The 58,451-nt window shown below is 39.1% G+C and overlaps 1 protein-coding gene across 1 annotated transcript; it reads right to left on the bottom strand.

The window, feature by feature from the left end:
• Window positions 1–24,021: 24,021 nt before the first annotated feature.
• Window positions 24,022–57,221, bottom strand: LOC103891093 (Fc receptor-like protein 2). Its single transcript, XM_024234743.3, has 12 exons — window positions 57,171–57,221; window positions 55,906–55,926; window positions 50,541–50,798; window positions 49,998–50,282; window positions 48,540–48,827; window positions 47,360–47,638; window positions 46,984–47,100; window positions 27,026–27,053; window positions 26,253–26,338; window positions 25,931–25,996; window positions 24,265–24,293; window positions 24,022–24,168 (listed from the first exon to the last, which is right to left on the bottom strand). The coding sequence occupies exons 1-12, from the start codon at window positions 57,199–57,201 to the stop codon at window positions 24,130–24,132; spliced, it is 1,527 nt and encodes a 508-aa protein (XP_024090511.2). The 5' UTR covers window positions 57,202–57,221; the 3' UTR covers window positions 24,022–24,129.
• Between the last annotated feature and the right edge of the window lie 1,230 nt (window positions 57,222–58,451).

Raw genomic sequence — 58,451 nt, 5'->3', positions numbered from 1 at the left:
AAAAAAATCTTAAAATTCATATGGAACAACAACAAAAAAGCCCAAATAGCTGAAGCAATCCTAAGCAAAAAGAACAAATCTGGAGGTATTACAAGACTTGAATTTATACTACAAGGCTATAGTTACTAAAACAGCATAGGCACTGGTATAAAAGTAGGCACGTCATAACCAATGGAACAGAACAGAAAATCCAGAAATAAAGCCAAATTCTTACAACAAACTGATATTCAACAAAACATACAAAGACATAAATTGGAGAGAGGACACCCTATTTAATAAATGGTGCTGGGAAAACTGGCTAGCCACATGTAGAAGAATAAAACTGGATCCCTGTCTCTCACCTTACACAAAAATCAACTCAGGATGAGTCAAAGACTTAATCTAAGACCTGAAACCATAAAAATTCTAGAAGACAACCTTGGAAAAACTCTTCTGGACATTGACCTAGGCAAAGAATTTATAACTAAGACCTCAAAAGCAAATGCAACAAAAACAAGGATAAATAAATGGGACCTAATTAAACTAAAAAAGCTTCTGCACAGCAAAAGCAATAATCATCAGAGCAAACAGACAACCCACAGACTGGGAGAAAATATTTGCAAACTATCCATCTGACAAAGGACTAATATTTAGAACTACAAGGAACTCAGACAAATCAGCAAGAAAAAAAAAACAATCTCATCAAAAAGTGAGCAAATGACATGTATAGACGTTTCTCAAAAGAAGATATGCAAAAGGCCAACAAATATATGAAACAATGCTCAACATCACTAATCATCAGGAAAATACAAATTAAAACCACAATGAGATGCCACTTTACTTTTGCAAGAATGGCCATTACTAAAAAGTAAAAAAAATAATAGATGTTGGCATGGATGTGGTGAAAAGGGAACACTTATACACTGCTGGTGAGAATGTAAATTAGTACAACCTCTATGGAAAACAGTATGGAGATTTCTTAAAGAACTAAAAGTCCTAAGTCAGGAAGCAACAGGTGCTGGACAGGATGTGGAGAAATAGGGACACTTTTACCCTGTTGGTGGGACTGTAAACTAGTTCAACCATTGTGGAAGTCGGTGTGGCGATTCCTCAGGGATCTAGAACTAGAAATACCATTTGACCCAGCCATCCCATTACTGGGTATATACCCAAAGGATTATAAATCATGCTGCTATGAAGACACATGCACACGTATGTTTATTGTGGCACTATTCACAATAGCAAAGACTTGGAACCAACCCAAATGTCCAACAATGATAGACTGGATTAAGAAAATGTGGCACATATACACCATGGAATACTATGCAGCCATAAAAAAATGATGAGTTCATGTCCTTTGTAGGGACACGGATGAAGCTGGAAACCATCATTCTCAGCAAACTATCGCAAGGACAAAAAACCAAACACCGCATGTTCTCACTCATAGGTAGGAATTGAACAATGAGAACACATGGACACAGGAAGGGGAACATCACACACCAGGGACTGTTGTGGGGTGGCAGGGAGGGGGGGCATAGCATTAGGAGATATACCTAATGCTAAATGACAAGTTAATGGGTGCAGCACACCAACATGGCACATGTATACATATGTAACAAACCTGCACGTTGTGCACATGTACCCTAAAACTTAAAGTATAATAATAATAATAATAATAATAATAATAATAAAAGAACTAAAAGTAGATCTACCTTTAATTTCAGCATTCCCACTGCTGGGTATCTACCCTAAGGAAAATAAGTCATTATGTGAAAATGACATATACACATGTATGTTTATAGCAGCACAAGTCACAATTTCAAAGAGATGGAACCAATCTAAGTGCCCATCAACTAATGAGTGGATACAGAAAATGTGGTATACATGTATACCATGGAATAGTACTCAGTCATAAAAGTGAATGAAATAATGTCTTTTGCAGCACTTGGGTGAAACTGGATGCCACTATTCTAAGTGAAGTAACTCAGGAATGGAAAATCAAATACTCTGTGTTCTCACTTAACAGTGGGAGCTAATCTATGAGTACACAAAGGCTTACAGAGTGGTATCGGGCATTGGAGACTCAGAAGAAGGAGGGTAGGAGAGTTATAAGGGACAAAACCCTACATATTGGGTACAATGTACACTAGTTGGGTGACGGGTGCACTAAAATCTCAGAATGCACCACTATATAATTCATCTATGTAACCAAAAACCACTTATACCTCCAAACTATTGAAATAATAAAATATTAAGATATTTTAAAAAAAGACACAGAGCTAGGGAGAGAACATACAGAAGAAGAGTGGTCTCTCCCATGTTCTGTAGGTTGTATAGGTCCTCCTTTCTTGATTTTAGGTCAACTTTTTGCTTAGGAGTCCATTTCTTCACTCTAAAATTATGTACAGAATGTGTCTACTAAGTACAGAGAAAGGAATTGTGTTTCTTAGCAAAGTTTTTATCTTCCCTTGTGTACAAATAAACAGTGATACCAAAGGGTCTATTGTTTAATACAAATTTTAATCTGTTATCTAAAGTGTGTTGTTTCATTTTGGAAGGAATGGATTACTGGAGTGTGGTATTAAAAAAAACCAATTACATCATGTATAAAGTTTCCTATAAGATCAGAACAGAAATTTATTAAAAAGAAAGATTTCTTTTTTTCCTAGTAGAATTTGAAATGCATTGCTTCTACATTTTCTTGGAAATCTAAATCATCTCATTTTCTTTATTCTCAAATATCTCTGGAGACTGCATTGGAAGTGAGACCCAGCGTTTCTGCTAGACAATGGCCACAGACTTGGGCTCTGAGAAAACCTCAAAGATATCCAGATCCCAGGACCTCCATTCTCTTGCTGTTCCACATCTCATTCCAAGTTGTCCAGCTCATAAAATGCCAGCAGCAACGACCACAGCACCATGAGGCCTCCTCATTCATCTATTTGAAAGGAGATTGTCTTAGTGACTGACTTGAAGGGGTCTATCAAAAAGTAACCAAAAGCAAGGATCACAAACAGCCCTTCAGAATATTTTACCTAGATAGAAAGCAAGGAAGTAAGACTCCTCCAATGTTTGATCTCTACTTCCTCACATAGTATACCGAGCTCTTTTCTATAAGATTGTTTTGATTATTTATCTCAACAGTAGTGTATCATAAGCTGATAGACCCTCCACACAACCACTGAGATATCTGAGGGGAAATATTGCCAAGTTATTGTCTGACTGCATAGAGTAACAGCCTTTCATTTCTCTAAACTAGTAATGCTACTCAAAATGTTGACTTAAACACAAAGATGTTCATTGTAATGCTGTTTATCATAATGAGTAATTGTCAATACTATAAAGGCCCTCAAATAAATCATTTACAAAATAAGTTCGTACGTTTTCAAACATACCAGGCAATACACAAATATCTTAGAATAATACTTGATGGCATGAAAACAAAACAAAATTATTAAAAGAAAAAATGAGATTACTGTTATCATTATTTTTAAATTGTGTATTTATGTATATGTGAGCACATGCTTAGAAAATATTCTGGCTGATGGATATTGAGATATTACCAATTATCTCAGAGTTAATGGAATAAAAGTGATTTTTAATTATCTTTTTTTATTTCTCATGTTTCTAATTTTTCTATAATGGACACCCACACACACACAAACACACACCATAGGTTCTTGTGGCCCTTCTCAGTTCTAAGGGGTTCAGGTTCAGGGTCCAGTTTCTCAGATTTCAGCACAGGCAAGTCATATGTATGGATGTTAAGCATGTGGAGGAAAGTTAAATGGTTAAGTGACATCTCGTTATCAGATAGTCTCCATCTGAGACCAGAGAGGTCACTGGCAACTTAACCATCAGTCCAGGCCTTGAATTTCTGAAAGCCTGCAGTCCCCACCAGATTCAGGCAAGCCAGAAATATGTACAGTAATTCTTAATAGATAAACATGAATTTGAGGTGGTTATTTGTGCAAGGAGTCACTGAGCGGAGATATATTAAGTGCCTGTGTTGCCATGTATACTTTAATATATTCCTCTGGAGCAATTTACTCCAGAGTTACTATTAATAAAGGGAGTATGTACTATCTCCCAAGGATGGTTGTGTGTAAGTAAGAGCTAAGAGTAATTTTTCACAGCTGGGTGCAGTGGCTCACCCCTGTACTCCCAACACTTTGGGAGGCCAAAGCTGGAGGATCACTCGAGGTATCTGATGAAGGAGTTTGAGACCAGCTTGTGCAACATAGTGAGACCTCATCTCTACCAAAGATTTTTTTAAAAAAGTTAGCTGGGTGTAGTGGCACAGACCTGTGGTCCCAACTACTTGGGAGGCTGAAGTGGGAGGATCCCTTGGGTCCAGGAGATCAAGGCGGCAGTAAGCTCTGATTGTGCTACTGTACTGCAGCCTGGATAATGGAGTAAGACTCTATCTCAAAAAAAAAATAAATAAATAAATAAATAAATAAGAGTAGTTCCCCATTTCTAGGGTGGTACCAGATGCTGCTATGAAGTTCCTTTTTGATCTCCTGAACCAATGGCTCATGCATGATTGGCTAGGAGGAATACACTAGGAGGTTGTCTAGGTGAACTCCTTTCAAGCCTCTTGGTTCATGGACTTTTGTTTTTAAGTTAGCATTTAGAATATTTCAGCCTAAATTTATATACCAGTGTATCTTGTTTTGTTGTGCTTTGCAAGTACTATGTTTCTTAAACATTGAAGGTTTGTGGCAACCCTGCATTCAGAAAGTCCTCTTGTACGATTTTTCCCACAGCGTGTGCTCACTTTGTGTCTCTGTGTCACATTTTGGTAATTCTCATAATATTTCAAACTTTTTCTTTATTATTATATATGTTATGATTATCTGTAATCAATGATCTATTGTAATTGTTTTGGGGCTCCACAAAACCATACCCACATAAGATGGTGAACATAACTGACAAACGTTGTGTGTTTTCTGGCTGATCCACAGACTGGCCTTTCCCCTGTTTCTCTGTTTCTCCTTGGGCCTCCCTATTCCCTGAGAAAAAAAATATTGAAACTATTCTAATTAATATCGTTACAATGCCCTTTAAGTGTTCAAGTGAAAGGAGGAGTCACATGTCTTTCACTTTAAGTCAAAATCTGGAACTGACTAAGCTTAGCAAAGAAGGCATGTCAACAGCTGAGATGGGCCAAAAGCTAGGCCTCTGGTGCCAGTTAGCCAAGTTGTGAATGCAAAGGAAAAGTTATTGAAGGAAATTAAATATTCTACTGCAGCGAACACATGCATAATAAGAAAGCAATACAGCCTCATTGCTGATATGAAGAGAGTTTTAGTGGTCTGGATAGAAGATCAAGTCAGCCACAACATTCCCTTAAAAGCCAAAGCTTAATACAGAGTGAGGCCTTTAACTCTTTTCAATTCTATAAAGGCTGAGAGAGGTGAGGAAGCTGTGGAAGAAAAATTTGAAGCTAGGAAATGTTGGTTCATGAAGTTTAGGGAAAGAAGCCGTCTCAATAACATACAAAGTACAAGGTGAAGCAGCAAGTGCTGTGTCAAAGCTGCAGCAAGTTATCCAGAAGTAGCTAAAATAATTAATAAAGGTGGTTACACTAAACAACAGATTTTCAATGTAGTGAAACAGTCTTATCCTGGAAAAAGATGCCATTTAGAATTTTCACAGCTAAAGAAGAGAAGTCAATGTCTGGCTTTAAGAATCAAAGGACAGGTTGACTCTCTTGTTAGGTATGAATGCAACTGGTGACTTTAAGTTGAAGCCAATGCTCATTTACTATTTTGAAAATCCTAAGGCCCTTAAGAGTTACACTAAGTCTAATCTTCTTGTGTTCTACAAATGGAGCCAGAAATTCTGCATAACAGCATATCTGTTTACAACATAGCTGCTGAATATTTTAAGCCCACTGTTGAGACCTACTGCTCAGAATAGAAGATTTCTTTCAAAATATTGCTGCTCCTTGGCAATGTACGTGGTCACCCAAGGCTCTGATGGAGATATACAAGGAGATTAATGTTGTTTTCATGCCTGCTAATATAACATTCATTCTGCAGCCCATGGATCAAAGGGTAAGTTAGATTTTCAAGTTAAGAAATACATGTTGCAAGACTATTACTATCTTAGTGATTTCTCCTATGGATCTAGGCAAAATAAATTGAAAATGTTCTGGAAAGGATTCACCATTCTAGATGTTATTAAGAACATTCATGATTTGTGGGAGGAAGTCTGAATATCAACATTAAACAAAAGTTTGGAAGAAGATGATTCCAACTCTCATGGATGACTTAGAGGGGTTCAAAACTCCAATGAAGGAAGTAACTGAAGATGTGGTAGAAACAGCAAGAGAACTAGAATTGGAAGTGAAGCCTGAGATATGACAGAATCACTGCAATCTCATGATAAAATTGAATGAATGAGGAATTGCTTCTTATGGATGAGCAAAGAACATGGTTTCTTGAGGTGGAATCTGCTCCTAGTGAAGATGTAAACAATGTTGAAATGAAAATGAAGCGTTTTGAATATCCCATAAACATAGTTGATAAAGCAGCGGCAAGGTTTGAGAGGATTGACTCCAATTTTGAAAGAAGTTCTGTTGTGGGAAAAATGCTTTCAAACAGCATCACATGCTACAGAGAAGTCTTGTAACAGGAAGAGTCAGTCAATGCAGCAAATATCATTGCTATCTTAAGAAGTTACCAAAGCCACTTTAGCGTTCAGCAACCACTACTCTGACCAGTCAGCAGCAATCAACACTGAGGCAAGACCTCCCCATCAGAAAACAGATTACAACTCCCTTCAGGCTTATATAATCATTAGCATTCCTTAGGCAATCAAGTACTTTTTAGTTAAGATAAGTACATTGCTTTTATAGACTTAATTCTATTGCACACTTAATAGACTACAGTATTGTATAAACATAACTTTTTTTAATGTTCTCAAAGCTTTAATTAAGAACACTTTTCAGGAAATAATATACATCACACTAATTGTCCTTGCAGATTTAATTGGTATTTGAAGAAATCTTCAGATAATTCAATGTATCTTTAACTCTTTTCTTTTTTTAAATTTCAAATTTTATTTTAGATACAGGCAGTACATATGCAGGTTTGTTACATGGGTATATTGTACCCTGGTAATGAGCATAATACCCAATAGGTAGTTTTTCGACCCATGCTACCCTCCCTCTCTCCCCGCTCTAGTAGCGCATAGTGTCTGTTGTTCCTATGTTTTTGTCCATATATACTCAATGCTTAACTCCCACTTATAACTAAGAACATGTGATATTTGGTTTTCTGTTCCTGCACTAATTTGCTTAAAGTTATGACCTCCAGTTCCATTCATGTTGCTATGGAGGACATGATTTCATTCTCTTTTATGGCCATGTAGTATTCTATGGTAATATGTACCACATTTTCTTTTTTGTTATTTGACTTTTAAGTTCAGGGGTAACTGTACAGGTTTGTTATGTGGGTAAACTTGTGTCATGGGGGTTTGTTGCATAGGTTACTTCATCACTCAGGCATTAAGCCTAGTACCCACTGTTTTTTTCTGATCCTCTCTCTCTTCTCACCCTCCACCCTCTGATAGGCCCCAATGTGTGTTGTTCCTCTCTATGTGTCCATGTGTTCCATTATTTAGTTCCCACTTATAAGTAAGAACATGCAGTTTTTGGTTTTCTGTTCCTGTGTTAGTTTGTGAAAAATAATGGTCTCCAGCTCCATTCATGTTCCTGCAAAGGACATGATCTCCTTTTATATGGCCACATTGTATTCCATGTTACATACGCACCACATTTTCTTTATCCAGTCTACTATTGATGGGCATTTAGGTTGATTCCCTGTCTTTGCTATTGCGAATAGTGCTGCAATGAACATATGCATGTATATGTCTTTATAATAGAACAATTTATATACCCTTGGCTAGATAGTGGTATTTCTGTTTTTAGGACTTTGAGGAATTGCCACATCATCTTCTACAATGGTTGAACTAATTGACACTTCCACCAACAGTGTATAAGCATTCCTTTTTCTTCATAACTTCACCAGCATCTGTTATTTATTTATTTATTTTTATTTATTTATTTTTTTTGAGACGGAGTCTTGCCATGTTGCCCAGGCTGGAGTGCAATGGCTTGACCTCAGCTCACCGCAACCTCCATCTCCTGGGTTCAAGTGATTCTCCTGCCTCTGCCTCCCGAGTAGATGGGATTACAGATGCTCGCCACCACTCCTGCCCAGCTAATTTTTTTGTATCTTTAGTAGAGACTGGGTCTCACCATGTTGGCCAGGCTGATCTCATGCTCCTGACCTCATGATCCACCCACCTCAGCCTCCCAAAGTGCTAAGATCACAGGCATGAGTCCCTGCACCTGGCCACATCTGTTATTTTTTTTAACTTTCTAATATTAGCCATTCTGACTGGTGTGAGATGGTATCTCACTGTGGTTTTGTTTTGCATTTCTCTAATGATCAGTGATGTTGAGCTTTTTATCATATGATTGTTGGCTGCATGTATGTCTTCTTTTGAGAACTGTCTGTTCATGTCCTTTGCCCACTTTTTAATGGAGTTGTTTGTTTGTTCTTTTCTTGTAAATTTGTTTAAGTTCCTTATAGATGCTGGATATTAGATCTTTGTCATATTCAATTTGCAAAAATTTTCTCCCACTATGTATTTGTCTCTTTACTCTGTTCATAGTTTCTTTTGCTGTGCAGAAGCTTTTTAGTTTAATTACATCCCATTCATCAATTTTTGCTTTTGTTGCAATTGCTTTTGGTGCCTCTGTCATGAAATCTTTCCTCATTCCTTTGTCCAGAATGGTATTGCCTAGGTTGTCTTCCAGGGTTTTTATAGTTTTGGGTTTTACATTTAAGTCTTTAATCCATCTCAAGTTAATTTTTGTATATGGTGTAATGAAGGAGTTTTAATTTTCTGCATATGGCTAGCCAGTTATCCTAGCACCATTTATTAAATAGAGAATGTTTCCCCCTTGTTTTGTCAATTTTGTTGACGATCAGATTGTTGTAGCTGTGTAATTTTATTTCTGGGTTCTCTATTCTGTTCCATTGCTCCATGTGTCTGTACCAGTACCATGCTGTTTTGGTTACTGTAGCCCTGTAGCATAGCTTGAAATTGGGTCGTGTGATGCCTCCAGGGTTTGTTCTTTTTGCTTAGAATTGCCTTGACTATTTGGACTCTTTTTTTTTTTTTTTTGGTTCCATGTGAATTTTCAAACAGATTTTTTTCTGGTTCTGTGAAGAATGTCAATGGTAGCTTAATAGGAATAGCATTGAGTCTATAGATTGCTTTGGGCAGTATGGTCATTTTAATGATATTGATCCTTCCTATCTATGAGCATTGAATGCTTTTCCATTTGTTTGTGTCATCTCCAATTTCTTTGAACAGCAGTGTTTTGTAGTTCTCCTTGTAGAGACCTTTCATCTCCCTGGTTAGCTGTATTCCTAGGTATTTTATTCTTTTTGTGGCTATTGTAAATGGGATTGTATTCCTTATTTGGCTCTCAGCTTGATTGTTATTGGTGTTTAGGGATGTTGGTAATTTTTGTACCTTATTTTGTATCCTGAGACATTGCTAAACTTGTTTATCAGCTTAAGGAGCTTTTGGGCTGAGACTATGGGATTTTCTAGATATGGAATCATGTCATCTGAAAATAGGGATAGTTTGACTTCCTCTCTTCCTATTTGGATGCGCTTTATTTTTCTCTCTTGCCTGAATGCCTTGCCAAGTAGTTCCAATACTACGTTGAATAAGAGTGGTGAGACAGGGCATCCTTGTCTTGTGCTGGTTTTCAAGGGGAATGCTTCCAGCTTTTGCCCACTCAGTGTGATGTTGGCTATGGGTTTGTCATAGATGGTTCTTGTTATTTTGAGGTATGTTCCTTCAGTACCTAGTTTATTGAGAGTTTTTTTTTTAACATAAAGCAGTGTTGAATTTTATTGAAAGCCTTTTCTACATTTTTGAGACAATCATGTGGTTTTTGTCTTTAGTTCTGTTTGTATGATGAACGACACATTGATTGGCATATGTTGAACAAACCCTGCATCCTAGGGATAAATTCTACTTGATTATGGTGGATAAGATTTTTGATGTGCTGCTGGATTCAGTTTGTGAGAGTTTTGTTGAGAATTTTCGAATTAATGCTCATCAAGGATATTGGAAGTTTCCGTATTTCATTGTATCTCTGCCAGCTTTTGGTATCCAGATGATGCTGGCCTTATAGAATGAGTTAGGGAGGAGTCCATCCTCCTCAATTTTTTGGAATAGTTTCAGCAGGAATGATACTAGCTCTTCTTCATACATCTGGTAGAATTCAGCTGTGAATCCGTCTGGTCTTGGGGTTTTATGTATTTATTAATTTTTTGGTTGGCAAGCTATTTATTACTGACTCAATTTCAGAGTTTGTTATTGGTCTGTCCTGGGATTCAATTTCTTCTTGGTTCAGTCTTGGGAGGATATATATGTCCAGGAATTTATCCATTTCTTCTAGATTTTCTAGTATGTGATGTACCACATTTTCTTTATCCAATCTACCATTGATGGGCACCCAGGTTAATTCCATGTCTTTACTTTTATAAATAGACTGGTGATGAACATACTAGCGCATGTGTCTTTCTGGTGTAATGATCTATTTTCCTTTGGGTATATACCCAGTAATGGGATGGCTTGGTGGAATGGTAGCTTTATTTTAAGTTCTTTGAGAAATCCTCAAACTGCTTTCCACATTGGCTAAACTAGTTTACATTCCAAGCAGCAGTGTGTAAGATTTCCCTTTTCTCTACAGCCTTACCAGCATATATTGTTTTTTGACTTTTTAATAATAGCCATTCTGACTGATGTGAGATGGTATTTCATTGTGGTTTTGATTTGCATTTCTCTAGTGATTAGTGATGATGAGCATTTTTTCATATTTTTTTGGCCACTTGCATGTCTTTTTTGAGAAGTGTCTGTCATGTCTTCTGTTCAGTTTTTAATGGGGTTATTTGGTTTTTTGCTTAATGATTTGTTTAAGTTCCTGAACATTAGACCTTTGTTGGATATATAGTTTGTGAATATTTTCTCCCACTACATAGGTTGTCTATTTACTCTGTTGATAGTTTCTTTTGCTGTGGAGAAGCTCTTTAGTTTAATTAGGTTCCACTTGTCAAATTTTACTCTTGATGCAGTTGCTTTTGGGGACTTAGCTAAAAATTCTTTGCCAAAGCTGATGTGGAGAAGGGTATTTCCTAGGTTTTCTTCTAGGATTTTCATAGCTTTGGGTCTTACACTTAAGGCTTTAATCTATATTGAATAGATTTTCATATATAATGAAAGACAAGGGTCCAATCTTATTCTTCTGCGTATGGCTAGCCAGTTATCCCAGCACCATTTATTGAACAGGGAGTACTTTCCCCATTGATTGTTTTTGTTAGCCTTGTCAAAGACCAGGTGGTTGTGGGTGTGTGACTGTATTTCTGAGTTTTCTGTTCCATTGGTCTATGTGTCTGTTTTTTACAAGTACCATGGTGTTTTGGTTACCGTAGCCTTATTGTATAGTTTGAAGTTGGGGAGTATGAAGCTTCCAGTTTTGTCCTTTTTGCTTAGGATTGCTTTGGCTATTTGGGCTCTTTTTTGGTTCCATATGAATTATAGAATATATTTTTCTAATTCTATGAAGAACAACATTGGTAGTTTGATATGAATAATGTTGAATCTATACATTACTTTGGGCAGTAAAGCCATTTTAATGATATTGATTCTTCCAATCCATAAACACGGAATGTTTTTCCATTTATTTGTATCATCTTTGATTTTTTTCAGCACTGTCTTGTAGCTCTCCTTATAGAGATTTTTTGCCTCCTTGGTTAACTGTATTGCTAGATATTTCATTTTCTTTGTGGCTATTGTAAATGGAGATTGCATTCTTGATTTTACTCTCAACCTAGCCATCATTGGTGTATAGGAATCCTACTGGTTTTTGGACATTGATTTTGTATCTAGAAATCATTTATCAGTTCTAGGAGCCTTTTGGCAGAGTTGAGGGTTTTCTAGGTAGAGGATCATATTATCAACTGAGAGAAATAGTTTGACTTCCTCTCTTCCTATTTGAATACCCTTTATGTCTTTCTCTTGCTTGATTTCTCTGGTTAGAACTTTTAGTACTGTGTTGAATAGGAGTGGTGAGAATAGGCATCACTACTTTGTTCCAGTTCTCAAGAGGAATGGTTCTAGTTTTTTCTTATTCAGTATGATGTTGGCTGTGGGCTTGTCATTGCTCTTACTATTTTGAGATATGTTCCTTTGATGCCTAGTCTGTTGAGAGTTTTCTTTTTAATTATGAAAGGGTGTTGGATTTTATCAAAAGCTTTTTCTGCATCTATTGAAATGATTACATGGTTTTGCTTTTAATTCTATTTATAGGGTGAATCACATGTATTGATTTGCATATGTTGAACCAGCCTTGTGATCCAGGAATAAAGCCTACTTGATGGTGGTGTATTAACTTTTTGATGTGCTGCTAGATTCAGTTTGCTAGTATTTTGTTGAGGATGTTTGCTTCTATGTTCATCAGGAATATTAGTCTGAAGTTTTCCTTTTCGGTTATGTCTCTCCCAGATTTTGATATAAGGGTGATACTGGCTTCATAGGAAGAGTTAGGGAGGAGCCCCTCCTCCTTAATTTTTTGACATAGTTTCAGGAGGATTGATACCAGTCATTGTTCATATGTCTGGTAGAATTCAGCCATGAGTTCCTCTGGTCCAGGGCTTTTTTGTCAATAGGTGTTGTACTACTAATTCAATTTTAGAGCTTTAATTTGTTTATTCAGGGTTTCCATTTTTTCCTGAGTCAATCTTGGAAGATTGTGTGTTTCAAGGAATTTGTCAATTTCCCTTAGGTTTTCTAATTTGTGTGCAGAGTTGTTCATAGTATTCTCTGAGTGTGTTTTGTATTTTATGGGATCAGTTGTAATTTCATCTTTGTATTTCTGATTATACTGTTGATATCTTCTCTTTGTTTTTCCTTTGTTAAGCTAGCTAGCAGTCTATAAACCTTGTTTTTTTTATTTTTATTTTTTTGAAGATCTAACTCTTGGTTTCACTAATCTTTTGTATGAAATTTTGCATTTCAATTTCATTCAGTTTTTTCCAATTTTAATTATTTGTTTTCTTCTGCTAGCTTTGGAGTTGGTTTGTTCTTTTCTCCAGTTCCTTTTGGTACAAACTTAGATTGTTAATTTGAGAGCTTTCTAACTTTTTGATGAAGGCATTTAGTGCTATAAACTTTCCTTTTAACACTGCTTTAACTTCTTCCTAGAGTTTTGGTGAATTGTGTCTCTAGTTTTTTTTTTGTTTGTTTGTTTGTGGGTTTGTTTTGTTTTGTTTTGAGAAGGAGTTCCTCTACCACCCAGGATGGAGTGCAGTGGTGTGATCTCGGCTCACTGTAACTTCTGCCTCCTAGGTTCAAGTGACTAAAGAATATTTTGATTTCTGACTTAATTTTTATATTCACCCAGGAGTTATTCTGGAGCAAGTTGTTTAAGTTCCATGTGTTTGGTTTTTCTGAGTGATCTTCTTGATATGTATTTCTATTTGTATTGTACTGTAGTCTGAGAGTTTACTTGGCATCATTTCAATTTAAAAAAATTGTTGAGACTTGCTTTATGTTCAATCATGTAGCTGATATTGGAATATGTTCCATGTACAGATGAGAAAAATGTATATTCTGTGATTGTTGGGTAGAGTGTTCTGTAGATGTCTACATTAGTCAAGTGTCAAGTTTAAGTCCAGAATTTGTTAGTTTCCTGCCTCAATGATCTGTTTAATGCTGCCAGTGGGGTGTTGAAGTCCCCCACTGTTATGGGCAGCTGTCTAAGTATTTACATAGGCCAAGAAGAAGTTCTTTTATGAATCTGAGTGCTCCATTGTTGGTTGTGTGTATATTTATGATTGGTGTCTTCTCGTTGGATTTTACCCTTTACCATTCTGTAATGGCCTTCTTTGTCCTTCTTAATTTTTATTGGTTTAAAATTTGTTTGATAGAAGAATAACTACTGCTTCTCTTTTTTTTGCTTTCCATTTGCATGGTAGATCTTTCTTCATCCCTTTATTTTGAGTCTATGAGTGTCATTACTTATGAGGCAGGTCTCTTGAAAACAGCTGATGTTTGGGTCTTGTCTTTTTATCTGTCTTGCCACTCTGTCTTTTAAGTTGGGGGAGTTAGCCCATTTACATTCAGAGTTAGTATTGATATTTTGATTCTGTCATCATGTTAGCTGGTTGTTATATAGAGTTGATTGTTTAGTTGCTTTATAGTGCCTGTGGGCTATGTGCTTAAGAGTGCTTTTTTAGTGGTAGGTGCTGTTCTTTTGGTTCCATGTTTAGCACTCCTTTAGAGACCTCTTATATAGCTGGTCTAGTTGAAACAAATTCTCTCAACATTTGCTTGTCTGAGAATGATTTTATTTCTCCTTCACTTATGAAGCTTAGTTTGGCAAGATATGAAATTCTTGATTGGAATTTCTTTTCTTTATTGACATTGAAAAGAGACCCCAATCTCTTCTCACTTGTAAGGTTTCTGCTGAGATGTCTGCTGCTAGCCTGATGAGCTTCCCTCTATGTATGACTTTACCCTTCTCTCTAGCTGCCTTTAACATTTTTTTCTTCTGACAAAAGGCTAATATCCAGAATCTATAAAGAATTTAAAGACATTTACAAGAAAAAAACAAACTAGTCAATCAAAAAGTGGGCAAAGGATTTGAACAGACACTTCTCAAAAGAAGACATCTGTGCAGCCAACAAACATATGAAAAAAAACTCATCATCACTGGTCATTAGAGAAATGCAAATCAAAGCCACAATGAGATACCATCTCATGACAGTTAGAATGACAATCATTAAAAAGTCATGAAACAACAGATGCTGGAGAAGACATGGAGAAATAGGAACGTTTTACTCTGTTGGTGGGAGTGTAAATTAGTTCAACCATTGTGGAAGACAGTGTGGTGATTCCTCAAGGATCTAGAACCAGAAATACCATTTGACTCAGAAATCCCATTACTGGGTATATACCCAAAGGATTATAAATCATTCTACTATAAAGACACATGCACATGTATGTTTATTGCAGCACTGTTCACAATAGCAAAGACTTGGAACCAACCCAAATACCCATCAATGATAGACTGGATTAAGAAAATGTGACACATATACACCATGGAATACTATGCAGCCATAAAAAATGATGAGTTCGTGTCCTTTAGAGGGTCATGGATGAAGCTGAAAACCATCATTCTCAGCAAACTAACACAAGAACAGAAAACCAGACACCACGTGTTCTCACTCATAAGTGGGAGTTGAACAATGAGAGCACATGGGCACAGGGAGGGGAACATCACACACTGGGGCCTGTCAGGGGGTGGGGGTCTAGGGGAGGGATAGCATTAGGAGAAATACCTAAAGTAGATGACGGATGGTGGGTGCAGCAAACCACCATGGCACGTGTATACCTATGTAACAAACCTGCACGTTCTGTGCATGTACCCTGGAACTTCAAGTATAATTAAAAAAAAAAGATGTTTTTCTTTTGCATTGACCTCGGTGAATCTGATGACTATGTGCCTTGGGGATGGTCATCTTGTATAGTGTCTAGTCAAGGTTCTCTGTATTTCTTGGATTTGCACGTCAATCTCTTTAGCAAGATTAGTGAAATTTTCATGAACTATGTCCTTAAATATATTTTTCAAGTTGCTTATTCTCTCTCCTTCTCTAGCAGGTATGCCAATGAGTCATAGATTTTGGCATCTTTACATAATCTCATATTTCTCAGAGGTTTTGTTCATTTTTATAAATTCTTTTTTCTTTATTTTTGTCTGACTGAATTGGTTCGATGAACTGATCTTTGAGGTCTGGGATTCTTTCCTCAGCATGTTCTATTCTGCTGTAAATACTTCCAATTGTATTATGAAATTCTAGTAGTGAATTTTTAGCTCTAGAAGTTCAGTTTGGCTCTTTCTTAAAGTTACTATTTCTTCTTTCAGCCCTTGGATCATTTTACTGGATTCCTTGGATTTCTTGCATTGAATTTCAACTCATTCCTGAATCTTGATGAGCTTTCTTGTCATTCAGATTCTGAATTCTATGTCTGTCATTTCAGTTATTTCATAATGGTTATGAACCATTGTTGGGAAGCTCCAAGTGAGTGGACTCATTTGGAGGTAAGGAGATGTATTAATCTGTTCTCACATGGCTAATAAAGACATACCTGAGACTAGGCAATTTATAAAGGAAAGAGGTTTAATTAACTCACAGTTCCATGTGGCTGGAGAGGCCCCACTATCATGTCAGAAGGTGAATGAAGAGCAAAGTCATGTCTTATGTGGCAGGAAGCAAAGAGAACATGTGCAGAGAACTCCTTTTTATAAAACCATCAGGTCTCGTGAGACTTATTCACTATGACAAGAACAGCACAAGAAAGACCTGCCTCCATGATTCAATTACCTACCATCAGGTCCCTCCCACAACACATGGGAACTATGGGAGCTACAACTCGAGATGAAATTTGGGTGGGGACACAGCCAAACCATATCAGGGGATATTCTGGCTTTTAGAATTGACAGAGTTCTTGTGCTATTTCTTTCTAATCTGGGAAGGTTGGTGTTCCTTTAACTGTGGTGTAAGTTGGATATAGTCAGTTTGGCTTCATTTCTGGGTGCTTTCATGGGGGCAGGGCTCTGTATAGGATCTTTATGCGTGGTAAAGTCTTGCACTTGGTTTCACAAGTGTATGTATAAGCAGGGTAATTTTTGGTCTTGTCATTTGAGCTGCAATTCAGTAGATGGCACAGAGAGTAACGGCTGGCAGCTAGGATAATACCCAGCCACAGGGCTCTTTGGTACTTTCTCATATTCGCAGACATGCTCTGCAGTGGGAGGTGGGGAGAGATCGCTTGCTCACTAAGTACATTCCTGGGCTTTGGGGGAGCCCCCTCTTGTCACTGGCACCATGTGACATTTCTTTTGTTAAGTGTTCCAGGCTGTGTGTGCTCTCTTGGGCAGAGGCCCTGACAGGAAGATAGGCTATACCTTTTCTGAACCAGCCCTGTGAAGGGAGGCATGCCTCATTCCAGACTCAGCCCAGGGACTCATGCATCTTGCCCCTCTCAGTGCTCTGAGAGTGGGAACTCCTCCCCTACTTCAGTTCCAGCCAGAGATCTTGGCTTGGTACTCCTGAGCTGTGCACCACAGCCCTGGGGATGCCAGGACATCCTGCAGCTTGGGGTCAGGCTTCAGCTGCACTGGAGAATCCAATGTGCTCCCAGGTCACTGGAAAATTACTCAGGTGGAGCAGCACACTCAGGCTGGGCTATAGAAGCTGCAGCATACACCCACTACTGTGAGGCGGCTAGTGGGGCATGGCCCCTGGAAGGAGCCACTGGACACAAGGGCTTGCAGAACAAACATACCCTGGTCCCAGAGGGTCACTGGTCTTACTCTCTCCCTGGCTCAGCCATCAGTTGAGGCCATTGCCTGCTGGAGGGTGATGGGGAGCCCAGAGAGATTGGAGCCAATGGCTATGCTCTGCTGGAGTTGCCCAATACACAAAAGCTGCTCCCAGGCTTTGCGTCATCTGAAGTCTGTCTCTGCTTCCTGGGGAGATCCCCCTGCCAGTTCACATGTAAATGGGGGACACAAGGCCCCCTGTAACTAGGGACCCAGAGGTCCACGGTGAGAGTGAGCCATCTCTCAGTTCCCCTGCTTATCCATTTCCCAGGAGCCACTGGGGCCAGGAGCTAGCTCTGGTGTTCAGATACCTCACACAGGGTTCCCAGCTTCCTCCTTCAGCATCTGCTTCAGTGTCACCTCTTTATCCACTCGACATTTTCTCTCCATAGATCTGACCAAATTATGCTGATTTACTCAATAATTTGTCCTCTCTCCATGGCAGTGGTGCTTCTTGGCTGAGTCTATTAGAGAATCTTGTCCAAAAACCCAATTGCATATTCTTGAGCAAACTACTTAATCTCCCTATCCCTCAGTTTCCTCAACTATAAATGGGGGAATAACCCATAGAATAATTATAGAGATTTAATAAATATTTGTAAATTGCCTAGCCCCTGGCATATAAGTAGCACAATATAAGTGGTTATTACATAAAATATGCACAATTATTACTCATACTTCAAATTTAGTATAAGAAGTTTCAAAAAGCTGAGAAATGAGGATCTCTAATCAAATAACTTTCAGAGACAGCAATCAGAATTTTAACCACAATGCCTCTTTGCTTAACCATTGTATAATTCCCTCTCCTGACAAAGATAGTTCACCAATGGTAATGACATAGGTGACTGTGGGCTTGGGTTTGATATTTAATTTGCCCAGAAATAATTTAGTATGCTGTACAAACTACATAGAATAACTTTAAAGTTCATCAGAAAAAAATATAATCTAGAATGGTTATAATTATTGTAAATATTCAAATTTTTATATTGAAATGATTCTATACACATAGGAAATTGCAAAATAATGTACAGAGAGGCCCTGTGTAAGCTTAATTCAGCATCTTTCTATGAGAACATCTCGAATAACAGTACAGCTCTATCAAAACCAAAAAATTGGTATTGTTACCATCCACAAAATTTTCTTCAAATTTTACATGTTTTTAAAACTCTTGTGTGTGTGTGTAAGTTTGCATGCGTGTGTGTGTGTGTGTGTAGTTTTATGCAATTTTGCCCCATGTGTAGCTTTATGTAATGACCACCATAATGATCAGGAGAAATAACTGTCATCAACAGAGGACTACTCTCTTTTGCTACATGTTCACAGTCATGCTGGCCTTCTTCCACTCTTAATCTCTGGTTTCAACAACTGATCTCTTCTCCATCCATATAATTGTGTTATTTAAAAATGTTATATTAATGGAAGTATGGAAATAAATGGAAATCAATCTTTTTAAATAGATTTTTTTCACTCAGTACATTCCTTGAGAACCATCTTTGCGTATATCAATAATTTGTTCCTTTCTATTGCTAACATTCCATGGTATCAATGTACCAAAACTTGTTTATTCATTCAGTGAAGGACTTTGAGGTTGTTTCTAGGTTTCAGTTATTACGAATAAAGCTTCTATAAACACACATATACAGATTTTTTATGAGCATAAGTTTTCATTTTCTCTGGGATAAATGCTCACGAGTGTGATTGCTGGTTCTTATGGTATATACATGTTTAAAAAGGAAATGCCAATTGTTTTCCAGAGTGGTTACCATTTTACATTCTCACCAGAAATGAATGAATGATCCAGATGCTTTGTCTCCTTGCCAGTATCCCTTGTATGCCAGCACTGAGAAATCTTATTCATGAGAATAGGTAGATTGGAATAAAATGACTTTTTACTTAAAAAAAATAAAAATTTTACACAATTTTTCTAAGGATCATTAATGTATCTTTATCACTTAAAGACACCTTGGTTTAATCCAAGTATACAGGAAACATTGAGAAAAATAAGAATACCCCAACCTGCTTGACTGTCCTCCTTAGAAGCACACTTAAACAGTGATCTCCTTTAACTGGCCATTGGTCCTGTCCAGTGATGGCTGTAGGTAGGCACCATGGCCATGCCTTCAGTGTTCTGATAGCTGCTGGCTCCAGGGTTAATTGTAGGGATGAGGTTACCCCATTTTTTGATAATCCCATGGGACATCCCAACTTTCAGTCCTGGATGCTTAGAGAATGTCATATCTCCTTGTTAGGCGACATGATTACCATTTTTCATTGTAGCCATTCTGATAGATGTGTAATGATATCTCATTGTTATTTTAATTTATATTTCTCTAATGGCTAATGTTGAATAACTTTTCATGTGCTTATTATCTATTTTCCATATTTAAATCCTCTTTGGAGAGTGTTCACGTTTTGTCCATTTTTAAATTGGATGTTTATTTTTACTGTTGCATTTGATACCTCTTGATAATGTCTAGTTACAAGTCATTTGTTGGATATTGGATACAAATATTTTATCTAAACCTTTAAATTGCTTTTTCATTCTATTAACAGGATCTCTTACAGAGTAAGATTTTTAATTTTGAAGAGATCCAATTCAGTGTCTTTTTCTTTTATAAATGTTTTCTATGTTTTAGTGTCAACTCTAAGACCTCTTTACCTATTCTTATGTCATCCCAAGTATTTTTTCATGCGTTTTTCTCTAAATTTACTAAATTTTTACGTTACACTTAAGTATGTGATCCATTTTGAATTAATTTTTATATAAGATGTGAGACTTAGATTAGGTTCATTTCCTTTGCTTATGGATGTCCAATTTCTTGAGTATTATTTATTGAAAAGATTACCCTTCCTCCTTTCAATTGCTTTATAGACTGTCAAAAATCTTTTGAGTATATTTGTGCAGGTCTGTTTTGGAGTCCTGTGTTCTGTTCCACTGACCTATGTGTCTGTCCTTCCACCAGTAACATCCTGTCATTATTACTGTAGCTATATAATAATCCTTAACATCAGGAAGAATAATTTCTCCCACTTTAGTAATTTCTCTCAAAACTCATTTTACTAGCTATTATTTTTAACAATGGCTAATGAGGAAATATCAGCTATAATATAATAATACATCTTAAACTCTAAAAATAAAATTAGCATGATAGCTGCCAAGAATGGATAGACCAAAATAATGGAACAGAATTATAGTTCAGAATAGACAGTGAAGATGAGAAAAAAAGTGATATTTATATAAATTTAACAAATTATGACCATGAACACTGGCTCATGTCTATAATCTCAGCCCTTTGGGAGGCCAAGGCTGGAGGATCACTTGAGGCCAGGAGTTCAAGACTGGACTGGCCAACATTGTGAGACCCTCATCTCTACAAAAATATTTTAAAAATTATCTGAGCATAGTGGCATGTGCCTGTAGTTTCAGCTATTTTTAAGGCTGTGGCAGGAGGACCACTTGAGCCCATGAGGTCAAAACAGTAAGCTATGATCATGCCACTGCACTCCAGCATGTGTGACAGAACAAAACCCTGCCTCAAAATAAATAAATAAAAAAGCCATAAAGAAAGTATCATAAAGAAGAGAGATATTTGTTTCCAGATTATTATCATCCTCATTATTATTTTTATTTTCATGCTGAATTTCTTTTCATATTAGCATTAAAATGACCAAAGAAACAAAAATTAGGAAAAATGTGTGTAAGCACAATGACACATATAAAACAGAAATTTTGATAAGATTTCCTGTAGATAGAACCAAATAAATGGAAATACCTTTGAGTGTCCCTGGGAAAGACCTTCATAGGAATTAAGCACCCTAAACATCCACCACCTAATTTCTCATCTCTGAGCATCTGGGACTGAAAGTTGGGATGTTCCATGGGGTTATCACAAAATGGGGTAACCTCATCCCTACAATTAACCCTGGAGCCAGTAGCTATCAGAATACTGAAGGCATGGCCATGGTGCCTACCTACAGCCATCACTGGACAGGACCAATGGCCAGTTAAAGGAGATCACTGTTTAAGTGTGCTTCTAAGGAGGACAGTCAAGCAGGTTGGGGTATTCTTATTTTTCTCAACGTTTCATGTGTATTTGGGTTCAACAAGGTGTTTTTAAGTGATAAAGACACATTAATGATCTTTAGACAAGTCTTAAAAAAATTGTGTAAAGCTTCTATTTTTAAAAAATAAAAAGTCATTTTATTCCAATCTGTCTATTCATGTGAAGGTTTCTCAGTGCTGACGTCTGTAAAAAAGAAAATTAAAATAGAATAGAGGGTTGAGATTTTTGCAGACTTACATTCTATATCCCTAACACTTGGTTCTTGTAGATTTTCAGTAAATGTCTGGTGAATCAGTTGACTAAATTTATTCATGGATACATGTTTCAATTCTAAAATGTTAAAAAGTACTCCACTGAGTCATTAAGAGGTGGATTTTAATACAATTTATCTTTCTATGTTGAATAATTTTTGAAAAAATTTGTAATTTATTCCCATAGTTTTGATCAGTTTTGTACCTATAATAATTCTAAAGATAATTCAATGCAGAAGAAATGTTTTAACACAGAGCCTTATGATCACAGAAATTTTTTTAAATGAAAGTGATCAGTAAAATATTTTCAGAAATAAAGATGCATTACATTGCACCTAAAATTTTGAATGAAAAAATACCAATGAAAATGTGCATTCACAGCCATAAAATTAAAAAAAAATCACATGCACACAGTGAAGGGAACAATGGGGGCAAGGTGGGGATGGTTAATAGGTACAAAAAAATAAAAAGAATGAATAAGACCTACTTATTAATAGTAAAATTATAATCAGCAATAACTTAATTTTATATTTTACAATAACTTAACGTAACTGGATTGTTTTAAATGCAAAGGATAAATGCTTGGGAGGATGGATACCCCATTCTTCATGGCATGATTATTACACATTGCACGCCTGTATCAAAACATCTCATGTACCCCATAAATGTATATACTTACTATGTATCTCATGTACCCCATAAATATATACACTTACTACATACCCACAAAAATTTAAAATTTTTCTTTGAAAAAGAAGAGAACAATAGATGCTGGGGCCTACTGGAGGGTGGAGGGTAAGGAGAGAATGAGGATTGAAAAATCACCTATTGAGGGGTGGGCGTGTTGGCTCACGCCTGTAATCCCAGCATTTTGGGAGGCCGAGGTGGGTAGATCATGAGGTCAGGGGATCGAGACCATCCTGGCTAACACAGTGAAAACCCGTCTCTACTAAAGATACAAAAAATTAGACGGGCGTGGTGGTGGATGCCTGTAGTCCCAGCTACTCAGGAGGCTGAGGCAGGAGAATAGTGTGAACCCAGGAGGCGGAGCTTGCAGTGAGCCGAGATCGTGCCACTGCTCTCCAGCCTGGGCAACAAAGTGAGACTCTGTCTCAAAAAAAAAAAAAAGAAAGAAAGAAAGAAAGAGAACAATTACCTATTGAGTACTATGCTAATTACCTTGGTAACAATCTGTACAAATCTGTAATCTGTACACCAAACCCCTGTGACATGCAATTTGCCCATATAACACACCCACGCATGTACCCCCTGAACCTAAAATATAAGTTGGAAGAAAGAAAAAAAAGGAAAATGTGCATTCACAGAAAAAAGAAAATATGATAGTATCAAATCCATAGATTATTTATATTTTATTCTATACACTTACAAAAGTAATATCATAGTTTATTGCAAATACTCATATTTACTGTGTCAAAAGTCATATTTTTGCCACTATATGCATACTTTGGTGATATTGCAGGTTCAGTTCCAGACCACCAAAATCAAGCAAATGCTGCAATAAAGCAAGTCACACAGATTTTTTGGTTTCCCAGTGCATATAAGTTATGTTTACACTCAACTCTGTGCACGTAAAGAAGAAAATCTGGAGGAAACAGCTAAATTCCTGGAAACACACAATCTCCCAAGATTGAACCAGGAAGAAACAGAAACCCTTGCTAGACCAATATCAAGCACTGAAGTTGAATTAGTAATAAAAAACTTACCAACCAACACGAAAGCCCTAGATCAGATGGATTCACAGCTGAATTCTACCAGATGTACAAAGAATAACTGGTACCAATCCTGCTGAAACTATGCCAAAAAATCAAGGAGGAAGGGCTCCTGCCTAACTCATTCTATGAAGCCAGCATCAGCCTGATACAAATATTCTGGCAGAGACACAGTGGAAAAGAAAATTTCAGGCCAATATTCCCAATTAACATATTTGCAAAAATTCTCAATGAAATATTAGCAAACTGTATCCAGCAGCACATAAATAAGTTAATACACCATTATCAAGTCCTGTTCTCATCACCTTACAGTAGATGAAGGTGAGACCTTGTATCTCTTATTCATTCTTCCCTCAAATCTTTACACACAGATTGCTGAAGAGAAGGTAGCAGAAATAATTTCTTTGCACAGTGTCGGGATGTTCAATGAATATTAACAGGTAAAAGAAGATATTGGAGAAGAAACATGATCAGAACAAAAATGATGACAGGAGGTGCCTCCTGAAGCACTTTCTGGCTGTGGCAGGTGATAAGCCTTAAGCATTTTCATAACGTTTTATGGCAAGTCTTAATGATGCCCCATCCTTGTTGTTGATCTTCCCTTCTGATTCCTCCAAGTGTTATGATTTCTTCACAGAAGAGTAGATGACTTGGGAGTCCTGGGAGAGACATACAGGAATAAAGACCGAACTGATCAAGAAAATAAATAGGGGGGAGGAAGGAAAGATGAAGAACTTCCAAGGAGTCTAGCTCACCTTTTTCTCCAGAAGTGTCCTGATGTTTGCTGTTAAGGAAAAAGTAATAGTTCTGAGCTCTTGCATTCTTACTTAGGGCTCACTGCCAGACTTTATGCCCCAGGGCATAGAACTACTATGCTTAGTATGTGGAATCCCATTTTCTCCTGTTCTGTAAAATCCTTTCTTAAAGTTGTTAATACTGAAGTCCTTCTAAGACTCTATCCATCTTCCAAGCCCTACACCAGCACTTACTAACAAAGCGCTTCCTTTCTCTAATGCAACTTCCCATAGGTCATTGTCTTTATAATTTTTTCCTCTTGACTTCTCTATTACAACATTCTGTCAGGGCTGTTTCCTGTTCTTTCTCATGTTCCTGAGATAACCAACCATGTGTGGTTCACCTCACTACATAGAAGGAAATTGGAGTAGAAGCATAGATAACAGAAGACAGACTCTGAATCACATAGTATTTTGAGTCTGGTTGCAGGAGCTGCTTAGTGATGTCTGCTTCTTTTCCCCTTTTTCCAGGTAGGCATAGTGGGATGACATCCCTTTCCTTCCCTTGAAGATTTACAGCTAGAGGGCTTGGAAAGTGACTGCACTCTTTTATTCTGCTAGGCTGTTCAGATAGAGAAAGGGAATGATAGGGTAATCAACTCCCTATAGGAAGTTGAAGGGGCAAATCTAAGTAAGGCAGACAGAGGACCCACCTTCAGAGGCTCAGAGGAGAGTAGCTAGATGACCACTGACCAGGAAATCAGCCAAGCTGTCAACAGCCACTGGCTCCATCAGAGGCAACCAGGAGCACAGAACAAAGGACAGCTTTTAGGGTTGTTGGTATAAGGGTTGTAGTTTTAAGGGCACTGGAGCAGAAGCTTAAAGGACACTCCTCTGCACTGCTGCAGAACTCAGCAGTTCCTGCAAAGCTACATGTTGAAGTGAAAATTCTCTAGGTCATGTTGATTTATTCAGTTATTCCTCCCATCCCATATGAAGACTACAGATCCTTCAAAAGAGACACTTTAATGACCCTGTTCACCTGAGACAATTCCTCTTGGACTTTAGACATGCTCACTCTTGCTTGATTTCCTTCTTTTGGCTTGAATCTTAGATTCTCCCTGACTATCTAACCCCATTCAAATGAAGACTCATTAGACCATCTCCCTATTTTTTTTTTTTTTCTTTGCTTTATTCACAAGAGCCTACCTCCAGGTGTCTCTTGCTCCCTCCTGGATCAACAGATTTCCTATCAAGGGCAAGTGATGTATTAAAGCCTCTATTGCTGGCCGGGTGCAGTGGCTCACACCTGTAATCCCAGCACTTTGGGAGGCTGAGGCGGGTGGATCGCTTGGGGTCAAGAGTTTGAATCCAACCTGGCCAACATGGTGAAACCCTGTCTCTACTAAAAATACAAAAATTAGCTGGGCATGGTGGCACATGCCTGTCATCCCAGCTACTCAGGAGTCTGAGAGAGGAAAATCAAGCAATTTTCCTGTATCAGCTCACAGGCAGAGATTGCAGTGAGCTGACATTGCACCACTGCACTCCAGCCTGGGCAACAGAGCAAGACTCCTCAAAAATAGATAGATAGATAAATAAATAAATAAATAAAGCCCCTATTGCATACAATGCATCACTTTCCTGTGAATATGCATCTGACAAGAACCACTTTGCAGTTTCTCACCTGAGCCTTCTGGCTGCTGGATGCTCCAGACCTGAGAATAAACCACATCCACATCTACAGAGCCCACTGCGGGGAGAAGACAAGAGTTCACAGATGTTGGTGGCCAAGGGTTCACACTTCATACACATCTTCCCAGTCCCTGGCTTAATGATTATATCCTTCCTCTCAACCCCAACATGATTCCCAGAGAGTCATTTATTTATTGGGAATGGCTGGGCCTTGGGGGTTGGGGTGGCTACACCACCCACCTAATGGTCTCTGCTCCTGTCTCCTCTTTCTTTTCTGCCTCAGCCTCAGAGCCCCTCCCAGTGGAGACACTCACCATTGACATACACTGGCTGCAGCTCCTCCATGTCTGGGGTTGGGCTTGAATAGGTGAACTCTTGAGGATTTGACCTGGAAGTCCCTCTGTGAGAAGGTGAATTAACTGCATGATAGTCCCCAGGGCAGTGAGTGAGAACAGAGGGGAGACTGGCTGAGAAGAGAGCAGGTAGGAGCCCTGCAGCCATGGCTCTCTGCTTGGGTGATTTTATGGCCCTTTGTATAGACTATCTGCTTTGACACGGCCAAAACTTCTGTTCCTTATCTTTGGCTTTTTCAAAAGTTATAAATAAGACAATGATATTGCTCCAGAATCATTTTTTTTTATAAACTGTCATAAAACTTTGCCTGCCTTTTTCTCATTACTTTATCTCTCTCACTCCTTCTTGTACTCTGGACATATACTACATACCTATAGCACAGTATGTCCCTGGAGGAAATACACATTTTGTGTGTATGTTCATTCCTCTAAATATCTAACGAAAACTTAGTTATACATTATAGGTATTCAATAATCTTGAATATATGAATTTATATATTAATTTAAATGTATGTAATCCTATACAAGATAACACCAAGGGTCATGTGGACCACCTTAAGACAGTGCCCTGGTGGCATAAATGTAATGCAGTAGAAACAAGAGTAAGTATTATAGAAAGATACCATATTAATTACATAGCATCAGTCTCAACGTACAAGCAGAGTACAGTAGGTATTTAAAATTGAATGAAGGAGACCTCTAGAATTAAAATTTTTACTAGGAAGAGTTCTCACCTGGGTTCATTAGTGGCAGAACTTTCTCCTGAAATGCAAATAAAACAAAATTCATTTCAGAGAAAGAAGCTTTATCTCTTAAAATTTTGACATGATTTAACTACGTATAATCAGTTGATAAGACATAGGATATAGAAGAGTAATCCAATTGTATTTCATCTAAATGGCTACTTATTTATTCCAACACAACTAGTTGTTAGTAAAATAATTCATTCTTTTTTTCCCACTGATTTAAAATGCCACTTCAAATGGCAAACCTTTCATGCACTGGTAACTGTTTCTTGATTTTCTATTCTGTTCTATTGTCTCTTTGTCTATTCATGTACCTGTACAATGTTGTTTTAACTATCCTAATGTATAACATATTTTAACCATTGATGACTAATTTTATTTTATTGCTCTTCTGTATTAGATTTTATGCAGCCATTCTTAATTTTTAAATGTTTGATATTTGCAACACTTAGTCTTTAGGAGTGATCTTGGGACTAAGCTGGATATTGACATTTGTAAGGCAAACTAGGCCATCTCTTGCACCATTTTGCTTTGTGGAGAGATGTAAAACAAGAAACACAGCATATTAACATAGATGTATCAGCTGTGTCTTTAAAGAGAATCCGCATAGTGATCCAGGAGATATTTTCTAGTCCTCCAATTAATACCTCAGGAAACAATGCCACATAGATGTATATAGAGGCCATCCTAGCTCAAAAGCTTCATGCTTCATAGAAATCAGTATCGCTTGTAACACCCATGAGTGTATGCATGTAGCTTCCAGAGGTCACCACTACAAGAGACATGCTAAAATTTCAAGAGTTACATTGCACTTGGGGATACCCCTGTTGTGCTTCCCATCAGGCTTATATAATCGTGGTCAAAGTCCTCCCAGTTTAGATGCAGTTTGCCAATCATGGAAAATACTGCTAGTAGCTCAGCCAATATTTCAACTTCATTAGGCTTTACAGAAAACAGTGCTAGAAAATTAACTTTGATTTAGTTTGCCAAGGAGAAGGTAAAACTTCTTTATAATTAGCTTGTTTAGTCTTCAAGGAAAGGAACGACCTCAGAATTGTCTACCAAGCCAAACTGTCATTAAAGCATAAGTCAGGGGCAGTCGGTCTTATTCAAACATGTATTAAATTAGTGTATATGTTTCCAGCAATTCCTTCTTAAAGAAATTATTTTAAAATGGACTCCAAAAATAGTTCTACTATCTGAGCACTTTTGAATAATAACAAAATCTGATGATACATTGGTTTACAAAGAAAACCTCCAAAATATTCCAAAAATCGACATGGTACAAATAATATTTCTTGATCGTAATGGAACTGGTAATTCATAACAAAACTATGAAAAAATTCACATATGTCTATAATTTGTCAATTTAAAGGAAACAAGTCATAAGCAACTGAATACATATACAAATAATAAGAAAAAAAGGAAGACTAAATATCCAATTTGTTCAAAAGAATAAAACTAACAAAAATAGAAGGCAATAGCTAACAAAGATAAAAGCAGAATTCTAGAATTAGAAAGAAATATTGGTAGATCAAATAATAAATTCTAAGAGTTTTACCATATGGGAGATAGAGGCACTATCTTTCTAGATGATTACATTTCAAAGGGATGGCTCCCAAGTCTTAGAGATAGACATTTCTGGGTTGTAAAACTGGCAAGAGGCTAAGAGAAGATTTATATCTCAAAGAGGCAGAGAAAGAATTTACAATTGCAAGTTTTCTAAAGTAAATGCTCTAAGAAAAGGGAGATGAGGAGCCTATAGTCAATCAGAGGACAATATTAAGGCCAGCTTGGTGTGTGGAGGAGTGTCCTGTGTGGACACATGCCTGAGGAATCTTAAGGAGCTTTGAAAAGCAGATAAAGGAACATTCACTTCAGGGGAGATATGGTCATCTGCCTGAGGCAGGAGCTGCATATTTACAGGTGGGTGCAATGGTGTGCAAGTGTTTCTTGTGGATGGATCTGAGCCCTGTGGAAGAGAGGCATAGCTTGAAGCCATCTCAAGCTATGGTATAGCTTTGGTATAGGGTTCCAAAATAAGGGTGGAGGGGAAGAGGAAGAAGTCTTTAGATTCTTAGAAACTGAAGAGAGATGTTAAGTGCTCAGCTGGAGAAAAACGAATCACCTGCATCACAAGATGCAGTTAGGTAATGTTAATAGTTGAGGGGCTCTGGAGAATCCAGAAACACACCCCCAAAATAGGAGCTGATTTTCTCAACCCAGCAAACCAGGAGAGTCAGCTTTTTTGGAGCCAGAGGAAATAAATGCCAACCATGGGGGTTTCAAAAACAGAAGCAAGTTGAGGAAAGAGAGAAACATCTGGCCAGAACCCTTTCCATATTGCGGAAGGCTGGCCTGAAGAGGGTCTGAGCTGAGTGGGTGGGAGGTGAGCACTTTAACTTTGAGATTCAGAAAGCTGCTTAATGAACAAGCACTCTTTGGAGAAACTATGTTTTTGTTGTTGTTTGCCTAAAATTATATAGAAGTGATATGGTGTGGCTGTGTCCCCACCCAAATCTCATCTGGAATTCCCACATGTTGTGGGAGGTACCCAGTGGGAGGTAACTGAATCATGGGAGCAAGTCTTTCCTGTGCTGTTCTCGTGATAGTGAATAAGACTCACAAGATCTGATGGTTTTAAAAAGAGGAGTTTCCCTGCACAAGCTTATCTCTTTGCCTGCCGCCATCCACATAAGATGTGACTTGCTCCTCCTGGTTTTCTGCCATGACTGTGAGGTTTCCCCAGCCATGTGGAACTATAAGTCCAATTAAACCTCTTTCTTTTGTAAATTGCCCTGTCTCAGGTATGTCTTTATTAGCAGCATGAAAACCGACTAATACAAGGAGTAAGTGGATAGACTATGGGCCTGCCTGCAATTTCAACCAGAGTCAGGGAAAATATAATCCTCTAAGACTGAGTGTGAATGGGCAGTAGGAAGAGGAAGATAAAAAATTAAATTTTATGGTTGCACTCTAAGAGTACCCTTGTTCAATGAATCAGTTATCATAGCAAAAATTAATCAATATCTCAGGAGTAAACTTAGCAAGAAATGGTGAAAGCCTATATAAGTAAAATTCTAAAATACTATGACTCAAAATTTACCAAAAGTAGACATACTATTGGATAGAAACATTTCTCATTATAAAGCTGTCAATTCTTCCATAATTAATCTCAAAATTCAAGAGAATCCTAACAAAAATACTTTCTTGAGAGACACTGGTTATATTGTTTGTGGGGAAAATAAATAAGCAATAATATCCAGAAAAGTTCTGTAAGAATAACATAGTCATGATGGGAACAATCTTGATGCAAGAAAAAAATGTATTGTTATAAAGCGAAGGCATACAAGTCACACACACAAACACACGTATTCACATACTGACATACACACAAACAGAATAAGGCATCAAAGTTAGAGCTGAATAGTATCAGATATTTAGCATAGCTGAACTGCTTTTATCCATAACATTTCTGTCGCCGTGTGTGTGGGGTTTTTCTTCCCCATACCAGTCAATTTTCCAACTCTTAGGACATTAATTACAATTAAACTCAGTTCTGACACTACTCAGAGTTAGTGCAGACCCCACAGGTAAAGGGGTGTGTCCTGCAAAACTGCCCCCAACTCCAGATGCCAATAATATGTCATGGGCCTCGTATCCTTCTGACCAAATGGCTATAAATTGGGGATTCCCAGGACTCTTTCCTCAGTTTCAATAATTTGCTATATAGAACTCAAAGAAACACTTCAGTTACTCTTACCGGTTTATTACAAAGCATGTTATAAAAGATACAAATATACAACCAAATGAAAAAGTTTAGGTAAGACAATGTCTGGAAGTGTACTGAACACTGGAGTTTCTGTTCCCAAGGGAATGGGGTGCTCTACCCTCCCAGTACATTGATGTATTCACCAACTGGCAAGCTCGCCAAATCCCATTGTTTAGAATTTTTATAGCGGTCCCATTACATAGGTATGATTGATTAAATCATTGGCAATTGGTGGTTAGATGAATCTTCAGTCCCTTTCCTGTCCTCAGAGGTCCAGGAGTGGGGCTCGAAGTTCCAACCCTCTAATCACAAGGTTGGTGTTTCTGAAAACCAGCTCTCACATTGAAGCTATCCAGGAGCCCCTCTGTTGAAAGTCATCTCATTAGCATACCAAAGACACTCAACACTCAAGGAATTCTTAGAGTTTTAAGAGCTCAGGGGTCAGGAACTAGGGACAAAGACCAAATATATTAAATAATTTCTTCTTATATCACAATACCATAGGATATTATAAAGGCATCACTTTACTTAGAAAAGATAATTAAATAAATCACATAGAAATAATGAAATAGCTATCTGAAAAAAAAGATTAGATTTTAGTTCAGTACCTATTCAACAAGATTTCTGGATGTGTCACAGGTATTTGAACCAGAGCAACTCCATCTTGAATAGGAGTTGGGTAAAATGAGGCTGAAACCTACTGGGCCCCATTCCCAGACAGTTAGGCATTCTAAGTCACAGGATGAAATATAGGAGGTCAGCACAAGATACAGGTCATAAAGACCTTGCTGATCAAATTGGTTGCAGTAAAGAAGCCAGGAGAAACCCACCAAAACCAAGACAGAAACAAGAGTGACCTCTAGTTGCTCTCACTGCTACACTCCCACCAGTGGCATGATGGTTTACAAATGCCATGGCAATATCAGGAAGTTATCCAATATGGTCTAAAAAGGGGAGGCATGAATAATCCACCCCTTGTTTAGCATGTCATCAAGAAATAACCATAAAAATGGGCAACAAGCAACCCTTGGGGCTACTCTGCCTATGGAATAGCCATTCTTTTATTCCTTTACTTTCTTAATAAACTTGCTTTCACTGTACTGTATGGACTTGCCCTGAATTTTTTCTTACTTGAGATTCAAGAACCCTCTCTTGGGATCTGGATCCAGACCCCTTTCCAGTAACAGATGGATCAAAAATTTAAGCATAAATATAAAGTGATACAATTCTAGAAGAAAATATGGGCCTGGCACAGTAGCTCACACCTGTAATCCCAGTACTTAGAGAGGCCAAGACTGGTAGATCAAGACTGGTAGATCACTTGAGCTCAAGAGTTCGAGACCAGCCTGGGCAACATAGAGAAGTCCCATCTCTATAAAAAACACAAAAATTAGCCAGTCACGGTGGTGCATGCCTGTGGTCCTAGCTACTCAGGAGGCTGAGGTAGGAGTATCACTTGAGTCCAGCAGGTTGAGGTTGCAGTGATCCGAGATCGCACCACTGCACTCTAGCATAGGTGACAGAGCGAGACCCTGTCTCAAAAAAAAAAAAAAAAAAAAAGAAAAAAGAAAAAAGAAAAAAAGGAGAACTTTTTTATCATCTAAGAACGGGGAAGACCTTCCAAAATAGGTTACCAAACCTAGAACCCATAAAAGAAGATACTGATAGGTTAGACCACATAAAAATAATTATTTTTATAGTAAGAATTTCAATATGAAAGGCAATGCAAACTGCAGACTGGGGACCCTTTTCACTATTCATACCTCAGACAAAGAGCTAATATATTTAGTATAAACAGATCTTCTACCAATCACTAAGAATGAGATTAAAAAACCCAATGTAAAATGATGAAACTATGTGAACAAAGAGCTCACCATAAACAGAAACATAAATCAAAACTACAGGGCAGTAATGTTTCTCAATTGAGAAACAGGCAAAAAAATCAAAATTTACAATACTTTGTGTGGCTGGTGTGTCATAAACAAGCATGTTTATGACATGTCCTTACAGGAGTATAATTTTGTACAACTATGAGTAATCCTTGACAATATCTATCAAATTAGAAAGGTATCTAATTTGAATATAGAAATTTTATGTATAAGAATTAATTCCACAGGCATACTGTACATGTAAGAAATGACATCTAAAGGAAAAATTGTTGTAGCATTGTGTGTCATGGAAAACAACTTGAGATCATCTAAATCTCCATCAATAGGTAATCATTAACATTAAGATAACTATTGCAAATCCATGAATAGAATGCTTTGCAACCATTAAAAAGATGTTACAGTTCTATGCATATTTATATCAAACAGTTCTCAAATAATATTCATAGAAAAGTGAAGTGTAGCACATAGTATGTTATTATTTGTGTGAAAATAAAGAATATGTATGTATACAATGACATCATGTAAGTCTAAAATATCTCTGGAAAAATAAATGAGATATTGCTAAGAGTGGGAGCCTCTGAGGAAGGGAACCAAGAGATCCAGGAACAGGTGTGAGAGAAAGGATTACTTTTTACTGTCATATTCTCTGATATTGTTTGAATGTTTTACCAGATGTATTTGTAACATATTTATTCAGTTATTTATTTTAAAGAAAAAATAAAAGATATTGGGCCACTCTGAAAGGGGCTATGTTAATAGTTTATTTTAGGTAGACATAGAGGTATCATGGTCCTTATGATAAGAGATTAGCCAATGAAAGAAAGCATTGCTTTCATTAGGCAACAGCCACTGCCTTGTCCTTATATTTCTATGCTGTGCAAACCTCAAAAGTTAATGATTTAGGGTATGGTTAATTTATGTAGGGGTCCGAGGAGCTTCATGGAAGGAAAGGGATCAAGACGCTGACTTTCTTTAGTTATTAGATCATCTTTTGATAAATTGAGGTGATCCCAATTAAGTCATCTACTTGAAAGAAAGAATTGTCTTAAATGAAACTCATCATGAAATAAATTGCCAGTTTGGGATATCTGGCCGGGCATGGTGACTCATGCCTGTAGTCCCAGTGCTTTGGGAGGCCAAGGCAAGAAGACTGCTTGAGTCCAGGAGTTCAAGACTAGCCTCGGCAACATATAAAGTCATCTCCAGAAGTAATTAAAAAATTAGCAAGGCATGGTGGTGCATGCCTGCGGTCCCATCTACTTGGGAAATTGAGGCAAGAGGATCACCTGAGCTTGGGACATCAAGGCTGCAGTGAGCCATGATCATACCACTGCACTCTGGCCTGAGTAGCAGAGTGACACTTTGTCTTAAAAAAAAAAAAAAAAAAGGTTGGATATCTGAAGGTCAAAGCCATGACCTGAGATTGAAAACTTCTGAAGCGGCCTAATTTTGGAAGCAAATTTAGTAAAAAATAATTTTGTGTGGTTGTGTGTTTGTAAACTCAAAAATTATAGGAAGACAGTATGTGAGGCAATACATATGTTAATTAGTTCAATCTAGCAATTCCACAATGTATACTTATTTGAAAACATCATGCTGTACATAAATACATGCAATTTTTATCTGTCAATTAAAAATCAATTAAATTTTTTTAAAGTTACAAGAGTGGAAGTGCAGGTCAAAAACCATGTGGTAGATCCATGCAGTAAAGGCTCCCAATTTGTTTCTATCTTCTTATATACATTGTTTTGCAATGTGGCTCTGTCATTTGTCAGCAAAGAGGTAGATACTATTTCTCTACCACTTGCATTTGGTTATGACCATATGACTTACTTTTTGATCAATGGGACTTTTTGATCAATAACAAAAGTGACAAATTAGGAGGCTTATATTAGCACTTGTCCTTGCTTGGGCACATTTATAGACTGAATGTTTGTGTCCTGCCCAAATTCCATATATTGAAGTACTAATGCCAAATGTGATTATAGTTGGAAATGGAACCTTTATAGAAGTAATTAATTTTAAGTGAGATCATAAGGGTGGAGCCCTGATACAATAGGATTAGTGTTCTTATAAGAAGGGACGGGTTGAAGGGTACAGCAAACCACCATGGCACGTGTATATGTATGTAACAAACCTGCACGTTCTGCACATGTACCCCAGAACTTAAAGTATAATTAAAAGAAAAAAGAAGGAACAACAGAGAATTTGCTTTTTCTCTCTGCATGTACACAAGAAGAATTTGTGTGAGCACATAGCAAGATGGTAGCTGCCTGCAAGCTAAGAGAAGAGGCCTCAGAATGAAACTTATCTTGCTGGCATCTTAACCTTAAACTTCCCAGCCTTTAGAATTGTAAGAAAATTAATTTTAGGGACCGGGTGCGGTGGCTCACACCCGTAATCCCAGCACTTTGGGAGGCCAAGGCAGGTGAATCACGAGGTCAGGAGATCGAGACCATCCTGGCTAACACAGTGAAACCCCGTCTCTACCAAAAATACAAAAAATTAGCCAGGTGTGGTGGCGGGTGCCTGTAGTCCCAGCTACTGGGGAGGCTGAGGCAGAAAAATGGCATGAACCCAGGAGGCGGAGCTTGCAGTGAGCCTAGATGGTGCCACTGCACTCTAGCCTGGGTGACAGAGCGAGACTGCGTCTCAAAAAAAAAGAAAACTAGTTTTTGTTCTTTAAGCCACCCAATCTGTGGCATTTTATTGTGCTATCCCAAGAAGACCAACACAGACACCCTACACTGTCTTCATGGGAAAGAACAACTATTGTCTTTTGTAAGTATAAAACAGTTGAAGATGGGCTTGGTGTATCATGGCGTAGATCTGAGGTAACTTTCTCATTTTGTCGGTGAAGAAACAGAGCAGAGTTGGTTACCCAAATAGAGGGTGGCCATTTCACCCCTGAAAGAGCAGTGATGAGGCAGGAGGCTCTATAAAAGAATGAGGAACTGGCGAAGATATTTTGGGAATAAAGTAGCACAGAGGTGTGAAGAAGTGTAATATCAGACTTACTTAGATCATCTGTTTAAAAAATAAAACTTCCATTGAACTTGAGAATACTGGCTTGCACAAAAGGGAAAAAATACCTAGGAATACAACTAACCAACAAGGTGAAAGAACTCCACAGCAAGAATTACAAAACACTGCTGAAAGAAATCAGAGATGACACAAACAAATGAAAAAACATTCCATGCTTATGGATAGGAAAAATCAATGTTGTTAAAATGGCCACACTCTTCAAAGCTATTTACAGATCCAAGGCTATTCCTAGAAAACTACCAATGACATTGTTTACAAAATTAGAAAAAGAAATCTAAAATTCATTTGGAACCAAAAAAGAGCCCAAATAGCCAAAGCAATCCCAAGGAAAAAAAAAAAAAAAAAAAAAAACCAAGGTAGAAGGATAACACTATACAACTTCAAACTACATCACAAGGCTACAGTAACCAAAACAGCATAGTACTGCTACAAAAACTGACACACAGACCAATGGAATGGATTAGAGAACACAGAAATAAAGCCACACATCTACAACCATCCGATCTTCTACAAAGTTGATAAACACAAGTAATGGGGAAAGGACTCTGTATTTAATAAATGCTGTTGGAATAACTGGCTAACCATATGCAGAATATTGAAACTGGACCACTACCTTTCGCTATATACAAAAATCAGCTCAAGATGGATCAAATTCTTAAATGTAAAACCTAAAACTATAAAGATTTGATATGGTTTGGCTGTGTCCCCACCCAAATCTCATCTTGAATTGTAGTTCCCATAATCCCAACTTGTTGTGGGAGGGACCCAGTGGGAGGTAATTGAATCATGGGGCTGGTTACCCCCATGCTGTTCTCGTGATAGTGAGTTAGTTCTCATAAGATCTGATGGTTTTTTCCCCCTTTCCTTGGCACTTCTCTCTCCTGCTACCCTGTGAAGAAGGACATGCTTGCTTCCTCTTCTGTCATGATTGTAAGTTTCCTGAGGCCTTCCCAGTCATGTGGAACTGTGAATCAATTAAACCTCTTTCCTTTGTAAATTACCCAGTTTTGGGTATTTCTTTATAGCACTGTGAGAACAGACTAATACAAAACTCTACAAGAAAACCTAGGAAATACCATTCTGGACATTGGCCAAAGAAAAGACTTCATGATGAAGATGCCAAAAACAATTGCAATAAAAACAAAAAATTGACAAATGGGACCTAATTAAACTAAAGAGCTTCTTCACAACAAAAGAAACTAACAAAGTAAATAAACAATCTATAGAATGGAAGAAAATATTTGCAAACTGTGCATCCAAAAAAGGTTTAATATCTAGAATCTACTAGGAACTCAAACAAATCAATAAGCAAAAACCAAACAACCCTATTTAAAAATGGGCAAAGGACATGAACAGACACTTCTCCAAAAAAGACATATATGCAGCCAAAAATCATATGAAAAAATGTTCAATCCAGGACCAGATAGATTCACAGCCGAATTCTACCAGAGGTACAAGGAGGAACTGGTACCATTCCTTCTGAAACTGTTCCAATCAATAGAAAAAGAGAGAATCCTCCCTAACTCATTTTATGAGGCCAGCATCATCCTGGTACCAAAGCTGGGCAGAGACACAACCAAAAAAAGAGAATTTTAGACCAATATCCTTGATGAACATTGATGCAAAAATCCTCAATAAAATACTGGCAAACTGAATCCAGCAGCACATCAAAAAGCTTATCCACCATGATCAAGTGGGCTTCATCCCTGGGATGCAAGGCTGGTTCAATATACGCAAATCAATAAATGTAATCCAGCATATAAACAGAACCAAAGACAAAAACCACATGATTATCTCAATAGATGCAGAAAAGGCCTTTGACAAAATTCAACAACCCTTCATGCTAAAAACTCTCAATAAATTAGGTATTGATGGGTCGTATCTCAAAATAATAAGAGCTATCTATGACAAACCCACAGCCAATATCATACTGAATGGGCAAAAACTGGAAGCATTCCCTTTGAAAACTGGCACAAGACAGGGATGCCCTCTCTCACCACTCCTATTCAACATAGTGTTGGAAGTTCTGGCCAAGGCAATTAGGCAGGAGAAGGAAATAAAGGGTATTCAATTAGGAAAAGCAGAAGTCAAACTGTCCCTGTTTGCAGATGACATGATTGTATATCTAGAAAACCCCATTGTCTCAGTCCAAAATCTCCTTAAGCTGATAAGCAACTTCAGCAAAGTCTCAGGATACAAAATCAATGTACAAAAATCACAAGCATTCTTATACATCAATAACAGACAAACAGAGAGCCAAATCATGAGTGAACTCCCATTCACAATTGCTTCAAAGAGAATAAAATACTTAGGAATCCAACTTACAAGGGATGTGAAGGACCTCTTCAAGGAGAACTACAAACCACTGCTCAAGGAAATAAAAGAGGATACAAACAAATGGAAGAATATTCCATGCTCATGGGTAGGAAGAATCAATATCGTGAAAATGGCCATACTGCCCAAGGTAATTTATAGATTGAATGCCATCCCCATCAAGCTACCAATGAGTTTCTTCACAGAATTGGAAAAAACTATTTTAAAGTTCATATGGAACCAAAAAAGAGCCCGCATCACCAAGTAAATCTTAAGCCAAAAGAACAAAGCTGGAGGCATCATGCTACCTGACTTCAAACTATACTACAAGGCTACAGTAACCAAAACAGCATGGTACTGGTACCAAAACAGAGATATAGATCAATGGAACAGAACAGAGCCCTCAGAAATAACGCCGCATATCTACAACTATCTGATCTTTGAAAAATCTGAGAAAAACAAGCAATGGGGAAAGGATTCCCTATTTAATAAATGGTGCTGGGAAAAGTGGCTAGCCATTTGTAGAAAGCTGAAACCGGATCCCTTTCTTACACCTTATACAAAAATTAATTCGAGGTGGATTAAAGACTTACATGTTAGACCTAAAACCATAAAAACCCTAGAGGAAAACCTAGGCATTACCATTCAGGACATAGGCATGGGCAAGGACTTCATGTCTAAAACACCAAAAGCAATGGCAACAAAAGCCAAAACAGACAAATGGGATCTAATTAGACTAAAGAGCTTCTGCACAGCAAAAGAAACTACCATCAGAGTGAACAGGCAACCTACAAAATGGGAGAAAATTTTTTGCAACCTACTCATCAGACAAAGGGCTAATATCCAGAATCTACAATGAACTCAAACAAATTTACAAGAAAAAACAAACAACCCCATCAAAAGGTGGGCGAAGGACATGAACAGACACTTCTCAAAAGAAGACATTTATGCAGCCAAAAAACACATGAAAAAATGTGCACCATCACTGGCCATCAGAGAAATGCAAATCAAAACCACAATGAGATACCATCTCACACCAGTTAGAATGGCAATCATTAAAAAGTCAGGAAACAACAGGTGCTGGAGAGGATGTGGAGAAATAGGAACACTTTTACACTGTTGGTGGGACTGTAAACTAGTTCAACCATTGTGGAAGTCAGTGTGGCAATTCCTCAGGGATCTAGAACTAGAAATACCATTTGACCCAACCATCCCATTACTGGGTATATACCCAAAGGACTATAAATCATGCAGCTATAAAGACACATGCACATATATGTTTATTGTGGCACTATTCACAATAGCAAAGACTTGGAATCAACCCAAAGGTCCAACAATGATAGACTAGATTAAGAAAATGTGGCACATACACACCATGGAATACTATGCAGCCTTAAAAAAGGATGAGTTCATGTCCTTTGTAGGGACATGGATGAAATTGGAAATCATCATTCTCAGTAAACTATCGCAAGAACAAAAAACCAAACACCGCATATTCTCACTCATAGGTGGGAATTGAACAATGAGAACACACGGACACAGGAAGGGGAACATCACACTCTGGGGACTGTTGTGGGGTGGGGGGAGTGGGGAGGGATAGCTTTAGGAGATATACCCAATGCTAAATGATGAGTTAATGGGTGCAGCACACCAGCATGGCATATGTATACATAAGTAACTAACCTGCACATTGTGCACATGTACCCTAAAACTTAAAGTATAATAATAATAAAATAAAATAAATTAATAAAAAAAGAAAAAAATGTTCAATATCATTAATCATTAGGGAAATGTAAATCAAAACCCCAATTAGATACCATCTCACACCAGTTCGAATGACTATTAAAAAGTCAAAAAATGAGATGCTGGTGAGGTTGCAGAAAAAAGGGAACACTTAACACATTGTTGGTGGCAATGTAAATTAGTTCAGCCACTGTGGAAAACGGTCTGGAGATTTCTCAAAGAACTTAAAATAGAACTACCATTTGGCCAAGCAATTCCATTACTGGGTATATTCTGAAAGGAATATAAATCATGCTACTGTAAAGACACATGCATGCATATGTTCATTGTAGCACTATTCACAATAGTAAAGACATGGAATCAACCTAGATGCCCATCAACAGTATACCAGATAAAGAAAATGTGTTACATATACACTAAGGAATACTATGCAGCTATAAAAAAATGAGATTATGTCCTTTGCAGCAACATGGATGGAGCTGGAGACCATTATCCTAAGTGAATTAACACTGGAACAGAAAACCAAATATCACATGTTCTCACTGATATGTGAGAGCTAAATGTTGAGTACATATGAACACAAAGAAGAGTACAACAGACACTGGGACCTATTTGAGAGTGGAGGCAGGGAAGAGAGTGAGGATTGAAAAGCTACCTATTGGGGCCAGGTGTGGTGGCTCACTCACTCCTGTAATGCCAGCACTTTGCAAGGCCGAGGCGGGTGGATTACTTGAGGCCAGGAGTTCAAGATTAGCCTGGTCAACATGGTGAAATGCTATCTCTTCTAAAAAAAAAAAAAAATACAAAAATTAGCTGGGCGTCATGGCAGGCGCCTGTAATCTCAGCTACCCAGGAGGCTGAGGCAAGAAAATCGCTTGAACCCGGGAGGTGGAGGTTGCAGTGAGCCAAGATTGTTCACTGCACTCCATCTTGGCAGGCAGAGTGAGACTTCATCAATAAGAAAGAAAGAAAGAAAGAAAGAAAGAAAGAAAGAAAGAAAGAAACGAAGGAAGGAAGGAAGCAAGGAAGGAATGAAGGAAGGAAGGAGGGAAGGAAGGAAGGAAGGAAGGGCTGAAGGAAGGAAGGAGGGAAGGAAGGAAGGAAGGGCTGAAGGAAGGAAGGAGGGAAGGAAGGAAGGAAGGAAGGGCTGCCTATTTGGTATCATGCTGATTACCTGGGTGACAAAATTATCTGTACACCAAACCTGCAAGACAACCAATTTACCTATGTAACAAACCTGCACATGTACCTCTTGAACCTAAAATAAACGTTGGAAGTAAAAAATAAAATAAAATACTGGCTTAAATGTTTACTATGTGGAAGAAAATTAATGAGTTCCAAAATTTATTTCACCTGTTGTAGTAGATAAGCGTAAGAAAGCATTTTACAAGAGCTTCAAAGCTATCACATTGAGATTCTGATGTGCCCCATGTTTGTCCTGTATTTGATAGGTTAAAATAAATAACACCTTACTGACATAGGTGAAACTTATGGGAGGACAATAGGTAAAGCCAAGAGGTGCAAGTTAGGTTTGAGGCTTAGTAGTCAGGCAGGTACAGGTTCTGGTCTGCCCTCTACTGGCTGAGTGAGCACAAAAAAAAAAAAAAACCACTTAAATTCCCCAAGATTGTTAGATATAGAAAACAGACACTTAGGCTGGGAGTGGTGGCTCACGCCTGTAATCCCATCACTTTGGGAGGCTGAGTCAGGCAGATCGCTTGAGCTCAGGAGTTCGAGACCAGCCTGGGCAACATTGTAAAACCCATCTTTACAAAAAAATTAGCTGGGTATGGTGACATGGGCCTGTAGTTTCAGCTACTCAGGAGACTGAGGTGGGAGGGTGGTTTGAGCCTGGGAGATCAAGACTGCAGTGAGCCAAGATTGTGCTACTGCACTCCAGCCTCGGCAACAGAGCAAGACCTTGTCTCCCCAAAAAGGCACACTTAAAAATAACTTTTGATAATTACAGATAATATATGTAAACCTGCCATATGTGGTTGACACAATAATTGGGTCATTGGTAATTTTTTTTGACTTGTGAAATATTAATAGGGCTCAGTATGACAAATCACTCTGACTTGTCTAAATTCTTGACAAATTAGAAATAATATGTTACAAAAACATATAGTCATGCTGAAAATGCCAAAAGACACGGCAGCTTAAGGAATATGTTGGTTGTAAAAGGTAGATGCCTTCAAACTTCCAGTAATGGTTAATGAATGCATTTGAACCAATCTTCTACTAAGGACAACTAGAAAAGCTGGGCAAAAGAGTTTTAAAGTCTGTTTATAAACACTGAAGTGGTAATAAGATAGTGAAGAATTGCTGAGAAAAGAGAGCAGAGAGGATCAGGGAGAGTGAGGATAAGCCCACCCAGCATGGTTTTGCCCTTCCCCTGACCATGCCAGAGCACACAGCCTGGGGGCCAGGGAATTACCCAGCCCAGTCCACCACGACAGCACCTAACACTCCTCCAGGGGACCTGAGGTTGGGCTTACCAATTCTGCCACTATCACCACAACTGATACCTGCCCACATGCACCATCCGCAGGTCTGGAGTCTGACCTGCCCAGCCTATCACAGCCACTACCAACACCAGTATCCATTGTTGGGGACTCAGAGGGTGGACCTGCCACTGCCACTGCCATTGCCCAAACCATGCTGGCTGCCCAGGGGCCTGAGAACCCTTTCACCTGCCTGGCCCAGCATAGCCACTTCAGGTATGTGATTAAGTCACTTGGAGGACCAAGAATTGGCACATTTTTGACTACTTTTAGAAAAGTATTCAAATTATTGGGGTCCCAGATGGCAAAGACAGAATGAAAAGGTTAGAAAACCTAATTAATAAAATAATAGATGAAAACTTCCAAAGTCTAGCAAGAGATTTGGACATCCAGACACAAAACCTCTGAGATCCCCAAGCACATACAATGCAAAAAGGTCTTTTCCATGGCACATTATAATAAAACAGTCTAAAGTCAAATACAAAGACAGAATTTTTTAAATGGCAAGGGAAAAGCTTCTAGTCACCTATAAAGAAAAACAAAACAAAACAAAACAAAAAATACACTCCAACCTTCCAGGTCTAGAGAGAATGATATGAAATATTCAAAGTGCTAAAGTAAACAAAGTGCCAGTGAAGGAAACTAAATCCAGCCAAATATCCTTCATAAATAAGGAGAAATAAAATCTTTCCCAGATAAGCAAAAGTTGATGAAGTTCATCACCACTATCCCAGCCCTGTAAGAAATGCTCAAGGGAGTCCTAAACCTGAAAGTGAAAGGACAATACTTACCATCATGAAAATGCATAGGTAAAGCCAGGAGGTGCAACAATGTTAGGTTTGAGGCTTGGTCATCAGGTACTGGCTGAGTAAGCATTGCAAACCACTTAAATTCCCCAAGATTGTTAGATGTAGAAAATACACACTAAGAGAAAAAACAACAAGGAATACACAAAACAACCAGACAACAATTAACAATATGACAGGAAGAAAACTTCACATATCAATAACAACCTTGAATGTAAATTGATTAAATTATTTACTTAAAATATATAGACGGGGTGCTGTGGTTCATGCCTGTAATCCCAGCACTTTGGGAGACCAGGGCATGAGATCATTTGAGGTCAGGAGTTCGAGACTAGCCTGGCCAACATGGTGAAACCCCATCTCTACTAAAAATACAAATAAATTAGCTGGGCATGGTGGCAGGTGCCTGTAATCCCAGCTACTCAGGAGGCTGAGGCAGGAGAATCTCTTGAACCCGAGAGATGGAATTTGCAGGGAGTCGAGAACACACCGTTGTGCTCCAGCCTGGGTGGCAAGAGTGAAAACTCGGTCTCAAAAACAAACAAACAAAGAAAAGATATATCTATAGACTGGCTGAATGGATATTAAAAATGTGACCCAACTCTGTGTTACCTATAAGAAATGTACTTTACCTGTAAAGACATATATAGACTGAAAGTAAAAGGATGGAAAAAGATAGTTCACACAAATAGAAACCAAAAATGAGCAGTAGCTATACTCATATCAGATAAAACAGACTAAGTCAAAAACAGTAGGCTGGGCACGGTGGCTCATGCCTGTAATCCCAGCACTTTGGGAGGCCAAGGCGGGCAGATCAGGAAGTCAAGAGACCGAGAACATCCTGGCCAACATGGTGAAACCCCGTCTCTACTGAAAATACAAAAAATTAGCTGGGCAGGGTGGCAGGCACCTATAATCCCAGCTACTCGGGAGGCTGAGGCAGGAGAATGGCGTGAACTCGGGAGGCTGAACTTGCAGTGAGCCGATATCGTGCCACTGCACTCCAGCCTGGGTGACAGTGCAAGACTCTGTCTCAAAAAAAAAAAAAAAAAAAAAAAAAAAAGCAAAAAATAGCTGGGCGTGGTGGCACGTGCCTGTAGTCCCAGCTACTTGGGAGGCTGAGGCAGGAGAATCACTTGAACCCAGGAGGGGGAGGTTGCAGTGAGCAGAGATTGCGCCACTGCACTCCAGCCTGGCGACAGAGCAAGAATCCGCCTCAAAATAATAAATAAATAAATAACAGTAAAAAAAAAAAAAAAAAAGACAAAAATAAAAGGATCAATCCAGCAAGAGAATATAGAGGATATATATGTACTCAACACTTGAGCACCCAAATTCATAAAGTAAATATTACTTAAATCAAAAATAGAGACAGACTTTGATACAATAATAGTGGGGTAATTCAACACTTCACTCTCAGCATTAGACAGATCATCTGAATAGTAGATCAACAAAGAAACATTGAAATTAAACTGTACTTTAAACCAAATAGCCTTAACAGGCATTTACAGAACATTTTGTACAACAACTACAGAATTCACATTTTTCTCACTTGTACATGGAACATTCTCCCAAATAGACCATATGTTAGGCCACAAAACAAGTCTCAACAAATTATTAAAATCAAAGTCATATCAAGTATCTTCTCAGACCACAAGGAAATGAAGCTGGAAATCAATACCAAGATAAATTTTGAAAACTGTACAAATAAGTGGAAATTAAACAACATGCTACTAAACAACCATTGGGTCAATGAAGAAATTAAGATGGAAATCAAAAATATTTGAAACAAATGAAAATTGAGACGTAACATACTAAAACCTGTGGGATACAGCAAAAGTAGTGCTAAGAGGAAAGTTTATAGCAATAAACACCTACATCAAAAAAGTAGAAAGAATTCAAATTAGCAATCTAATGAAGCACCTCAAGGAACTAGAAAACCAAGAACAAACTAAGTTAAAAATTAGCGAAAGGAAAGAAATGATAACGGTCAGAGCACAACTAAATTAAATAGAGACTAAAAAAAATACAAGGGATCAATAAAACAAAAGCTGGTCCTTTGAAAAGATAAACAAAATTGATAAACTGCTAGCTAGACTAACCAGGAAAAGAAGACCCAAATAAACATAATCAGAAATGAAAATGCAGACATTACAACTGATATCAAATAACAAAGATCATCAGAGATTATTACAAATAAACAGGAAAATCTACAGGAGATGGATAAATTCCTGGAAACATACAATTTACCAAGATTGAATCAGGCAGAAATAGAAAACCTGAATAAACCAATAATGAGCGGCAAGATTGAACCATTAATGATCAGCTTCCTAACAAAGAAAAGCCGAGGACTGGATGGATTTACTGTCAAATTCTACCAAATGTATAAAGAATTAATACCAATCCTCCTCAAACCATTCCAAAAAAATTGAAGAGAAGGCAATTCTCTCTAACCCATTCTACAAGGATAGAATTACCCTGATACCAAAATCAGACATGAATATAACCAAAAAAGAAAACTACTGGCCAATATCCCTGATGAACATAGACACAAAAATCTTCAACAAAAGACGGGGAGGGGCTCAGGGAGAAAAACCTAACTTCTGAAATTACTTGTTCCATGGAGCATTTGCTGATTCCGGAGAGGACAGCCAAGAAGCTTGTGCTTTTGACGGTGTTGTGGGGTTTGGAGACATAGCAGATTCAAACTCGTGGTGTTATACGTGGAAATTTAAAAAATATGGCTTAAAATTCTTTGACAGTTCTCCCATTTAGAGGTGAAGTCTGTGCCCTCTCCACTGATACCTAGGCAAGTTTGAAGCACCAGGACATAATAAAATTGTCATAGAAGTGACACAACATCATACTTTTTGAAATTCATTGATTAAATGTATTGCAGCTTCATTATCACACTTGCTTTTTGGAGCCTGAATCAACATGTTAAAAGTCTGACTACTTTAAGGTCATCATGCTGTGAGGAAATTCAGGCCATGTTGAGAGGCTGCGTATATGTGCTCTAGTTGACTCTCAGCTGAAACTGCAAACTATAGCCAGCATCAACGGCCAGACATGTAAGTGAAGATGGCTTCTTACGGTCTATATCATGGATCCAAGAATTCAAGGAGTCATCGCTCTTTTCATAAAGAAGATGGCTAAAAAGAAATGGATAAATAAAAAGAAAAAAGAGCACATTAAATTGTTTGTGTTCCTGGCCAGGCGCTGTGGCTCACGCCTGTAATCCCAGCCCTTTGGGAGGCCAGGAAGGGCGGATCAAGAGGTCAGGAGATCAAGACCATCTTGACTAACACGGTGAAACCCTGTCTCTACTAAAAATACAAAAAAATTAGCCGGGCGTGGTGGCAGGCGCCTGTAGTCCCAGCTACTGGGGAGGCTGAGGCAGGAGAATTGTGTGAACCCAGGAGGCGGAGCTTGCAGTGAGCCAAGATCGTGCCACTGCACTCCAGCCTGGGCAACAGAGTGAGACGGTGTCTCAAAAAAAAAAAAATTGTTTGTGTTCCTTTAAATCTAGCTCCTTACTACATTTTGCTCCGTTGTACGTAAGCTAATTATATCTATTGAAAATTACTAAATGGCAATTAAGAATTAGACTTTTTAGTGTAAAAGTCAAGCATGGAAAGAATGTGTAAATAATTTAATCTCAAGTGACTATGCACAGGGAACAGTGACATATTGTATAATTAGCAGTATGACCACATTGAGCATTGCACAGAGCCTTGCAGAATTATGAAGCATAAAAAGAAATTATTGGATTTTGGAGGGTTTTCTTTTCTCTCTTCTTTTTTTGTAATTTCAATCTATATCAGTAGTGGAAAGGTCATGGCAAAATATGGAGAATCCAAATAGTAGATACAACCTGATATCTTGTGGAACAAGGCATACAACAGCAAAGCAACATTAGTGAAACCAAGGACACCAAACAGTCCCCAGAGAACTCCGGAGGTCATGAGGTCTCTTCTATAGTCATCAGGTCCTGAGGAAAGACAACAGTGCTTCAGCCCCAGAGGTTAAAGACTTGGCCCCTTCTTATAAATGCTATATAGGGATGGTAAATACAAATTCATGTAAGAGATCATTGAAGTGTAGTCTGTACTCTTCAGGTTAGTGTTGGGAGAAGAGAAGCAACTGGACACTGAGATCACCTTCCCCCTCTTCACACACGGCAGACATCTCCCGGCTGGTGAGACACAGCCATTGTCATCAAACTCTGTATCCAGGTAACACCCACCCACCTGAGATGGAGACTGGCACTGCCTCACTGCACTGGGCCCCCAGGCCGTTGTTGGCCTCACAGGAGTAGTTTCCAGAATGTTCTGCAGTCAAAGAGAGGTTGAAGGAGGCCCCTCCTCCAGAGGGGGCCGAGCTGTTCCCCAGGGTGACATCCTCATGATAAAATTGGTACAGGATTGGGGGAGAGCCTCTCAGGGCCTCACAGTGAAGCTCCAGCAGGTCCCCCACTGCAGCCTGGGCCCCAGGAAACCTGAGGGTGAGGACAGGTCGAGACACTGGAACTGACAGACAGAGGGGTTATCAGAAAAGATTTGTGATGCTGCAATAGATTCACAAACTCCCATCCTGCAGGCTCAGCAAAGGGCCTGGCCCCATGGCTGTTGCATACTTTCCATTCCCACATTCCCACTAGAACAGTTAGAGATAATTTTCTCAACAATATGTTTAGACGTTTGAGGGGAATATCAGTTCTGGGTGCTGCCTACAGACACGGTCATCTGTTGTTCTCATCTGATTGTTTTCCTGTGCCCATCCAGCCCTCTTCATATTTCTTTTTTTCTTTTGTATCCTATAATTTTTTATTGGGAAATAATTTTAAGATTTCTATAATATTATAGTTGTTCCTGGGAAAACTGATACATAGGAGCATTTCTAAGCATATATTTAGGTATGTTTATTCAGCCCAGTTCAGGACTCTAGGACTGAGTTAGAACGGAAATGACTACTTGGCTACAACACCAGGTAATTTTCCACACCAGTAAATCACCAATAACATGGCTCCAAATGTCTCCCTTTGGGTGCAATTTCGGCAAGCTGGAAACACTCTAATCACTTTGAAGGAGATGACATAAAATGAAGCAGGCTGTTACCACTATGAGCCTTTTAGATCCATGACACTCCCTGGCCCAGAGCCCAAAGGTTTCATGTAATAGATGTTTTATTATCCTATCATAGGATTGCAAGAATGCTTATGCTTCATAATCAATTACAGCCCTCTTTATATTTCCTTCCACAAAAAGAAACAGGTCAGCAGTCTAACCTACAAGGGTAACCCATTTTCAAATTGCTTTTGGTTCTCCACAGCACTAATCCCTGGGGCCTCCTGAAATTTCCTCAGGACTCCTGTGTATCATGACCTTGGTTTGGGAATTTCTGGAAGATATGAATGAGAGTGTCACTCACTTCTCACAGGGATATTCACCACCTTGCTCTGGATAGGCACATGGCCGTTGTCAGCTCTACAGTAATATTTGCCGGCATCACTCGCTTTCACAGCTGGGATCTCCAGCTCTGCTGACAGGGAACGCTGGGTTTTCTTCCCCATACTGGTTCCTGTGGCTTCTCTGTACCAGGAGAATGTGACATTTCCTGTACCCCCAGCCACTGAACAGAGCAGGATCAGTTTTTGTCCTTCAGTCACCTGTCCCCCGGGGGCCCGGATCTCCAAGCTTACGTTAGAGATGGGGATTCCTAGATGGATATAAGATAACAGGTGAGAACTCTAAGGGAAACTCTGGGAACAGGGTTTGACTGATTCCATTCTCTAATGCAAAATGTGGGAATGTGGAGATTGTATAAATAATCCATTATAAGCATTCCTATGGAGGTAGGGAATCTATAACAATTATCCTTCAGGAATGTGGATAAAGACACTTGAATGTCCTAACCCTGGCCAATTTCATGGGTAGTAATATTTAAAGAATTTGTGATGGATCATCCACTCCATGAGACAGGAAACTGTTCAATTTTTTGGATGAGTCACAGACACATTTGCACAGAATATAGAGGGGCACTGATATCTTCAGTCTTGCAGTGGAAAAGTCATTATTCCTAACAACGGTCCCAATAATAATTCCTCTATCATTCTTAATTTCAAGGTTCAACCAAATACAACTTCTCCTCTGACCACTCTGTTCATTCACATCTGCTTTTCCTGATGCTACATTGCCTTCTAATAAGTCAATTTGTGTTGCAATCTCATCATGTGGAGACATTTGGAGAGCCATTAGACAGCAGGTGGTTTGCCTTTTGAAGTGTCCCACCCACTACTAAATGCCAAGGCATACAGTCAGTGATCAATGAAGGCTTGATCAATGAATATTACTTAACTAACAAACAAAAGAAAGATTATAAGGGGCTTAGTGCATTTCTGATTCTTTTGAAATGGGAAGCCAGGAGCAATCTGGAGGGTATTTCGTTTAGTTTAGTTTTGTTTTGTTTTGAGACGGAGCCTCGCCCTGTTCCTCAGGCTGGAGTGAAGTGGCACGATCTCGGCTCACTGCAAGCTCCACCTCCCAGGTTCACGCCTTTCTCTTGCCTCAGCCTCCCTAGTAGCTGGGACTACAGGCGCCCGCCACCAAGCCCGGCTAATTTTTTGTATTTTTAGTAGAGACGGGGTTTCACCGTGTTAGCCAGGATGGTCTCAATCTCCTGACCTCATGATCTGCCCATCTCAGCCTCCCAAACTGCTGGGATTACAGGCATGAGCCACCGCGCCCGGCCGCAACCTGGAGGGTTTTTCTAGCTTAATTTTCACTTTCCTCAAGGACAGGAGTTGAACAAAGAAACAAACTAGTAGTCCAAGCTGAAGCTATAGCACTCCTATCTTTTTTCTCCAGGCTTAGCCTCACTGATACTTGCTCTGCACGTGAATCTGGGATTGGAGGCTCTGTTTTCTGATCCTGTAAGTCACCGTTTCTGCCTCGCACCAGTAAGACCCTGTGTCTTCACTCCACATGGCAGAAATCTGGAGCTCCGGAGAGCTGCTCCAGCCTGACCCCAGGACCTGGTTTTCTCTGAAGAAGCAGAACTGGAGTTGAACATCCAGCCTCTGTGGAGAGCGCCGGGTCTCACATTTCAGGCTCACTGGACCCCCTTCGATGGGCTGGAAGGAGCTGGCAGTCAGCACAGGATGTTGAAAGAGCTCTAGAGAGAAGGATCACAATAGTCCGCAAAGCAGTGAGAGCTAAGATTCCTGCTGAAAAGCCTCTGGTAAGAAGCAACCCCAGCAAACAGGACATTCAGAGCTAGACACCTCTCACCCATCATGGCTCCTTTGATGGTCAAACCACAAGCACTCCCGTCTATATTTGGCCCATGAGCAGCTTTCCCCTACCCAGTACCCACCCTGCCTTGCTGCCGTGGTCTGTTACCCAGCCCATCCCACAGAAGTGAGGGTTTTACCTTGGACTTTTATCTTTACTATATTTGAATTTTTATCCCAGGAAAAGAGTTTTCCTTTGGTACTACAGAAATAGTTACCACTGTCACTTAAAACTGCACTTTGGATAAGGAAATCTGAGACTTTTTTGAAAACAGATAACTCTTTGTTATCCTTGTGGTAAGCCATCTTCTGAATTTTCCAGTTCTGTTCTCCCCGGCATTTCAGAACTATGCTGTCTCCTTCGAAGACAGAAGAGGGCGCCACAAGGGTCAGCGAATCTGCAAGAGAAGGAGGGAAACCGGATTTGCCATTTCTGCAGAGAACCCAGACAGACTCCATTGGCAGTGAGGTGGTCTCAGGCATAGCCTCTACTTCTTTAGACAAGATGGAGGTTCCAATCCATGCCTTAATTACCGAGAGTTTCATCTCATGTTTCCTGAGGGGATATCTTAGCTTGTGTTGCTATCACAAAATTCCATAAACTGAGTGGCTTATCAATAACAGAGATTTATTTCTCACAATTCTGGAGGTTGAAAGCCTGAGGTCTGGGTGCCAGCATTGTCAGGTTGTGATGACGGCCATCTTCTGGGCTGCAGACTGCCAACTTTTCGCTCTACCGTCACATGGTGGAAAACTAATCAGCTAACTCTCTGGCCTCTTCTTATAAAAGCATTAGTCCTATTCATGAGGGTTCCACCGTCATGACCTTATTACCTCCCAAAGGCCCCACCTACAAATACCATCACACTGGGATTAGGGTTTCAATATATGAATTTGAGGGAGATACATTCAGTCTATTGCAGGGGTGTCAAGGTAAACATGGTTTTTTAATGTTCATGAAGGAGTGTTCTGATAAACACCTCATCTTCAGCTTTCTCCATCAGTGACACCACACAGGGAAACCATTGTCCTTAGTGGGCACTTTATTTTTTCATCCCCCATGCCTTCATCCAGCCCTCAGAGCTCTATACAGTGTTATAAATTCAGGTCCCATCCCCTCTTCTTGCCTCACCAGATAAAACCATCAAGTGGCGTAGATTATTGGGAATACGCCAGTTACTGGAATAAGATCCAGTATCTTTAATTAACTACTTGAATTCTCTACTTGAATGCCTTCAGAAAATTTTTCTCATCCGTTCAGTGAAGTAGAGATTATTTTTAATCCAAGGCTCAGTTCCTAGAGACTGATCATATAAAGAAAAAAGCTATTGCCAAAGACAAATGTCCTCCCCAGAGGTTGCTTTCCTTAGACTGGTCACAGGTTCTCTAATTTTGACCCCATCACTTCATTTATTTATGGTACCAGACTATGTTTTGTGTCTATGACATCTTCATGATATTTTATGATTATAGTAGAGAATTCTGACCACAAAGTAAGGAATTAAGTTATATCTCAAATAAAAATCTTTCCTATCACTATTCAATTGTATCATGACTGTCAGATGTGTAGTAGAAGGAAGCAAAAGTCAGTAAAATAAGAGATGTGATGACTCATAAAATACTACTGCAGAGCTACAGCCAAAAAGCCACAGGAAATCTGTGGCATTTGGAAGTATAATTTTTGGCAAAATGTATGGTTTGCTACTGGCTATTTCAGCAGAACCAGAATTACTTGTTGGACATTGGGGAACAATCTGATTATATATATATATAAAATTAGCAGGGCAGAAAAGGTTGGTTGGAGAAACAATTAACTTAATTCAAGACTTGTGGCCTCCTTCACAAATGGATACTAGATCTCATGGAAACTCCACCGTGGGACTCGGAATCAAGCCAACTTTTAAGCCACTGATACAGTCTTCCTCCACAAACAGGAAAGATTCCTGTAGAGAACATCACTGGGGATAGGAAGAGGAGTCATGATTAGAGACACTGTTGAAAAGGGCATGACAGGAAGCCTCACTGGCTCTGGCTGCCGCTGACAAAGTGAGACTTTGAGTTGGTCATTAGGAATTATTCATATCCTCAAACTGCTTGGTAAGAGGCAGACTGCCCCAAGAGCAAGCCAAAGGATGGAGAGCAGTGAGGAGTGGATGATCCTGAGTCCATAACAGCAGACCTGCAAGTGGGAGCAGCAGGGTGAGCCGGCTTGCAGCTCTGAGAGGAATCCGCTGGGGAGAGATGTTAAAGCTCGGAGGCCTGGAAGTGAAGATGCGGCCAGAGAGAGTCATCGTTACCACCAGGAGATACTGATGGATTTCAGTTCTCACAACGTTTAACCTAGTGGTGAAGAGCCAGATCATACTGTTTTGAATCCAAGTCTACTGTTATTAGCTGTGTGATACTGGACAAAGCACTTTACTCTTTGGACCTTGGTTTTGTAACCAAGTATCCTGTTTTTCTAAGAAAAAAAAGAAGTATTTTTACCTTTTTCATGCAATTATAATTTTTACCTTCTCTCCATCACCCACTCCTTGCACTGAAAGCATATCTAGCTGTGTGTTTACTTAAGAGGTTCCAGAGACAGAAACTCAAAGCAAACCAGGTGCCTCTAGAACTCTCTCCCACCAGAAGATTGCCTCAATTTACAACCTAGTTCTGCCCACACTGGTGCCAGCCAAATCACTTGACAGATGACATCCAAAGCAAGTTTTGTAGACTTGTGCCACCTCGCTCTCTCCTCTGCATGCTGTTCATACCAAGTCCCCCTATAAAAGCCCTTGCCTTCTGCCCCAGAAGTAGAAGTGGTACCCTCAAGGCAGAAGCCTGTACTACTTCCCCTCAGCTAAGTTTTGGAATTAAAAAGTCACTTTCTTTCTACCAGATCTCTCTCTTGTTAATTGGACTTTGCAAGTAGTGAGCAGCTGGACCTGTGTTCAGTTACAGTTTCTCATCTGAGAAATGGAACAACAAAGAACATTTGCCTCTCATCAGGCTGTCTTAAGGATTCTGTGAGAGAAGCACACAATGGTGCTGGCATTTATGGACCACTCAGTGAGCCACGAATCTCACAGTCTTAATGGGGGATGTCTTTGTTGCAGAAGCTAACGATGGCTGAGGAGGAATAAGAGGTCATCATAACTGCGCTTCAAGAGCAACCAAAATATTGGGTTTCAGGTCTGTGAGATGGGGTGGACTTGGGGATACTGAATAAATGAAGGTGACTTGAAGTCAAACCCTCTGAGAGTGATGTCGTACCTATGGGGTAGACATAAGTTGATCCATAGTTTCATATCAGGGAACCCCAAAGAGTCATAATGGGTTTGTGTGACAGTTTGTATCCACTTGCTTCTAGCGTGGCTGTGATGGCTCCAATGCCAACCACCTTGCAGTTTGGAGGCCTCAGCAGAAGTGTGCTGGCTCTACACTGGCTGTCATTGTGGTGCAACCTCAAGAGTTCTAATCTGTGTGCACCATTAGCAGAGTGCAAGGAGTCAGAGGCCCTAGAAGAGGAGGGCAACAAGTCCCAAAGCTGACTTGTTCATCCTCAGGGAGTTCCAAATCCTCCAGCAATTGGCTGAGAGTGGCTCTACCCACAGAGGTGCCCAATAGAATTGTGCTGACCCCCAGAGAGTACAGAGGAGAACTGCAGTGGAGGGACAGTGGTAGGGGGCAGGGAGAAGGGTAAGTTGTGAACAGAGAAGTTCTTAGGTAGAGCAAATAAATAGGAGGACAAAGATTTAACTCAGGGCAAGATGTACAGGACTGAATAATGTTTTTTCACAAGAATTTCAGTGAAAAATATCTTTACCAGAGCAACAGCAAAAACTAAAAGCAAATGGTATTTCTCAGAGCTTTGCAAGGGCAAGGTCCCAGGTGGTGAGTGCAGTGTATGGGTGGGGCTGAAAAGAGGAAATGGGGTAGAAGACTGCATTGAGGCAATGGATGGGGACAGAAAGACCTTTTAAGCTGCTCTGCTGAATAGCATTTTCAAACCTTGCAGGGGATTGTAATTCTCAACAGGCCAGAAACTTTTCCCCAGAGACAAGACTGGGGTTCAGTCTTGGCCAAGGGACTGCCCAGCCTGCATAGCAGGTATATAGCAAAGCCATGATTTCAATTTGGTCTTTCTGGCTATATAAGTCCTGCTCTTTCCAGTACATCATGCTGGACTAAGTTCTCTCTTACTCTTTTTAAAAAGAAAAGATCTCAAACTTCTGAAGAACATCTTAGTTTTCTGAGAAACTCTTGCTAAAGGAAAGGAAAGAGAATGAAGTGGCTGTTGCCCTGTTCTCTGAATGGTTGTAGGTGATTCACTTCAGGGAGCCTGCTGTCTTGGCATGATTCCACTAATGGTCAGAAACCTCCGGAGTATTGATCGAGGTTTCCTCTAATTTCCATCCAGACAGACAGTGGAGTGATGGGTATCACAGGGTGGGACTCCGGGACCTTATGTGGGACAGAATGAATGCAAGAGACCAGACTTGCTCCTGAGCAAGTTCCAGGTAGGACCCCTGAATGTCTCCCTGGACATTCCTGTTCCATTCAAGGTGAGAGCGGGATCTGCTTTTCCCACACTGTTCCTTAGAGCCCAAAGAGCCCCTTCCACTTGGTAGCCAGCATTTAATGGGCAAGGGAACAATTCTCCCTTTCTTTAGATTTTGTCTTGGCTCATGTGAAGATTCTGTATATAGAATAAAATATTTTTCCCATTGACTTCCTTCACTGAGCACAGATTTAACTCAGAAAGAGTGAAATAAAAATAGCTTTATTTCACTCTTTATGATTAGAACAGTAATACATGCATTTTTTAAAAATCAAAACTAAATACTAAATCTAGAGCACACGTTGGCAAATTATGGCCTGTGAGCAGGCCAACACTGTTTTGGTAAATAAAATGTTATTGGAACACGGCCATCCTCATTCATTTACATATGGTCTATGGTTGTTTTCCTGCTACCACAGCAATGCCATTGAGTAGTTACGGCACACACCTGAAAAGCTTAGCCTGTTTACTCTCTTGCCTTTTACAGGAAAAGCTTGCTGACTCCTGAGCTAGAGCTAGAGAAGCAATGAGGACACATGTTTATTCTGACCCTGCAGAAGTTTGTAGTTCTGACACATTCCTCTACAAATAACTGTTTTCAGAGCTGTGAAAACATTCAGCATTCAGCCAGACAATAATGAGGCATTACAGTCCCATGGGCAGGAAAACAATTCTCTCCAAATTGTTCTTCTCTTCAATCTGCATGTTACTGCCCTTCTTAAAGCCAGGCTTTTAAAGAAGAGGCAAGCATGTGGGGTCTTGAGAAGGCTAGGTGGTACCTGGTCACCCAGACATGCAAGCGGTGTTGGAAACAGGCTGCGTGACCTCAGAACATGTCAGCCTAGAGGGCAGTAATATTAGGAGATCTTCACAGGCTTTCCAGAGCCACCTCTATAGAATCCTGGGGTAGCTGACTAATATGCCAGAGGCCAAGAACAGTAAAGACAAGGAGGACTCACCTGCCTGTTCAGTGACTGCAGCTGTGAGGAGATCAAAAGCCAGAGATTAGCACACAGCATTTGCCCTCATAATTTATAAATTTATATTACTCTGGTAAATTGCTCAAAAACTTCTTTCCATTTTCCCTTTCTTTTCTATTTCCCCTATCTCTCATTACTAACGATTCAATCTCCCTTGAGCACACATCTAACTGTGATTCATTGTAGTCAAAAGGCAAGTTGCAAACCCAACGCTTGACTAAAGGGATTGTCGAGAATACCCATGTTGGATATTTAGTGACTCTCCTTGATTTCATTTTCCTTCCACCATCCCCACCACTCTATCTCACACTCAGACTTTTCAAGTGGTAGATAGACATGACAACATGATCACAAAGGGCTCATCAGGAAACATACATTGTGAGAGTTCTAAGAAATCAATAAATCAGTCTCTTTCCTATGGCCATATTTCATGTTAGAGCCCTTTTATTCCAATAACAAATATTTATTTAGTGCCTACACAGCATAGAGAAAGGGATCTTATTTACTCTCTCACCCAGGCTGGAGTACAATGGCGTGATCTTGGCTCACCACAACCTCCACCTCCTGGGGTCAAGCAATTCTGCCTCAGCTTCCCAAGTAGCTGGAATTACAGGTGCCCACCACCATGCCTGGCTAATTTTTGTATTTTTAGTAGAGACGAGGTTTCACCATGTTGGCCGGGGTGGTCTCAAACTCCTGACCTCAAGTGATCCACCAGCCTTGGACTTCCAAAGTGCTAGGATTACAGGTATGAGCCACTGCACTCACCCAGGAATCTTATTTTCTAGCAGCAGCTGTCATCTTCCTCATTGTCCACGATTAAACAGAGGAATATTAGCAAAGTGTCTCAATGCATCTGCTGAACCCAAATCTTATAGATAACAATTGAATAATCAGTGTTCATGGAGGAGAAGGGCAGTGCTAAATGCTAATATTATGAACATTTTACTATGAGAACATTATATTACTCAATGAGATCTAAGATATCAAAATAGCAATTCATGACCAGCAAATGGTAAAGTGGTCCACCTTGAACATTAAGCATTGTGCTTAATGCTTAATGGAAGTGCTGCAAATTCACTGTCCTCAGCCTACTTCTTTGCATCTGCCTCTGAAGCCCAAGCTGCAGGCAGGACCTGAGCATCCCCACCAGTCCCTGGGCTGCGATAAAACCTCCGACCATTTGGGAGCAGTGGACCTCATTCGGCTGCCACCTCAATTCTCAGTCAAATTATTGAACTCACCAAAGATGACCAGCAATGACCACAGCAGCATGAGGACCTAATCCAGCTATTTGAAAAGAGATGTACTCTTGGCCACCAACTGGAGCCTCTGAGCAGGTGATGAAATGTGCTTTTCAGAATAGGTTTTGTATAATTACCAAAAAAGGAAGTAGAATAGTGCCACAATGTTTAACCATTATCTTTGTCCTGGAAGGGCTAAAACAATTATAGCTGATCCTCTCAATGCCAGAGAAATTTTGTGTCTTTACCCTCATGATGATACCTAGCATTTACATATCGGTTGCAATGAGTCAGACACAGTTCTAAGTGCCTCGTGCTTACAGAGTTATTTATTACCTTCAGCAAGTTTCTGAAGTTGGCACTATCCCCTTTCACATGATTGAGGAAATTGAGGTACTAGTAAAGGTAAGTGTCTTAGTCCATTGGGGCTGCTATAAAGAATACCTTAGACTGAGAAATTTATAAACAACATAAATTTATCACTCATAGTTCAAGAGGCTGGGAAGTTTAAGATCAACGCACCAGTAGATTCAGTGTCTGATGAGGGCCTGTTTCTCACAGATGGTGTCCTCTATGTGTCTTCACATGATGGAACAGGCAAACAAGTTCCCTCAAGCCTCTTTTACAAGGAGACTAATCCTTTTCATAAGAGTTCCACCCTCATGACCCCTAAAGGGTCATGTAATAAAAGGTGGGTACCTTTTATTACTATTGCATTGAGGATTAAGTATCAACATAAGAATTTTGCCAGGACACAAACATTCAGACCATAGCAGCCAGTAAAATGACCAAGATAAGCTTAATCAATTTCTAGTAGTAACAGATCTGGGATTCAAACCCAGGCAGCCCAGTTCCACAGTCTGGCTCTTAAACTTTGTGCCCTATTATCTTGACATATTGCTTCTCAAGGTTCTTAAAATAATAAGGCCATTGTTTCAATAGCTCATATTTCTTAAGTAAAATTTTTCTTAGTCATTTGCTGACTTTCTAGAATGAGATTTTACTAAACTTCAAAACACTTGCACTATATTGCTGAAAACATTGCCATCTTTCTAATCTGTAATCACAACATTGCCTATTTCTAATCTGCATTGCTTTTTGTACCCCAGGCTGATCCTAATACAGTTATCTCACACAAAGCAAAGCGTGTGTTATGTGAACACCTATTATCAGGCTCACTTTGATTAGATGTAGTCCCGGTGGATGTTGTCTCATAAATGAACCTTATGCAGGATGAAACTCTAAACCAAAAAATCACAGGTGCTTATAAATGAGGGACTG

This window comes from Pongo abelii, chromosome 1, assembly GCF_028885655.2.
Source record: "Pongo abelii isolate AG06213 chromosome 1, NHGRI_mPonAbe1-v2.0_pri, whole genome shotgun sequence".
NCBI classification, from domain to species: domain Eukaryota; kingdom Metazoa; phylum Chordata; class Mammalia; order Primates; family Hominidae; genus Pongo; species Pongo abelii.
This window is presented reverse-complemented; position numbering and strand designations above follow the sequence as displayed.

Coding starts and splice junctions, on each gene's coding strand:
- LOC103891093 (XM_024234743.3), bottom strand. CDS start 57,201: ATGCTGCTGTGGTCATTGCTGGTCATCTTTG. Junction 50,283..50,540: donor AGTAAAGATAAAAGTCCAAG/GTAAAACCCTCA, acceptor CCTTCTCTCTAG/AGCTCTTTCAACATCCTGTG. Junction 47,639..48,539: donor GGTGAATATCCCTGTGAGAA/GTGAGTGACACT, acceptor TCTGTCTGTCAG/TTCCAGTGTCTCGACCTGTC.